Here is a 72,089-nt window from a genome sequence, read left to right on the forward strand (position 1 = left end):
GCCATTTACTGGATGAATATATTCAGGCAGCTCATAAAGAATTTCTTTCTGTATTAGAGTTAAAAGTTACAAGTGTTAAAGACTAATGGCAAGAATATTCATTCAAAAATGGAAACTAAAAATATTTTTAGTAAATTATTTTTTCAGTTAGTCTTTACAGCTGCTTTAATAGTTTAGTTGTTCATTTCAGCTTTAATTATTTTATTTCAGTTTATAAAAATGTTTTTTTAATAACAGTTGCAGTTTTGATTTTAGTTTTTAACTATAATAACCTTGCATACAACAAAATGAATTACTCCTATGACCACTGCTACAGAAGGAAGCATGAATGTAATTCTGAAGGAGTTCATTTAATTCATCAGTCTGTGATCTGAAGCTTAAGTGCAAGTGGGTCATGAAGCACAAAACTAAGCACACCTGTAAATGGCTAAAACAAAAGAACAGTTTGAGGCGGCCTGACAACCCCATTGAGATGTTGTGGCAGGACCTCATAGTCGAGAAACCATCCAATGTGGCTGAGTGGAAACAACTCTGTAGAGAAGAAAGGGTCCACATTTCTCCACAGCACTCCCATTACTCATAGCATTCATTGCAGTTGTTGCTGCTAAAGGTGCCACAGCCACAGCCAAGTATTATTGAGGGGAATTACTTTGTCAAATGGGTGATACGGGTGTTGGCAAACATTTAAAAACTGTTTCCTATGTTTACTCAGGTTGTCTTTTGTATTAAACTAAATTTGTTTGGAGATCAGAAATTACTAAGTGTTATGAATAAGCAAAAATAGTGGAAGTCAGGAAGGGGCAAATACTTTTTCACGACACTGTACACGAATCAAAAGATGGAAAAATAAGCCATCGGACCTTACTCCTTTTCTATGTTAACTAATGTTGCCTTATTTTAATTCTTATTTTGTCTTTTATTTTTATTTTCTTCATTATGTAAAGCACTTTGAGCTACTTTTTGTATGAAAATGTGCTATATGAATAAATGTTGTTGTGTAATATGCCATTTGGTATGGGATTCATAAATAAGTGTTAAAGATTTTTGATGCGCTATCTGTTGGAATGACAAATGCCATGCATACGTCTTTGTTATATACCATTTGGTATGGGATTCGTAAAAGCAGTGTTACTGTTTGTGACATGCCATCTTTGGAATAACAAAAACAATAGTTAGTTGTCCCTGTTATATGCAATTTGGTATGGGATTTATAAATAAGTGTTGATGTTGGTGATGTACCATCAGTTGGAATGAAAAATGCAGCGTATATGTCTGTTAGATGCCTTTTAGATAGATAGATAAAAAGCAGGGTTAATGTTTCTGATGTGCCATCTGTTGGAATAACAATACAATGCATTTGCCTCTGTTATATGCCATTTGGTATGGGATTCACAAATAAGTGTTAAAGATTTTTGATGCGCTATCTGTTGGAATGACAATTGCAATACACATGTCTTTGTTATATGCCATTTGGTGTAGGAGTCGTAAAAATAGTGTTAATGTTTGCAATGTGCCATCAGTTGGAATGACACATGCAATGCATTGTATTACTTCAAATATGTGTGATGTGACGTCTTTTGGAGTGACGGAGGCATAGCAACTAGATGGACACAAAGACAGACACACAGGCACTTATACTTTTATTAAGGTGCACTGATTTGTAGTACTTTGTTTTCCGAATTTTTCCATCTTTGAATTTTTTTTTTTTTTTTTTTTTGCTCAGTTATTTAACGTTTCCAAGACGCATGCAAGAGCCTTCTGCTGAACGCACATCAATTTATAGTGCGATAACCATGCGTGAGTTTGAACCAACCCTTTCAAAATTTAGTAGTTTTAAGTTTTGACAAGAAAAAAAAAAAAGTAATGTTATGTCATCACATCACACAGCATGCAAAGTGTAACAACACAAAAAATACAAATTTTAACATGACTAAAACAAAAATAGCTGGAGGCCTACTGCCATCTGCGATTATTACCATAAGCATACATTTTCTGCCAATACATATTGCACTTACACTGAAATTAACCCTGTCAGTTGTAGGACACGTATGTTATACGCCGTTTACTTACAGGTCAACAATCCAATTTTGCTAAAGCAAGTTTACGCCTCTGTGGACGGAGCAGACTTTTTTCTTCCCTAATCGGCTCTTCATTTCGTTTGCCTCGTGAATGTGAGGCAGTCTCAGCTGCTACGTTTGCCTTCATTGTCCATCTCCACAGTTGTATTGGCATGTGCTGCGTTGTCTCAGAAGGTATCGAAATGCCCATTCCCCATGGCAGCTTCCTGATGTGCTAAACTGCGGTAAACGTTACACACGAAAATTTCTTCCGGTTGACCAATTCCTATCAGTGTACCGCACAGCCCTAATACAAAGCCTATCGGTATTTTGTCGTTATACCATGAAAAGTGGGAAATATTTGAGGACTTTATGAGCTGTCACTTTCAGAGTACAGAAGGGACATCTTCCTGCTGGCCGATTCCATAACACTCCTTCTGTGTAGCTGCAGGTTACTGGGCGCTTCACTGTGGGTATCTTTAATGCTCTCAGGTGTTCCTTCATTTTCACCTACATTGGTCTTTGTACATAACCCAAAAAACGTAAGAAACACTGGAATAAAAATGAGGCCATGAACAGCCCCAAAACCAATGACTAAAAACATGATTTTAAAGAACGTACGGAAAATGTAGCTCTCTGCAGCAGCCAACACCACAACCCCCAAAATCGTAGAGATGGCTCCCTGAAGAATGGGGTAACCAAGAAGATAAAGTGCATCTGTGGCTTTCTCATTAACGCTGGACTTCTTGCTTGACACATAGGCATAGGAGATGTGGGCTGAAAAATCCACAGAGAAGCCGATGCAGATGACCAGATTGATCATGGAGATGGAGTCTAGGTTTATGTTCCAGAATGCCATGAATCCTACCACTCCCACAATCACCGAAGCGATCGCAAAGGTCACCCATGCAGCACAAAGTGGATTGGGAATCAGAAGAAGTGAGATCACTAACATCACCGCAGTGGCCACTGCAATGTTGTGGATGGTGTTGCTGACAATGACCAAGTACTGGTCAAAGTAGATGAAGGCCGGGTGGTACACCACAAGGGGAACGACACAGCTCTCCGCTGTCTCTCTCAGCTCACTCAGCATATTCTTTGCAGCAACTGCACTGCTGATATTTACAGCTTGAATAAAGAAACGAGAAGCGTCGATGACACCACCGGACAGATTAACATCCTGGTTAAAATCTGGAAATAGTCGAAAAAATGCTGGCAATGTGTTTACGAATACGCTTTGATCATCAAGGACGATATTGGATCTTTGCGCAAATATCTTGTACAACATAAGCCAGGATACAGACAGTTGTTTTTCAATATAAGGAAGGTCATTCAGTTTATCGATGCAGCTTTCAATATCTTTACGAACGGTGCTATTCCAGTAGTCTGCTTTTTTTGGAACTATAACCATTATATTTGCCCCGTATTCTGAAAAATATGTCTTTGCATGGTCATAATACCTTACTGTGTAGGAATGATCTAAGGCCAGATTTCTAAGATCTATTCCTTCCTTTATCTGGAAACATCCATAAATGCTGGCTGCTAGATACCCAGCATACAGGAGGACCACAAATGCTTTGGTCCAGTTCTTTGTCAGAAAAGGACCATAGTACTTCTTGAAGAAGAGGTTCATTGGGTGCTCTGTCTCTGTACCGGAGGACATATCATATAGGCCTCCTACACAGCAGAGGCTGTATGCTTTAGAGCGGTCTGGTGGGCAGTTGCCTGGGACCTTCATACAAGTTAGAAAATGTCGGTTCTCTGCCTCTCTTTTACCATTCAGAGCTAAAACAGACCCAAAGAAGGTAATGTTGAACACGTAGCATAAGAGAACGGTGGTGCCTGTGTAAAGACAGAAGGACTGTACTGATCTGAAGGGAGTATTGATTCCGATGAAGAAGGCCAAGACATCAGTCAATGTGGTGATGGTGATGGAGACGGCGGCCTCTCTGTATGTCTCCGCCATGCGGTCTTCCACTGAGTCATGAACTTTTGTCTGCTGCCAACACGCAATCATAATGAACATATCGTCTATTCCAATGCCTAGGAAACAATATCAATCAGAGAATATTTAAAATTTAGTACCAAACATACTCAAAAATGAATATACAACAATCATATATAGTTTTCTGCTTACAGTAATCCCTCGCTACTTCGCGGTTCACTTTTCGCGGATTCACGACTTTGTGGATTTTATATGTAAGCATATCTAAATATATAACGTGGATTTTTCGCTGCTTCGCGGGTTTCTGCGGACAATGGGTCTTTTTACTTCTGGCACTTGCTTCCTCAGTTGGTTTGCCCAGTTGATTTCATATAAGAGATACTATTGGCAGATGGCTGAGAAGCTACCCAATCAGAGCACGCAGTTAAGTTCCTGTGTGCTGCTGATTGGCTCAGCGATGGAGTGCTGCATTAACCAGGAAGTCTCATCTCACTCATTCAGCATTAACGTGCTACTGCTTCAGGGGCTGTATCCAAGCACCAACAGAAGATGCAAATGATTGCAGAAAAGGTAAAAGTTTTGGATATGTTGAAGGAAGGGAACAGCTACACCGCTGGAGGACACCATTACAGCATAAATGAGTCCACGATTCTTTTTATTTAAAAAGGAGGAAAAGCATATAAGATCTACGGCCGCAGTGTCCTTTAACCAGGGCGCAAAACGAGTTGCAAGTGGACGTGATAAGGCAGTAGTCTGGATGGAATCTGCTTTAGGAATCTTTGCAACAAGGTCGACGACGTCATGACCGCCTACAAGCTGCTACGTGTACTTCGCTATACAGTAAGTGTAAACTTATCTACCGATTTCATATTGCTTAGCAGTTGTCCCTGTTATTAATAGAGTAAATGGTGGGTTGTAAACAATACAGGGAGGTTTTAAAAACGTCCAAATACACGTTAAATAATTAAATAAATATGGTGTCCCTACTTCGCGGAAATTCAATTATCGCGGTCGGCCTTGGAACCTATCTCCCGCGATAAGTGAGGGATTATGTATTGCGCTCCTGCTGACCAACCACACGCTGCCTATTTATCTGAACTGTGTGCTTTACATCAGCCATCTAGAGTGATTAGATCTTCTGGTCAGCTGTCTCTGGTTGTCCCTCGTACCAAGTGTAAAACCAAGGGGGACAGACAGGGCTTGTGCAGCTGCTGCTTCTCGCCTGTGCAACGCTTTACCTCATCACATAAAGGAGTCGTCTACAACTGAACTGTTTAAGACTAAAGACTCATTTCTATTCACTTGCATTCCATGACCTTCAGTAATACTGATGGTTTCCTCTTTGTAATTATATAACATTACTCCTATTTATTATGTATTGGTACTTTATTTTATGTTCATATATTTTATTTCTATTTATGTTTTATGTTAATTTGTTTTCTTTTTCTTTTATTCAATTATTGTAAAGCACTTTGGCCACAGCATTACTATGTTGTTTTAAATGTGCCATATAAATAAATTGACATTGTCTCTGTGGTGCACAAACCAGTCCTTGAGAGTAGGGAGAGAAGGCGAGTGCCCTGTCATACTCGGCTGGCAGGCTGAACAATACAGAGACTGCAGGAGACAACAGAGCATTCACAGAGCTACAACTCACCCAAACAATGACACTTTTCTATATTACGAGACTTCTCTCACAATGAATTCCCTTAACTGCAGTAATCTTTACCAGGTCTTTTCTAGTTTCAAAGTCAAAGCCAACTTTATTGTCATCTCAGCCACATACAAGTAAAGTAGAACCTCTGGTCACGGACGTTTCCGAACACGTACAAATCGGGTTACGATCAAAAAGTTTGCCAAAATTTTGCATCTGTTCATGACCACACGCTCTGGTGGCGGACAAAAAACACTGGCGGCCAGTTACCCTACGCTTTTTCATACGCGTCAATGATTTGCCATTCTCCATTTCCCATTTTCTTTTGTTTGCATATACAGGGCCTAACAAAGCAGCTGATGTTACAAAAGGAGTTACAATGTTAACCAAGCAGAGGTCTCAAGTGCTGAAAGAGGTGGAAAAACTGTTGTTAGTGTGGTTGAACAAAAAGCACCTTGCAGGGGATAGCGTAAGCGAGGCGATCACATACGAGAAAGCCAGGAAGGTTCATGGCAATTTGCTGAAAAAAAAATCCTTCTTTGAGTGGCGAAGGTGAGAAATTTAAAGCCAGTAGAGGATGGTGTGAAAAGTTTCGCAAGAGAAGTGGCATTTAATTTTTTTCCCCCTGTGCTTAAAACTCATAAAAAAAAGTGTTTACAACGAGCGGTTCGTAAGGGTCTCGCTCAAACTCTTACAATGCTAGTTTTCTCTGTTCAAGGTTTTCTCAGTGTTACTCAATGTTTTTACATTTAGTTTATACCATAGAATGCATAGTGTAATAGTAATTAACTATTTTTGTGCTTAGAAAAATATATATTTACATACAGTTTGTACAATCTGGAACGGATTAATTGTATTTACATACAATCTTATGGGGAAATTACATTCGGGTCATGACCAGAGTTTTGGAACAAAGTACGGTCGTGACCAGAGGTACCACTGTATACAGATAGATGAAATTGTGAAGCTTACGGGTCCACAGAGTAACAACATGAAGTACAAATAAAAAAATTAAAAATTAAAATTGAAATTTAAAATTTACATTTAAAATTAATACACAGACAAGACATTGTGCAAAGGCAAGACAAAGTAGTAGCAGCAATATTGACGTGTAGTAAGCAATATGAACATTGATGCAACGTATGGTATTATGCAATCTAGATACATAAATATAGTCGATAGATAAGATAGATACTTTATTAATCCCCAAGGGGAAATTCACATACATATATATCTATCTACAGTGCATCCGGAAAGTATTCACAGCGCATCACTTTTTCCACATTTTGTTATGTTACAGCCTTATTCCAAAATGGATTCAATTCATTTTTTTCCCCTCAGAATTCTACACACAACACCCCATAATGACAACATGAAATTAAAAATTGATTTAAAAATTGCAAATTTATTAAAAATAAAAAAAACTGAGAAATCCCATGTACATACAGTAAATACTCACAGCCTTTGCTCAATACTTTGTCGATGCACCTTTGGCAGAAATTACAGCCTCAAGTCTTTTTGAATGAAGCCAGGATACAGACAGTTGTTTTTCAATATAAGGAAGGTCATTCAATTTATCGATGCAGCTTTCAATATCTTTACGAACGGTGCTATTCCAGTAGTGTGCCAAAGGTGCATCGACAAAAGTATTGAGCAAAGGCTGTGAGTACTTATGTACATGGGATTTCTCAGTTTTTTTATTTTTAATACATTTGCAAAAATCTCAACTAAACTTTTTTCACGTTGTCGTTATGGGGTGTTGAGTGTAGAATTCTGAGGAAAAAAATGAATTGAATCCATTTTGGAATAAGGCTGTAACATAACAAAATGTGGAAAAAGTGATGCGCTGTGAATACTTTCCGGATGCACTGTACATTGTAATAAATGCAGATAACAGGATTACTTGATCACTGACCTGCACGATCCTGCCTGACTGCTATGTCTATGTATAGCAGAGTGGCAGATCACGCTACAATAATTAATTAACTGTGCTGTTCCTGTTTCAAGCTGAATAAAGCTGATTTTGCTAAAGTACTGAGACTAAGCCTCGTGTTTTGGGGTGTAAGACAGGGACTTATAGCGCGACCCTGATCTTTTATGATTTGCTTCTGTGGCGCTTCACTGCAGCAGTGTGAGCCTCCTATTGCCCTGCCCTAGCAACGGACAAACAATCTTCCACAGACGCTGCAATCGCGCTTCAGGACACACTTCAGTGTGTCGATCCCGTTGGGTGGGGAGTGGGGGGGTCTCAAAAGAGTTCAGAAACCTCACAATATGAAGAAGAAATAATGATTCGGCTCCTGACTGATAACTGTGCTGCCCACAACATGCTTCCACATTTAGATAATGTTCGCTTTGAATATCTCCCACCCAATTGCACAGCAGTGCTTCAGCCAATGGATTTGGACATCACTCGCACCCTGAAAGTGTATCATCACAAGGAAATGCTGAGAAAAATTCTCATCAGCATAACTTGTAGGCAGGAGGAGATTAAAAATTACGCGAAAGAAGCTATTGAAATGATTGCAAACGCCTGGATACAAGTTGAAAAAAAGCACTATAGTAACTATAGCAATACAGAATCTCATTACAACAAAATATTCGTTACAACGAAATATTTTTTAGGTCCCTGGGAGTTCGTTATAATGGAATTTTACCTGTATATATATATATATATATATATATATATATATATATATATATATATATATACACACACATGATTTTTTTCTAGAGTGATGCCGATATTCATCCTAAAGACACAGATGGCAGGTGAGTGGTGACTCTAAAATGGCCTAGTATGAGTGACTACAGAAAAGACCAAACCACGTGAAACCCCACCGTACTAACGTCTGATTATTCATAAAGCATATAATTTTCAGTGTGTGAAAGTAACATTTTTATTTTCTGAGTATTTTACTTAATGCTTACATGGATAAATAACTGTTGTTCTTACCCAAAATGAGGAATGGAGAATTAGACACGGTCATAGCAAAAGGCATACCACAGTAAAGCAGCAAACCGAATCCAGACAGGACAGCGATACCTGCTGAGAGAACTCCTAATGCTGCAACCCAGGCCTTGTTCCTCACACAGTCAAACCTGAATAGTAATCAAAGCTGCAAATCAGAACATTGTAGTGCTTGCCCATTTATTTTCTGAATCTACTTTATACCCTCCATCCATCCATTTTCCAACCCGCTGAATCCGAACACAGGGTCACGGGGGTCTGCTGGAGCTAATCCCAGCCAACACAGGGCACAAGGCAGGAAACAATCCTGGGCAGGGTGCCAACCCACCACAGGACACACACAAACACACCCACACAACAAGCACACACTAGGGCCAATTTAGAATTGCCAATCCACCTAACCTGCATGTCTTTGGACTGTGGGAGGAAACCCACGCAGACACGGGGAGAACATGCAAACTCCACGCAGGGAGGACCCGGGAATCGAACCCAGGTCCCCAGATCTCCCAACTGCGAGGCAGCAGCGCTACCCACTGCACCACCGTGCCGCCCATCTACTTTATACTTCACTCAAAAATGATTGTAAATGTTACTTACCTCATGTAGTTGAGTGGCACAGTTGCGCAGTGGGAGCACTAGTGCTACTGCCTTGCAGTAAGGAGACCAGAGTTTGCATCCCGGTTCCTCCTTGCACGGAGTTTGAATTTTCTACCTGTGTCTGTGTGGGTTTCCTCCGGATGCTCCGGATTTTCTCCCACAGTCCAAAGACATGCAGGTTAGGTAAATTGGCAATCTTAAATTGGCCCTAATGTGTGCTTAGTGTGTGTGTGTATTCCCTGCAATGGACTAGTTCCCTGTTCACGGTTTGTTCCTCACCCTGCACCCTATGCTAGCTGGGACAGGCTCCAGCAGACCCCCGTGACCCTGTTCATAACAAAGAAGATTTGAAAATGATTGACTGACTGACCTCCTGTAGTTGGCAGTGATGGCTTGAGAAAAAAAAATGTAATCTTATATTTTCGTGCAGAATGGAAAATAACAAAGTCTATTAGAATAGGCGTCTAAAGTTACCAACAATTGGCAACAGCAAACAATGTCAAAAACATCATTGAAAAAAATCTCACATTACTCATGTTACCAATACGGAAGGCGCAGGCGTCACCGCCATATTGTGCGTGGCACTACTGCGGAGTGAAGTTAGGAATAATGTGCTGCTTGGAATCGTACAAAACGCCGAACGCGACCCACCGTCTGAAACTGCGGAGGCAAAGCAGGCAAAGGTTCAAACCGAACGAGCTCAAGTGACGGATATACGCCTACAACGCGCGTCTCAAACCGCAGAAGCAGGGCAAGCACGGGTTCAAAACAACGCAAGCTCCTACAACGCGCATCTGAAACTACGGCTGCCCAGCGGGCACGGGTTCAAAATGCCGGGGGTAGGCGAGCGAAGCCCCCTTGTGTTACCTAATCCACATGACAAGTCATTCAGTCATATACTCACAACATCCCAACGAATGTATTTTTACTAAAATATTGTTAAGTAAGCCATTTCTAAAAATGTTCACATAAACATATTTAAATGCAACCAAGCCATTTGAATTGAAGAGCCACCTCCACTTTATTCACTGGTTAGGAGTGTAGCCCAATAACAGCTTCCTCTTTGGCAAACACTGCGCTTTTATTTTAATCAAGATTGCCAACGACTATAGCGGAAGACTAAAAGTTAAATAAAAAAGAGAGTGAACACATTATCAGGAAGGGAATATGCCTCAGACTTGTGCATATCTGATATACTTCAACAAGTAGAAAGTTAGTTCACCCATACAGTTTCACATTTTTCTACTAAATAATCCCAAGGTATTCCAGTCGATGTTAATTCAAACATAGTTACAAGAGGCAGGTCTACAATTAAAATGCTCTGCCATGTTTGAGCATGTTCCATTTTCATTCATGAGAGCATTTTCCAGAAATTTCCTTGTGTAAGAAAGGACAGAGCCGGTTATACTTCCTTAGAAGGCTGGCGTCCTTCAACATCTGCAATAAGATGCAGCAGATGTTCTATCAGACGGTTGTGGTGAGCGCTCTCTTCTACGCAGTGGTGTGCTGGGGAGGCAGCATTAAGAAGAAAGACGCCTCACGCCTGGACAAACTGGTGAGGAAGGCAGGCTCTATTGTTGGCATGGAGCTGGACAGTTTGACATCTGTGGCAGAGCGACGGGCGCTCAGCATGCTCCTATCAATTATGGAAAATCCAATGCATCCACTAAACAGTGTCATCTCCAGACTGAAGAGCAGCTTCAGTGACAGACTGCTGTCACCGTCCTGCTCCACTGACAGATTGAGGAGATTGTTCCTCCCCCAAACTATGCGACTCTTCAATTCCACCCGGGGGTGTAAACATTAACATTATACAAAGTTCTTGTCTGTTTTTACCTGCATTATTATCAATCTTTAATTTAATATTTTTTTTTTGTATCAGTAAGGTGCTGCTGGAATATGTGAATTTCCCCTTGGGCTTAATAAAGTATCTATCTATCTATCTATCTATCTATCTATCTATCTATCTATCTATCTATCTATCTATCTATCTATCTATCTATCTATCTATCAGAAGTGGTTTATTTAATAATAAATTAGTAAAAATACATGTGTTTGAGATGTTGTGAGCGTACAACTGGATGAACTGACATGTGGATCATGCAAGTCGAGTAATGTCAGATATTCTTTCATAAACGTTTTTGCTGTTGTCCAGCGTAGCTCACCACAGACACCTGTTCTATCAGAAACTTTGTTATCTCCATTCCTCAAGAAAATGTGAAATTGAAAATTTTCCTTTTCCAATACTACAAACTACATGGGGTACATTGTTTTTAAGTGGAGTACTGCTTAAGGCCCTAGGTAGCTGAAGCTTAGTGCAGCAGAAGGGGTGCATTACATTTACAGCGTCAACTAATCAAACTGTCTCACAGAGTCCCAAGGAAATGCAACACTTTTTATCTAATTAAACAGTTTGTAATATGCTTACGTGACAGTGTTTTACAGTAACAAAAATATATGATCTTAACACAACAAAATACTTAAGCAATCAACCCAGCCACAGGGGATGCACAAACCAGTGTGTTTCTTCATGCCAGTCCCAAGCCAGGATAAATGGGGAGGGTTACGTCAGGAAGGGCAACTGGTGTAAAATTTTGCAAGATCAATATGCGGACAACACTACAAATTTCCATACCAGATTGGTTGAGGCCTGGGTTAACAATGGCCGCCACCAGTACTGTTAGCCAACAGGGTACTGGCAGAAATTGGGCTACTGTTGGCCAAAGAAGGAGAAGAAGAGGTGGGGAGATGTCTCCAGAGCCAGAAGGAGAGGATGAAGGTAAAGAGAGTGGAACTGAGGGTAGGAACTTTGAATGTTGGTAGTATGACAGGTAAGGGTATAGAGCCGATATGATGGAGCGAAGGAAGGTTAATATATTGTGTGTGAAACAGACTAAATGGAAGGGGTGTAAGGCCAGACGGGTCAGAGGTGGATTCAAATTGTTCTATCATGAGGAGGATGGGAGGAGAAATGGTGTCGAGGTTATTCTGAAGGAACAGTATGTCAAGAGTGTTTTGGAGGTAAAAGAGTGTCAGACAGAGTAATGATTATGAAGCTGGAAACAGCAGGTGTGATGATGAATGTTGTTAGTGCATATGCACCGCAAGTAGGGTGTGCGATGGATGATAAGAAAATGTGTTGGATGAAGTGATGGACAGTGTACCCAAGGGACAGAAAGTAGTGATCGGAGTGGATATCAATGGACATGTTAGTGAAGGGAACAGAGGAGATGAGGAATGATGGGTAGGTATGGTGTCAAGAGGAGGAATGAAAAAGGTCAGATGATAGTGGATTTTGTGAAAAGGATGGTCATGGCTGTGGTGAATACTCATTTTAAGAAGAGGGAGGAACACAGGGTGACGTATAAGAGTGGAAGAAGATGCACACAGGTAGACTACATCCTATGCAGAAGAGTTCAATCTGAAGGAGATTGAAGACTGCAAAGTGGTTGCAGGGGAAAGTGTAGTTAGGCAACATAGGATGGTGGTCTGTAGGATGATGTTGAAGATCAAGAAGAGGAGGAGAGTGTGGGCAGATCCAAGGATCAAATGATGGAAGTTGAAAAAGGAAGACTGCAAGGTTGAGTTTAGGGAGAAGGTGAGACAGGCACTGGGTGGCAGTGAAGAGTTACCAGACAACTGGGCAACTACAGCAGATGTAGTAAGGGTGACAGCAAGAAGGGTGCTTGGCGTGACATCTGGAAAGAGGAAGGAGGAAAAAGAAACCTGGTGGTGGAATGGGGACGTACATGAGAGTATACAGAGGAAGAGGATGGTGAAGAAGTGGGATAGTCAGTGAGATGCAGAAGACAAGAGTACAAGGAGAAAAGGCACAAGGTGAAGACAGAGGTGGCGAAGGCTAAAGAAAAGGCGTATGAGAGGTTGGACACTAAGGAGGGAGAAAAGGACCAGTGGGCTAGACAGAGGGACTGAGCTAGGAAAGATGTGTAACAAGATAGGATGATAAAGGATAAAGATGGAAATGTTGTGTTGAGCAGATGGAAAGAGTATTTTGAGAGGCTGAAGAATGAAGAGAACGAGAGTGAGAAGAGGTTGGATGATGTGGAGATAGTGAATCAGGAAGTGCAATGGATTAGCAAGGAGGAAGTAAGGACAGCTTTGAAGTGGATGAAGAACGGAAAAGCCGTTGGTCCAGATGACATACCTATGGAAGCATGGAGGTGTTTAGCAGAGATGGCAGTGGAGTTTTTAACCCGATTGTTTAATGGAATCTTGGAAAGTGAGAGGATGCCCGAGGAGTGGAGAAGGAGTGTACCAGTGCCGATATCTATAATAATAAAAGGCAAAGCCCTCACTGACTGACTCACTCACTCACTGACTGACTGACTGACTCATCACTAATTCTCCAACTTCCCGTGTAGGTGGAAGGCTGAAATTTGGCAGGCTCATTCCTTACAGCTTACTTACAAAAGTTAGGCAGGTTTCATTTCGAAATTCAAAGCGTAATGGTCATAACTGGAACATATTTTTTGTCCATACACTGTAATGGAGGAGGCGGAGTCACGTATCGCGTCATCACGCCTCCTACGTAATCACGTGAACTAAAAACAAGGAAGAGATTTACAGCACGAGTCACACGCGGGAACGAAGGTAAATGACGTTAATTTTTGACTGTCTTTTAATACTGTGTAAGCATACATATTAACACGTGCAATTAAATGTGTGCATTTACGGGGTGATTTCTCAGGCTTAAAAGCTCACCTTTTATCAAACGCGGGAACAAAGGTAACTGACGTTGTTCACTGTCTTTTAATACTGTGTAACCATACATATTAACACGTGCAATTAAACGTGTGCATTTACGGGGTGATTTCTCAGGCTTAAAAGCTCGCCTTTTACTAAAAAGGTAAATGCAAAACTATTTTCAATCAGTTTATTGAAACGCTCCCGTTAAGGATTGCAATAACATATTCGCGAGAGAAAAGAACGAAGTAGGGGGAAATGGAGGAAGAGCCGCAAACAGCGAACAGCAAAAAATTAATTAAACAATTGAGAACGGAGCGACTTAAGCATACAAGCATGTTCATAAGGGAAACAAAGCACGGTGTAAAACGTAAGTTTAAATTAAGTTTATAGAAACGCTCCCGCTGCGGATTGCAATAACATATTCGCGAGATAAAACTTTAATGAGAAGACACGAGGTATAAACGAACCACACGCCGTGGCGCAACGTTAGGGGCAACAGTTTCAACCATTCTATGATCTGCTTCTCGCAACTGAAAGACGGCACATGGCGGATGTTAGCCGACTTGCTGACCGCAACGTTAGGGGCTTCAGCTATGGCGCTGACGCCACATCTCAGTGCCAACACTTTGCAGACTGTACTTAAAAGACACGCCCTCCTCACTGGACAGTTAAAAACACCAATCAAACTAACGATGACATCAAGTATTACCCAATCAAAAGTAGGAAAGGAGGCATCTTCATAAAATGCGTGTGGGATGATTTGCATGAGACGCTGCTTTAAAAAAAAAATTATAAAAAAAATACGGGATAAATCCCGTCCAGTATTGATTCAAAACGGGACGCGCAATTTCATTCTCAAACGCGGCACCGTTCCGTATTTTAAAGGACGGGTGGCAACCCTACAGTGCCAGGTAACCACCCATACAATCACATTGTGATTCAGACTAGGAATGCAATGAATGTAATTACCCCGATCTACATACAAGGCGAAAGTCTTGCAACATTCAAAGATGATGGTTTGGGATAAGTACACCATAGAACATAAAAGAGCTTATAAAGCCTTGAACCGAAAAAAGCAAGATCTCAGAGATCGTAAAAAAAAAAAATAGGAGGTAATGTCGTTTTACTCGCTGTAGATTTTAGTCAAACATTACCAGTTATTCCACGAGGGAGACCAGCAGATGAACTCAACGCGTGTTTAAAATCCATGCTTCTCCCACGCTCGGTTATATGTCGCGTGTTCTCGGGTAGGTGCACCAAAAAATGTATACATTTAAGCATGTAATGGGCAAACAAAAAATGAGGTATACCCGAAGGCACTGCAGTAGTACTTAATGTAACTTTACTTCTTAAATGTTAATGTTTTACTGTTTAATAATTTATACGCTTCTTATATGTTGTTCAAATTCTTTTATCAAAATACCACTGACAGCGCAATGCACGATAACATGGAGTGAATACACCATACGCATCTGCCCACGGCCGCCCTGGTGTGCGCAGATAGGAGTTGATTCTACAATAAAATAAAATAAACATAAAAAGATAGTAGACGTGACGTACTATATGTGTACCACATTTGAAGTGTATAGGTGAAACGGTTTGCGAGGTACAGGTCATTTAAAATCCTGGACAGACACACAAATTGCCACGGTAGCAAATTACAGAAGAACATTTTACTGTTTAATAATTTATATTTATATGAAATGTGCTTCTTATATATTACTTCATATTCTCATATGATAATGATGTTAATGTTTATATTGATTTCTGTGTTATTAAAACTGCATGTATGTGTGTATATGTATATATATATATATATATATATATATATACTAGCAAAATACCCGCGCTTCGCAGCGGAGAAGTAGTGTGTTAAAGAGGTTATGAAAAAAAAAGGAAACATTTTAAAAATAACGTAACATGATTGTCAATGTAATTGTGTTGTCATTGTTATATATATATAAAAAAAAGACAGCAACAGTTATAACACAGTACTTCTCCGCTGCGAAGCGCGGGTATTTTGCTAGTATACATATATATATATATATATATATATATATATATATATATATATATATATATATATACATATACACACATACATGCAGTTTTAATAACACAGAAATCAATATAAACATTAACATCATTATCATATGAGAATATGAAGTAATATATAAGAAGCACATTTCATATAAATATAAATTATTAAACAGTAAAATGTTCTTCTGTAATTTGCTACCGTGGCAATTTGTGTGTCTGGTGTATTCACTCCATGTTATCGTGCATTGCGCTGTCACTGGTATTTTGATAAAAGAATTTGAACAACATATAAGAAGCGTATAAATTATTAAACAGTAAAACATTAACATTTAAGAAGTAAAGTTACATTAAGTACTACTGCAGTGCCTTCGGGTATACCTCATTTTTTGTTTGCCCATTACATGCTTAAATGTATAAATTTTTTGGTGTACCTACCCGAGAACACGCGACATATAACCGACCGTGGGAGAAGCATGGATTTTAAACACGCGTTGACTTCATCTGCTGGTCTCCCTCGTGGAATAACTGGTAATGTTTGACTAAAATCTACAGCGAGTAAAACGACATTACCTCCTATTTTTTTTTTTTACGATCTCTGAGATCTTGCTTTTTTCGGTTCAAGGCTTCATAAGCTCTTTTATGTTCCATGGTGTACTTAATAAGTACTAATTATCCCAAACCATCATCTTTGAATGTTGCAAGACTTTTGCCTTGTATGTAGATCGGGGTAATTACATTCATTGCATTCCTAGTCTGAATCACAATGTGATTGTATGGGTGGTTACCTGGCACTGTAGGGTTGCCACCCGTCCTTTAAAATACGGAATGGTGCCGCATTTGAGAATGAAATTGCGCGTCCCGTTTTGAATCAATACTGGACGGGATTTATCCCGTATTTTTTTTATAATTTTTTTTTTAAAGCAGCGTCTCATGCAAATCATCCCACACGCATTTTATGAAGATGCCTCCTTTCCTACTTTTGATTGGGTAATACTTGATGTCATCGTTAGTTTGATTGGTGTTTTTAACTGTCCAGTGAGGAGGGCGTGTCTTTTAAGTACAGTCTGCAAAGTGTTGGCACTGAGATGTGGCGTCAGCGCCATAGCTGAAGCCCCTAACGTTGCGGTCAGCAAGTCGGCTAACATCCGCCATGTGCCGTCTTTCAGTTGCGAGAAGCAGATCATAGAATGGTTGAAACTGTTGCCCCTAACGTTGCGCCACGGCGTGTGGTTCGTTTATACCTCGTGTCTTCTCATTGAAGTTTTATCTCGCGAATATGTTATTGCAATCCGCAGCGGGAGCGTTTCTATAAACTTAATTTAAACTTACGTTTTACACCGTGCTTTGTTTCCCTTATGAACATGCTTGTATGCTTAAGTCGCTCCGTTCTCAATTGTTTAATTAATTTTTTGCTGTTCGCTGTTTGCGGCTCTTCCTCCATTTCCCCCTACTTCGTTCTTTTCTCTCGCGAATATGTTATTGCAATCCTTAACGGGAGCGTTTCAATAAACTGATTGAAAATAGTTTTGCATTTACCTTTTTAGTAAAAGGCGAGCTTTTAAGCCTGAGAAATCACCCCGTAAATGCACACGTTTAATTGCACATGTGTTAATATGTATGCTTACACAGTATTAAAAGACAGTCAAAAATTAACGTCATTTACCTTCGTTCCCGCGTGTGACTCGTGCTGTAAATCTCTTCCTTGTTTTTAGTTCACGTGATTACGTAGGAGGCGTGATGACGCGATACGTGACTCCGCCTCCTCCATTACAGTGTATGGACAAAAAATATGTTCCAGTTATGACCATTACGCTTTGAATTTCGAAATGAAACCTGCCTAACTTTTGTAAGTAAGCTGTAAGGAATGAGCCTGCCAAATTTCAGCCTTCCACCTACACGGGAAGTTGGAGAATTAGTGATGAGTCAGTCAGTCAGTCAGTGAGTGAGTGAGTCAGTCAGTGAGAAAGCCTTTTATTATTATAGATATATATAGATATATATAGATATATAGATATAGATATATAGAGATATAGATATAGATATAGATATATATATATATATAAAAAAGACAGCAACAGTTATAACAATGACAACACAATTACATTGACAATCATGTTACGTTATTTTTAAAATGTTTCCTTTTTTTTTCATAACCTCTTTAACACACTACTTCTCCGCTGCGAAGCGCGGGTATTTTGCTAGTTTAAGAATAAGGGGCATGTGCAGGACTGTAGTAACTACAGGGGGATAAAATTGATGAGCCACAGCATGAAGTTATGGGAAAAAGTAGTAGAAGCTAGGTTAAGAAATGAGGTGATGATTAGTGAGCAGCAGTATGGTTTCATGCCAAGAAAGAGCACCACAGGTGCAATGTTTGCTCTGAGGGTGTTGATGAAGAAGTATAGAGAAGGCCAGAAGGAGTTGCATTGTGTCTTTGCGGACCTGGAGAAAGCAGATGGCATGGTACCTCGAGAGGAGTTGTGGTGTTGTATGAGGATGTTGGGAGTGGCAGAGAAGTACGTAAGAGTTGTCCAGGATATGTACGAGGGAAATGTGACAGTGGTAAGGTCTGTGGTAGGAGTGATGGATGCATTCAACGTGAAGGTGGGATTACATCAGGGATTGGCTCTGAGCCCTTTCTTGGACAGGAATGAAGGTCAGTAGGAACAAGACAGAATACATGTGTGTAAATGAGAGGGAGGTCAGTGGAATGGTGAGGATGCAGGGAGTAGAGTTGGCGAAGGTGGATTGGTTTACTTGGGATCAACAGTACAGAGTAATAGGGATTGTAGAAGAGAGGTGAAAAAGAGAGTGCAGGCAGTGTGGAATGGGTGGAGAAGAGTGTCAGGAGTGATTTGTGACAGACAGATATCAGCAAGAGTGAAAAGGAAGGTCTACAGGACAGTAGTGAGACCAGTTATGTTATTATGGGCTGGAGACAGTGGCAGTGGCGAGGAGACAGAGCTGGAAGTGACAGAATTAAAGATTCTAAGATTTGCACTGGATGTGACAAGAATGGATAGGATTAGAAATGAGGACATTAGAGGGTCAGCTCAGGTGGGACACAAAGTCAGACAGACGAGATTGCATTGGTTTGGATATGTGCAGTGGAGAGATGCTGGGTATATTGGGAGAAGGATGTTAAGGATAGAGCTGCCAGGCAAGAGGAAGGCCTAAGAGAAGGTTTATGGATGTGGTGAGAGAAGACATGCAGGTGATGGGTGTGACAGAGCAAGATGACGAAGACAGGAAGATATGGAAGAAGATGATCTGCTGTGGCAACCGCTAACAGAACAGCCAAAAGAAGAAGAATCAACTAATAGCAAAGTGACTGATAAACCTCATTTTCAAAAATATGACATACTAATTAACACTAACATCTAACTGATGGCTACCTCACTGTTCCCTGAGCATTGTCCTTGTAGAGAATGCACATTCCTATATGGAAGGTTTTTCATGCAAAAAGTAAATGCAATCCATATGTTAATTATGTTGAATTGTAAAAAGCCAAATATCTCCCAGGAGTCAAATAAACTTATCTACCTATCTGATTGTGACTGGCACATCTCACATCACGGGTTATCTCACATACTTGGAGGATGAGGAAGACTGTTTCAGTTGTTTGATTCAGTTCAGCATGAGGAAGATTGTTTCGTTTTCAGTTGCCAGATTGTTTCAGTTGCCTGACAGAAGTTATCAAAACCATGCTCTTCTTCTTTCTGTCCTCACCAATACTAAGCCCCACTGACTATTCTGCATTAAGCATCATTTTGCTGCATCAAACTCCAATCGAGTCATCCAGCTTCTCTGGCAGCTTAGCTGAATCCTCAGCAAAAAGGACAAAGTCATCTGCATAATCAAGCGAGCCCAATTGTGTCTTCCCCAGCTGGAAACTGAACTTGGGTACAGTTACTTGTAAGATGTTGTCTATCATCATAATAAAAAGAGTTCTCATATGGAATAGATACTTGAGATAATTCACTAAGGGTGATGGAAATCCACAACGTGCTTCTGTGTTGAAAGCTTTGAAAACATCAAGAAATAACACATCAAACTCTTTGTTCTCATCATGCACTTGCTGCAGGACCCAGTGTAGAATACAACTTGCTTCCAGACATCCATTCTTCTGAAGAAAAGCCATCTGGAATGCAAAAATGTCCAGCAGGGTCTATATACAGTACGATAGGACACAATCTTGGGCAGGGTTCTCAATAGAGAGCAAAGTAATAGGGCAAAAGTCCTCCAGCATTGTTGGCTCCTCTAATTTCGGAATAAATGTCACCCTTGAGAGTGATGCACACACTCTTCTAGTTAGCTGATTTGGGAGACTAACCCAACTGGAGAGTGGCCTGGATCTTAGTTAAACTGGGGCAGAAGCTGAATCCTATTCAGAAATCACATTGCATCAATACCACTCTTCAGCCCTTGCGAAAATTTTACTGCCAAAAAGATACTTGTTGCACATTTTTTCATCTGTATACACTTGCATATACTGTACATGTCACCCATTATACTTATTTTATTAATAAACTGCATTATTTTGGGTCATTTGTTGAAAAATGAAAGGTAAAAGTGAATTGTTTAGACCAGGGGTGCCCAACTCCAGTCCTCGAGGGCCGCAGTGGCTGCAGGTTTTCATTCTAACCCTTTTCTTAATTAGTGATCTGTTTTTGCTGCTAATTAACTTCTTTTGAATTAATTTTAATTGATTTGGTTTTTAAGAAATGTTCCCTGAATTTCTTCATCATCCCTCTGAATTGTTTCATTTCTTTCCTTAAATGGCACCCAAACAGAAGTTAAATGTCAAGTGAGTGAGCCAGCAGAAGACCAACTAATTCAGGGCCTCAAACTCCAACCAATTTAACTCCAACCAGTTGCTTAATGAGGCGCTGATTCTTGTCATTAATTAAACTCGTTCTTTAATTCCATGGCTTGTTGCTCCTCTCATTGTGCAATAGCAGACATTTCCAAAAATGTTCTCTTTTCTAAGAGCAGATCAGCATTCCTGAGACCTTCACCTTTCTTTATTTTCAGATATTGTATGATGGTCACATGGTCACAGTTTGCTGGTCCTGTTTTGGCTCATTTTGTATCTCATTATTGTTTGGCTGCTAATTAAGGAAAAAGAAACAATTGAGGGGTCCGAGTCTTCAAAAGCAAGTCAAATAAAATGAATTCAAAAGAAGTTAATGAGCAGCAAAAAAAGGTCACTAATTAAGAAAAGAATTAGAATGAAAACCTGCAGCCACTGCGGCCCTCCAGGACTGGAGTTGGGCACCCCTGGTTTAGACTTTCAACATTAATTGAACATATCCTAGAGATCTCTAAACACACCTTTGTATTGGTGTATCGCCTTTTGTTTATATTTCAAATAAACTTCTGATCTTGGAATATACTGCTCAAGAGTGATCTCTTAATCGCCCTGTGACCTGGGGTTATGTATAAAGCCACCACTTCTCCATCTGCTCCAACACACTCTAAACTGAGGGCAACTGGATGAAAATCTGGCAATTCTGAATTGGCTCTATGCAAATGGTGGTTGGAAGCTGTAATGGACAAATGCCAAGTGCAGGTCTGTTTCCAGCCTTGTGCCCAGTGCTGTTGATATACGCCCAGGGTTCCTCACGGCCCTGAACTGAATTTAGCAGGTTTAACAATGTTGTGACATTCAAATAATATCCAAAGAATTAACTACTTCAGTGTTTTCGCCTTCCTAACAATGGCAAAGGGCATACCTTAAACATGAAATGATGGAAAAGGAGACTGAAAGGAAATAGGTTATGGAAAACAAAGGAATCACATTCTTTGAAATGCTTTCCAATTCCTCTTGCCTTGAAACAGATGTAAAATAGGACACCTAAAAGAAAAAAATACATAAATAAATAACATAGCATGTCTCGTTTTTTTAAACTCTGTGATGCACTGACAAAGTTATCTGCAGTCTTACTAGTAACGATTTCTTAATAAAACACGGTTTGGAACCTTGGTTTTTTCCCATGTCTGAACATTGTCCAGTTGAAGTTTCCCCAGTGTTTTCACAGGTATTTTTCTCGCATCTCAGTGCCATACATGTGATCTGCCAGGCCAGATTCTTTCTTCTTCTTCTTTCGGCTGCTCCCGTTAGGGGTCGCGACGGCGGATTATCTTCTTCTATATCTTTCTGTCCTCTACATCTTGTTTTGCCAGTTTCCTACACTGTATAAATGATTTTCTATGCTGCCACAGACAGGCTAACAGGAATACCTCAGACATTCTGCACAGTCACATTTCTCTCTGTCTTCTCTATTCAGGGCTATTAGCACTAACACCACTAGGTTCCAGGACAGTCTTTCTCTTCAGCTCATACAGTATGTCTATTCAACAGCTGCTTGTCTAGAGAGCTCCATGACTGGACCTGGTGAGTGTTTGTTTCATCTACAGTATCTTCTGAAGTTGGATCTAATGTATGGTGTCATATTCATTGTTTTTTGTTGGCATTGTATTACTGCCACTAGTCTGTGTGAAATACACAAGGACAATCTTACTGGACTGTGAACATTTGAAAATACACATGAACTTAAGTTCCCATTTCCTTACTTTTAAAGGGATACTCCACCCAAAAATTATATTTTTTCAGATGGTACTTACCTCATGTAGTTTGTAGTGATGGCTGAAAAAAAATGAAATTCATGTTTTCACACAGAACAGAGATAACAAAGTTTATAATATAACTGGAGTCTATGATGACCAAAAGGTCCATGAAAAAATCTTGCATTACTCATGTTGCATAATCCACATGTCAAGTCATCCAGTCATATGCCGACAGAGTTCCAAACACATGTAGTTTAACTAAAATACTGTTAACTAAATCACTCCCAGTAAAATGTTTTTGTGAACAAGAATAAAAATGCACTAAGACGTGCCTTTGAGATGAACACTCGTCTCCCCATACCCCCCAATTTTTTAGTCAGGAGTCCAGTATGTACTAAGAGACATATAAAATTAAAGATTAAATGCTAAAGAAAAGCAAGTGAAAACATTACCAGGAAAAGAATATTCCTGTCTCTTGTGCATATCTGAGATGCTTCAGCAAGTGCAAGGTGTTCATCTGTGCAGTTTCATAGTCTACCTGTACATAATCCCAAGGTATTCCACTGATATGAATGTAAATGTAACGACAGAAGGAAGGCCTGCAATTCAAAACACTCAATCACATCTAAATGCATTTCATTTTTGGTCAGGACAGCGTTTTCTGGAGGCAATTTAGATAAAAATATTTTAGTGAAAATGCCTATGTTTAAAATGTTGTGAGCGTACAACTGGATGACTTGTAAAAAAGAAAAAAACATTAACTGAAATGATCATAAGTATTTAAATCACAATACCAATGACTGTATTTTGTATTAATCATGCTGCAGAGAGATATACAGTTAGGTCCATAAATATTTGGACAGAGACAACTTTTTTCTAATTTTGGTTCTGTACATTACCACAATGAATTTTAAATGAAACAACTCAGATGCCAATCCCAATTCTTGGATGGGATTTTTCTGTTTTCGCAGCTTAAGGATGGCTTCTTTCACCTGCATGGAGACCTCCTTTGACCGCATGTTGTCTGTTCACAGCAAAATCTTCCACATGCAAGCACCACACCTCAAATCAACTCCAGGCCTTTTATCTGCTTAGTTGATAATGACATAACGACGGACTTGCCCACACCTGCCCATGAAATAGCCTTTGAGTCAATTGTCCAATTACTTTTGAGCCCCTGAAATGAAGGGATTGTGTTACAAAAATGCTTTAGTTGCCTCACATTTTTATGCAATCGTTTTGTTCACCCCACTGAATTAAAGCTGAAAGTCTGCACTTCAACTGCATCTGAGTTGTTTCATTTAAAATTCATTGTGGTAATTTACAGAACCAAAATTAGAAAACAGTTGTCTCTGTCCAAATATTTATGGACCTAACTGTATGATTTTTTACTTCTATATGATTTGTTCTTCATTTAGGTAGAAAAAGAATTAAGCTTGTGCACAGAATTATTAGATTAACTTGCATTCTTTTATGAGAAAATGCTGACCTCTTGATACTAACAGAACACCCTGTGATATTATAAATCAATGTGACAGTTTCTGAATTCCTGCTTAAAATTATTTGAGCATATTTCTTAAAACTGTGCGTGCTCTGATAACCTCTTTATCTGAAAGAAGCAATGTACACATTCCAATTAAGGGAGTTGTAAGCTATTATAATTTATGTATAACCTCAAAATGAACTGCCATGTATACACAGTACTGTGCAAACGTTTTAGGCACGTGTGAAAAAATGCTGTAAACAAAGAATGCTTTCAGAAATATAAATAATGATTGTTTATTGTTATCAATTTACAAAATGCAAAGTGAGCGAACAAAAGAAAAATCTAAATCAAATCAATATTTGGTGTTACTACCTTTTGCCTTCAAATCAGCATCAATTCTTATAGGTACACTTGCACAAAGTCAGCGATTTTGTAGGATTCTAGTCAGGTGTCTGATCAACCAGTTGTACCAAACAGGTGCTAATGATCATCAATGTCACACGTAGGTTGAAACACAGTCATTAACTGAAACAGAAACAGCTGTGTAGGAGGCTTCAAACTGGGTGAGGAACAGCCAAACTCTGCTACCAAGGTGAGGTTGTGGAAGGCAGTTTCATGTCATGGCAAGATTGAGCACAGCAACAAGACACAAGGTAGTTCTACTGCATCAGCAAGGTCTCTCCCAGACAAAGATTTTAAAGCAGACTGGGGTTTCAAGATGTGCTGTTCAAGCTCTTTTGAAGAAGCACAAAGAAACAGGCAACGTTGAGGATCGTAGACGCAGTGGTCGGCCAAGGAAACTTAGTGCAGCAGATGAAAGACACATCAAGCTTATTACCCTTCGAAATCAGAAGATGTCCAGCAGTACCATCAGCTCAGAACTGGCAGAAACCAGTGGGACCCAGGTACACCCACCTACTGTCCAGAGAAGTCTGGCCAGAAGTGGTCTTCATGGAAGAGTTGCAGCCAAAAAGCCATACCTCCGACGTGGAAACAAGGCCAAGCGACTCAAGTCTGCATGAAAATATAGGAACTGGAGTGCAGAAAAATGGCAGCAGGTGTTCTGGACTGATGAGTCAAAATTTGAAATATTTGGCTTTAGCAGAAGGCAGTTTGTTCGTCGAAGGGTTGGAGAGCGGTACAATAATGAGTGTCTGCAGGCAACAGTGAAGCATGGTGGAGGTTCCTTGAACGTTTGGGGCTGCATTTCTGCAAATGGAGTTGGAGATTTGGTCAGGATTAGTGGTTTTCTCAATGCTGAGAAATACAGGCAGATACTTATCCATCATGCAATACCATCAGGGAGGCGTATGATTGGCCCCAAATTTATTCTGCAGCAGGACAACCACCCCAAACATACAGCCAAAGTCATTAAGAACTATCTTCAGCATAAAGAAGAACATTAACTCCTGAAAGTGATGGTATGGCCCCCACAGAGCCCTGATCTCAACATCATCGAGTTTGTCTGGGATTACATGACGAGACAGAAGGATGTGAGGAAGCCTACATCCACAGAAGATCTGTGGTTAGTTCTCCAAGATGTTTGGAACAACCTACCAGCCGAGTTCCTTCAAAAACTGTGTGCAAGTGTACCTAGAAGAATTGATGCTGTTTTGAAGGCAAAGGGCGGTCACACCAAATATTGATTTGATTTAGATTTCTGTTTTGTTCATTCACTGCATTTTGTTGATTGATGAAAATAAATGATTAACACTTCCATTTTTGAAAGCATTCTTTGTTTACAGCATTTTTTCACACCTGCCTAAAACTTTTGCACAGTACTATATATATATTTTTTGTTTAATACACGAAGAAGGTATTTAGAGGGAGGCCCCACATTAGGGTGCAGACTGTCTGATCTGACTAGTCAGTGGCACTGAGCTGAGGGGTTGCAGTCTCTTTGACTCACCAAGAATAAAGAAATTGCTTTTTATTTTAAATTGGTGTTTTTGTCTCCTGTTGTTTTCCGACTTCAGCGTCCACACTTGATATGCTGATTGTGTAATACGAGTAAAGCGAGTTTTTTTAATGGACATTTTGATACAGTTTGCTGCTGTCCATTGTTAGTCACCATAGTCCCCACATGCATGAGCATGGAGCTGGATGACTTGACACATGTACTATGCAATATGAGTAACATTAGATTTTTTTATTGATGTATTTGTTATCATTTCCTATTGTCCAGCATTGGTCAGCATGGATGTCTACTGTATCAGAAACTTTGTCTTTGTTCTCCATGAAACCATGAGATTAAGACAGGCTTCTTGACCAATTAATGAGGGGAAGGGGCAGATCTTTAATTTGAATGGGAATGTTTACATCTGGTGCCTGATTTTCAGGAAGTAACTGTTAATAATATTTTACCAAAAAACGCACATTTTTTTGCACGTTTACACCTGGATTGTGCAAGACCAGTTACATATTTTTTTCTTTCCATGAGCTTTTTATACAGTTTGAATATTCAATATTTAATTTCTCCATAAAGCCATGAAATTAAACATTTTTCTCAACCGCCACAACAAACAACATGGGGTAAGTAGCATTAAAAAATATATATTCAGGGGGTCCTCGGGTTACGACACAGTTCCGTTCCTACAACAGTGATGTAACCCGAATTTTGGTGTAAGTCGAAACACACCCTAGCCTAAGTCACTTACCTATCCTAACACATTTGCAAAATCATAATCTAGAACATAAAAACACAACTAAGCCATAGAGAAAGGACATAAATATACTGTAGAATTTCCCCTTGGGATTAATAAAGTATCTATCTGTAGTGTACACTATACTGTAGTAACAGAAAAAATGACAAAAAATGAGTGTAAAAAAATTCCTTACCTGTATTCCTTCTGATCTCTTTTAAATTGTGTAATTTCACTTCCATCGTGATGGCTTTCCTCTTCTTCGAAGCACTACTATCTGAAGACTCTGACTTTCGTTTAGAAGCCATGATAAGGGCCAAAAAGTCGCCAAACAAAGCAACACAAACGGAACACTTCCTCCGCGCGCAACCAAACTAGTTTTCCAACTCCCTCACTCATACGCTGCGTTATTGTGTATTCTTCCTCTGCGCGCAACCAAACGTAGTCTGTAAGTATGATGCTAATGGCGTAAGCCGAAACACTCACATCTCAATTTTTTTTTATGGGAGTGAGCATTGTAAACTTGAAACGTCATATGTTGAGACGTTGTAACCTGAGGACACCCTATATATCATTTTTGTGTGGCGTATTTCTTTGAGTTTTGTATACTTTGGTATACAACACACACTACCAAACAGCATTAATAAAGACTCCAAACCAGAAGGAGAAATAGCACCTACTCTAAGAGCGATAGATTTTAACCTCAAACAAATTAAAAATAAGGGGTATTTTTTCATGTGAATTACCATTCTATGGAACTAGGTCTCCATTTTTCCCCACCCCTAAATGCTCAATAAAAGCCTCATCCAGCATTAACCAACATACTGACACCTGTCACTGCACCGCCCACTCATCTCAAAGCTCATTTTCAACAGGTTAAGGTTTGGAGTGGCCTGGGATTAATGGGCCATCTATAAGTGGTGAGCTTATACCTCTCCAGAATGTACTCATCCTGTTAAATTTTCCAAAGTTTATTATGGGTGGAATTGGAAGGTGAGGCTCCTTATGTTGCTCTCATTCTTCCCGAGAGCTTCGAACAGCATGGTGGGAAATCAGCACCTGAGCCTCTACACACAGATGCCCCTATATCTGAAGGCTTGACCACTTTTGGACAAAGTCATGTTTTATATGACTCTGTCAATCCGGGGGACCTCTGTTAGTCCTTCACTCAGAATGTTCCCAAATGAAAGCCGCATTCACTCTTCTCTAAGTGGTGAAACGGGCCTTGTCAGTGGAGAAATACTGACTAACCAGGGCCCCCACCGCTAAGAGTGAATTAGCCTGGACTTAAGAGGGAAAAGGGAAAATACCAAGTGCAGTAAGAAGAAAAATTACTAAAAATCATCATGGGTGTCAACCCACCCCTTGTCCCAGCTGCTGTAAAATAGAAGCAAGGGGTTTCTTGGTGTAGTCGGAGTGGAATTTTGTCATGTTGTTATGGCATTTCTGTACTTTACCAAAGAAAATGATTAATATAATTAACTGTATTTATCAGTCATTCACACTCCAGTACCAACAATCATTGCAGGAAACAACTACAATATTTATTTATATAGCACATTTTCATACAAATGATGTAGTTCAAAGTGCTTCACAGGATGAAGAAAGAGAAAAAATGACAAAAAAAAATGTGGCAATACTAATTAACATAGAATAAAAGTAAGGTCTGATGGCCAGGGAGGACAGAAAAAACTAAATCTGCAGGGGCTCCAAGGCACACTAGGCACTCTACCTAACATAAATGACCTTAATCCGTCCTCATGGTTTTCAGGATTCACATGGAAGAACTTGATGATGATGGTCATGTGGCCCTCTGGCCTTCAATCCATCAATGTAGGGACAGCACAGTGCTTTGATCGAGTGGTGGAAAGGTGCACAATAGTGAAACTGTATTGCTGGAATTAGTAAAGGCAGATAACCCTTCCGTCTGTAAGGTGGTTAGGTAATGGAAGAAATTAATTAAAGTAATTGGTAAGCATTGTGCCCCTTTAATATACTACCCTAAGGCGCCGAGTGTGAACCTGCACCTCCCACCCTCCTCATCGGTCTCTTAGGATTGGTAATGCTATTGCATACGGCAGGACTAGTTAGAATTTTGATTTGAAAAATCTTTGCAACCTTAGTATATATTAATTTGCCACATGAAATTGCATTTTAATGTGATGCATTTTTTGATATATTTAAAAAAAAAAAAAAATGCCTAGTCTGTTCTTGTGCTTTAAAATTGAGGTGAATGATACTGGGCTCCAAACATGAAAACAAAAGCCTTAAATTTACTGAATAGTGTTACTGGGAATTGACCTGTGTCTTAAAATTGCACACATATTTAAAACAGTGTAACTATGTCATTTTAAAAAAGAAAAAAATCACAACATTTTTGTGAGATTCAATCATTTTAAAGTGTACATGCGCCCTGTGCTGGCTGGGATTGGCTCCAGCAGACCTCCGTGACCCTGTGTTAAGGTATAGTGGGTTGGATGATGACTGACTGACTGTACCTCAGAAACACTTATTTTTTTAATCAATCAAAACATTTGATGCTTCAAAATGGGTGTACAGTATTTTGTTGGTTATTTTTAAGTTTTTTTGGTTATTCTTTTGGAACCCAATATCCCTTCACTTCCATTTTAAAGTGAAAGAGTAGAATAGGTTTTTTCTTCATTTATAAAAAAATACTTCACTTTAGAGCACAGATTCATGTGGAAAATTAATAGGAAAGATAGATAGATAGATAGATAGATAGATAGATAGATAGATAGATAGATAGATAGATAGATAGATAGATAGATAGATAGATAGATAGATAGATAGATAGATAGATAGATAGAGATACTTTATTAATCCCAAGGGGAAATTCAATATACAACTTGATTGTAAAGAAATTACTTAGACTTGATCTTTTAACAAAAGTGAGAATTCCAGCTAAACACTAAAGAAATATGTGGACTGGTATTAGATGGTGGAGTTCTATGAAGTTGTTGACTTACCTTTACAACATTAAAATTGAATCTTTTGAGTATATTGCACTTCAGTTTAATAGTTACAATTTGTAATGATACCTCCCAAAGCATCAATCTCCATGTGGTGAGTCAGTCGTAAATGGAGTACAGAATAATAGTGTACGAGTATATTGGAATCCAGGATTAGAAATGAGGACATCAGAGGGTCAGCTCAGGTTGGACGGTTGGGAGACAAAGTCAGAAAGGTGAGATTGCGTTGGTTTGGACATGTGCAGAGGAGAGATGCTGAGTATATTGGGAAAAGGATGCTAAGGATAGAGCTGTCAGGGAAGAGGAAAAGAGGAAGGCCCAAGAGAAGGTTTATGGATGTGGTGAGAGAAGACATGCAGTTGATGGGTGTAACAGAACAAGATGCAGAGGACAGAAAGATATGGAAGAAGATGATCTGCTGTGGCAACAACTAACGGGAGCAGCCAAAGGAAGAAGACATAGAAGGTAGTGTCTTTATTATTTAAACTAGACATTAAGCCTGTTACAATAACGGGCGCTAGAACAGTAGTCCATAAACATTAGTAGGAACAGTCTATATTAAATGGCAAGGGATCTTTTACCTCATTAATTTTTTTCTGTAAAATGCCTGTAATTTTCTCTGACAGTAATACTGGCTTTGCTGTCCATAATATGCGTTTAATTTTCTGTCACAACAGTGGGCAATCAGCAGATTCTCCCCAGCAACTGATGTATTGTGTGTGAAAATAAATCTACTTTTACTTTACACTTTACTGGTCCAAGCTTCTTAATCGCAAATCTGACATCCTCAGAGTGAACACTTGCACAACAATGGGGAAGCTGGTCTCTGCGTCTCAGTACCCAATTGGATTTTTCGTGTTTTCTGTTTTAGGTCTTACCTCATTTACCGAAATCCGATTGGATCTGCCGCACGATATGTTATAGCTCCCGCCCTCTCTGTCTTGTGTGACATGTCAGGCGGCCTTTGAAGCTTCTGCTTTGAAGCATCCCACCGTGCCCCGCGCATGTGCACTTCACCAGAAGACACACACACACGGACACTGGACGCACACAGGGGTTTTATTAAAGAGGACATTTGCTTCTCTGAAATGTGTTGTCTTTTAAACTGTGATTGCATATATTTTGGGATAAATACAACCCTGAGTTTCTCCATTTTAAACTGAAAGAGAACAGAACACTGCGTTTTACTGGTTTAGGGTGGTGTTTCCTATGCTAGATTTCTATGGACATTCATTAAACTTTAATACAGTATTGTCCAGATCTAATTATGCAACTGTTTGACTGACAACCGTCTCCCCGCCATTCTGGAATGCTGGGGAGGTGCTGCCATCTATCGGCAACAAAAAGAATTTTAAGTGAAATCTCTATGTGCAGGGCAGGTGCTGTGAATTCTCTATGTAATAAACGTAATCAGTTATAGCGTAATGAAGATTGCATAATTAGATCCGGACCACCATATATTATTAAATGATACATTCATTAGCAAGATTGTTTATCAAGTCAAATATTTTACCTGTTCTGGTTAATAAAAAAGTGTCCAACATTGACCAGTATCTCCCATGTTGTGCAAAAACAAAGCATTCTACAGACCATTCTTTATAATTGAACAGTGTTCCTTTTCTGTAACAATGTTTCTTTTTCTTCATCTTCTTTCGGCTACTCCTGTTAGGGGTTGCTACAGCAGATCGTCTTATTCCATATCCTCCTGTCCTCGTCATCTTGCTCTGTCACACCCATCACCTGCATGTCCTCTCTCACTACATCCATAAACCTTCTCTTAGGCCTTTCTCTTTTCCTCTTCCCTGGCAGCTCTATCCTTAGCATCCTTCTCCCAATATACCCAGCATCTCTCTTCTGCACATGTCCAAACCAACACAATCTCTCCTCTCTGACTCTGACCTGAGCCTCTAATGTCCTCATTTCTAATCCTGTCCATCCTCATCACACCCAATGCAAATCTTAGCATATTTAACTCTGCCTCCTATTTATTATGAGTGTAAATTATTAAGCAATGCTTAGGAGATTTAGTTTTTCAGAATGTGAGAAAATTCTCAAAATGGGGAAGAAATTGGCAAAAGACAAAAAGGACTGGACTGCTGCTTTCTGATGAAAGAAAATTTTGCATTTCCTTTGGAAATCAAGGTCCCAGAGTCTGGAGGAACAGAGGAGAGGCACAGAATCCACATTGCGTGAGGTCCAGTGTAAAGTTTCCACAGTCAGTGATTGTTTGGGGTGCCATGTCATCTGCTGGTGTTGGTCCATTGTGTTTTCTGAGGTCCAAGGTCAACGCAGCCGTCTACCAGGAAGTTTTAGAGCACTTCATGCTTCCTGCTGCTGACGAACTTTATGGAGATGCAGATTTCATTTTCCAACAGGACCTGGCACCTGCACACAGTGCCAAAGCTACCAGTACCTGGTTTAAGGACCATGGTATCCCTGTTCTTGATTGGCCAGCAAACTCGCCTGACCTTAACCCCATAGAAAATCTATGGGGTATTGTGAAGAGAAAGATGCAATACGCCAGACCCAACAATTCAGAAGAGCTGAAGGCCACTATCAGAGCAACATGGGCTCTCATAACACCTGAGCAGTGCCACAGACTGGTGGACTCCATGCCACGCCGCATTGCTGCAGTAATCCAGGCCAAAGGAGCCCCAACTAAATATTGAGTGCTGTACACGCTCATACTTTTCATGTTCATACCTTTCAGTTGGCCAACATTTCTAAAAATCCTTTTTTTGCATTGGTCTTAATTGATATTCTAATTTTCCGAGATACTGAATTTGGGACTTTCATTAGTTGTCAGTTATAATCATCAACATTAAAAGAAATAAACATTTGAAATACATCAGTGTGTGTGTAATGAATGAATCTAATATACAAGTTTCACTTTTTGAATGGAATTACTGCAATAAATCAACTTTGTCATGATATTCTAATTTTATGACCAGCACCTGTACTGTCCGACACCGTATTCATTTTCTGCCGTTGGTGTAATACTGCTGTCACCACTCTGTTGTAGACGTTCAAGTAGGAACTTCACTGTACTGTACTGTCTACACAGAACAATAAACTGGGAGTTAAACTTGTAATTTATCCTGTTTTCTTTGCACAGTCATTAATTCTCTCATATACTGCATGAAGGTGTTATGTGCATATACACTGTACACTCACACTTTAACTTGGCACATCATCATTTGCACATCTCCTTTATAATTGTACTATTCTGCAACTTTGTATTAAGTTTTTCTATTTTTTTTTTAAACTTATGCTATTTATTTTATTTGTAGGTGATGTTGTGTTCTGTTACAAGCAGCTTCAAATCTACCAAGTCAAATTCCCGTACATTAAGTACTGGCAAATAAAAGTGATTCTTATACGGACTTAAAATTTGATCAACGATATCGGGCTACATATTGTGGATCAAAAAAAAATTAAACAATTTTGTCATTTAATGTGGATATATTGTACTGAAAAAAAACACATTATAAATGTCATATTCTTTAATCTTGCTGCTGCTCATCCTGCTATCAACGTAAAGGCGCAGGCCACACTGCGCCGCCGCACGTTGGCACCACGCAACGCTAAAGCATTACCTGAGTCTCTTGCAGCTGGAAGTCGTTCTTCTCTTCAGTGAAAACCTTCAAAAACTCCCGCAGCCACCGCTCACTCGTCTCCACCTCGCTCTCCTTCAGGAAGTAGAAAACTCGGATGGCTTTGGCGCTCTGTACTATCCCGCTTCCACTCGTCTCCACTCCCCCGAGTATCGTCCCCAGAAATGTCTGCTCGGTGGCGGTCACCCACAGGGGGAATTGGAAGGCGATGCTCCCGATGGCGCGCGCGTTATTCCCAAGAGCTTTCAACACTGCGTTGGGGGCACATTCCCCGTTCTTCTGCGCACAGATGTCCCTGTATTTGAAGGCTTGACCACTTTCGGACACGGTCATGTTTCGTATGACGCCGTCAATCCGCAGGACCTCCGTCAGCGCTTCTTCACTCAGGATTTTCCCGCTCGGGTGTACGGCAATGAACGCCGCGTACGCGCCTTCCGTGATCAGCCTCTGAGGGGTGAAACTGGACTCGTCTATGGGGAAGTACCGACTGACCAGAGCCCGGTCTGCTTTGGCCGGTCCGCCAACTGGAGTGAACTGCTCCTCGATGTTGTTAGCTTGGGCCTCTGTTAAGAAGGCAAATCCGCCACCGAGCACCGTAGCAGAGACGAGAGGAATCGCTAGAAACCACCAGGGGTGTCGACCGACCAGTCGTCCAAGCTTCTGTAAACCAGAGGCCACGGGCTTCTCGATGCAGTCAGTGTGGAATTTCGGCATGTTGTTAGTGCGTTTCTAGTACAGTACCGTGGAAAAATAGTGAGTATCTCAAGTAATTCTGTTTATTAGTCGTGAACGAGCCAGTATCAACCATCACTGCAGGAAATGCACATAATAGCGACCCTGTATCGAGGGTTTTAGTAAAGACACATAAGCAGTCAGTCTATAAGACGTTGACAAAATTGAAGAAACACCAACGTAATTCATAAACATCGAGCCGCTTTAATCTACTACCAGAATACGCAAGTGTATGGAGGCCCTGAACCGCACAATGAAATAATCATGGGATAGCTCTTATCTCGTGTGTAGGGGATACTTTCGCGCACGTAGGCTACGAGATCAGGGCTATCCCATAATTTTTTTTCACTGTACGGTTTAGAGCTTACTGTTCTGTCTTTCGTTACTCTCCGAAGGGGTGGTGTTTCTCAGCGCAGCAGACCTTTTAGGTAACAAACAAACTTATTTCTGTCAGAGATGCTTACTTTTCCATTTTCTTATTTCTTCACCACGATAAGCACCCAGGATGCACTGTGCATAAAAAAAAAAAACAAAGTTCCTATCCCACTTTTCAGACCAATCACAAAATGAATATTTGCATTCTGAGGTTCTGTGCTCAGACACCACACGTACGGTATAATATGATTCAATGTTTTATAACAGTAAAATGAGAACACTTTCAAGGGCGTGAATACTTTAATACAGTGGTTCCCAAACTCGGTCCTGGAGACCCCCTGTGGCTGCAGGTTTTTGTTCCATCCAGATTCACAATTGGTAATAATAATCGATAACAACTGATCTCATTTAATTAGCTGGTCTTTTTTACTTTTCACTTATCCTGCATTCAGAAAAACACAATAGCAGTGGCTTAGTGAAGGGGGTCTTGTTCCGCCATGGGCGGCACATTTTTGGGGGTGACATTATTGGCCAAAAGGCTCAGTACAATTCGTGTGTAAGCAGCAGGGTTCGAAAAAATATCACTCGAGAATGAAACAAGTAAAATTCTCTGATTTTTATCCACAAATGCTTCAAAAATAATTTTCAGACTGTCTTTTTGTGACGGCATCACACACAGCAGTTGAAATTTATGAGGCCATAACAAAAATAAACAAGCACTACACCACGGGGGGGGGGGGGGGGGGGGGGGGTATTTTTCGTACGTGGATTACTCGCTTAGCCGGATGTAATTGTTGACGATTTGGCCTGATCCTGATCTGTCGGTTTTTTGAAACTCTTGCTGGAAGTGTTGTCATAGCAACACATCCAAATCCGCAAACGTAAACAAGGATTAGTTTACACACGTGATCAGTGATGGTGCGTGGAAGTCATCCAGTCAGGGCTTCGCCGTTCATGAATGAGCGACCAATTGATATCGGTGCGCAAATTATACGAAGAGAATTTCATATAAAGAGGGTTTTGCGCGATCGGCAAGATCCTTTATTGCCCCCGGAGGAAATTCTGTACGAAAGATACCGCTTTAGCCGAGGGGGAATATTGTACCTCAAAGATTTATTAGCTCCGTATATTCGAAGTCAAACTCGGCGAAGTCGGGCTCTCACAACCACACAGACAGTAGGCATTGCTTTGAGGTTTCTTGCAAGCGGCACTTTTTTATATACTGTAGGCGATGCGGAACATCTATCAAAAAGTGCAGTTTGCCAGGCAATTCATAAAGTCTGTTTGGTTATGAAACATTTCCTTCAGGTTTTCATTGTGTTTCCTGGACACCTGCGTGTGCAGACAATAAAAGAGGCGTTTCATGCCATTGCAGGTAGGTAATACACAGGCTAAAACACCCACAGTTCCATAAAGAATCCCGCAATCAGCCTAACATTCTCATTACCAGGATTTCCAAATGTGATTGGGGCACATGGAACTGATCAGAGTGGAGTTTGATCAAACATTATTTGGAAAATGTACCTCTCCTCCCAATGAATATAATCAGACACAGTGTCTTCATCAAATACAGTATTTGACCTTTGTCAATATCTCGTTGGTCAGACAAAGGTTCAAGGGATATGACATTCCCTGCAACTGACCCAACAAAAAAGAGGGCTATATGGAACATACCTATAGCACACATGGAGGACAAATATGCAATGACCATCCTTTACCTGAAATGAAGTGACCACTGCTTCCTGCCACTGGTTCTGAGGAGGAGCTTCCCCCTGATGCCCTCAGAAACAGGGCGATGGGCATTTTGCTGGAGAGCCAACTCTTCTGCAGGGGTTAGGTCTGGAACGCGTGGACCTCCACCTGTTTTTTGCTTCTGCCTCCTTATTAGCTTTAAAATTAATGTTTTTTATATTATATAGGATTCTTTATGTCAACAATTCTTTAAATAGTTATATACCAATATTTACCAGTTTGAAGTATATTCTTGTACTTCACTTTAACCTGTTCCCATGTTCTCCTTGTGCTCACGTTTGATCTGGAATTATGACATATTAAATAATAATTAATCTGACACATAGGAAATGAAACGCTGCATTCAGTAAGTACAATGTACACTACTTAGCGTTTAATTTTTTCAGCCACTTTTTGCCAGCCGTCTTTTCTGGTCTGTGCTGCTTTTGCAGCGTTACCCCTTATGTATATTAAATCTTGAAATTCTTCATGTCCTTCGAATAAAAGGTCTTGCTCCGCTTGTGTGGAAAAAAAAATGCACCCGTTCTTTCGTCATTTTGTTGCAGCCTATCAAAGACTTGCTGATCATGTTTTCTAGACTCAATATATATGGGCTTTTCACTCAGCGCGGCCGCATGCATTCATCTCGTATGATTAGATCCAGCTCGACTAATCTAATACACAGCTGCGTTTGAAAAACCGACTTATCTGGATGAGTTTCACTGGCATTAACTCATCCAAGATAAGGCACCTGATCTCGGATGGTTTAAGCGACGTACGAAAAATACCCCCCGGGTATCAAACTCCGGTCCTGGAGGGCCGCAATGGCTACAGGTTTTCATTCTAACCACCTTCTTAATTAGTGACCTGTTTCTGCTGCTAAATAACTTCTTTTGCCTTAGTTTTAATTAACTCGACTTAGACCCCTTAGTTCTTTCTATTTCCTTAATTAACAGCCAAACAATAATGAGACACAAAACAAGCAAACTGGGGGGTATTTTTCGTACGTCGCTTAAATCATCCGAGATCAGATGTCTCATCTTGGATGAGTTAATGCCGGTGAAACTCATCCAGATAAGTCGTTTTTTCAAACACAGCCGTGCAGGAGATTAGTCGAGCTGGATCTAATCATCCGAGATGAATGCGCGCACCCGCGCTGATTGTAAAGCCCATATATATCGAGTCTAGAAAACATGATCAGCAAGTCTTTGATAGGCTGTAACAAAATGACGAAAGAACGGGTGCATTTTTTTTTCCACACAAGCGGAGCAAGACCTTTTATTCGAAGGACATGAAGAATTTCAAGATTTAATATGCACAAGGGGTAACACTGCAAAAGCAGCACAGACCAGAAAAGATGGCTGGCAAAAAGTGGCCGACAAATTAAACGCTAAGTATTGTGTATTGTACTTACTGAAAGCAGCGTTTCATTTCCTATGTGTCAGATTAATTATTATTTAATATGTCATAATTCTAGATCAAACGTGAGCACAAGGAGAACATGGGAACAGGTGAAAGTGAGGTACAAGAATATACTTCAAACTGGTAAATATTGGTATATAACTATTTAAAGAATTGTTGACATAAAGAATCATATATAATGTAAAGAACATTAATTTTAAAGCTAATAAGAAGGCAGACAAGCAAAAAACGGGTGGAGGTCCACGCAGTCCAGACCTAACCCCTGCAGAAGAGTTGGCTGTCCAGCAAAATGCCCATCGCCCTGTTTCTGAGGGCATTCCAGGGGGAAGCTCCTCCTCAGAACCAGTGGCAGGATGCAGTGGTCACTTCATTTCAGGTAAAGGATGGTCATTGCATATATTTGTCCTCAATGTGTGCCATAGGTATGTTCCATTTAGCCCTCTTTTTTTTTGGGTCAGTTGCAGGGAATGTCATATCCCTAGAACCTGTATCTGACCAACGAGATATTGACGAAGGTCAAATACTGTATTTGATGAAGACACTGTGTCTGATTATATTCATCGGGAGGATAGGTACATTTTCCAAATAATGTTTGATCAAACTCCACTCTGATCAGTCCCATGTGCCCCAATCACATTTGGAAATCCTGGTAATGAGAATGTTAGGCTGATTGTGAGATTCTTTGTGGAACTGTGGGTGTTTTAGCCTGTGTATTACCTACCTGCAATGGCATGAAACGCCTCTTTTATTGTCTGCACACGCAGGTGTCCAGGAAACACAATGAAAACCCGAAGGAAATGTTTCAGAGCCAAACAGACTTTACGAATTGCCTGGCAAACTGCACTTTTAGATAGATTTTCCGCATCGCTACAGTATATAAAAAAAGTGCCGCTTGCAAAAAACCTCAAAGCAATGCCTACTGTCTGTGTGGTTGTGAGAGCCAGACTTCGCCGAGTTTAACTTCGAATATAAGGTCCTAATACATTTTTGAGGTACAATATTCCCCCTTGGTTAAAGCGGTATCTTTCAAAAAGAATTTCCTCCGGGAGCAATAAAGGATCTTGCCAAACACACAACAGTCGATAGTCATGGTCATCCAACTCGTTTTCATTTATGCGTACTTTGATAATGACGTCAGCTTAATACAACCCAGGAGTATGAAAGCAGCAACGACTTCAGTGTCAGACTCGCTAATTAGTAAATAATCAATTAAATAACCAGAACACCTGGAAAAGCAGAATGACAATTAGGTTGTGAATACTGTTAACGACTTTAAAAAACTACATATTTCCCATAGGCTTATCACATTTTAAGAAAAATCTAATTTCAACATTGACTCCAAAACACAGAAACTGGGAAATAACGACTCACTTAATTAAGCTAAGAGTCCAATGAAAAACGGAAGTTGGTTGGAACAAAAACCTGCAGCCACAGGGGGTCCCCAGGACGGAGTTTGGGAAGCACTGCTTTAACGATAAACACTGCACTAATGGACTTACTGAACTGTTATGGAGGTCCCTTCACCTCCAAATATTTATAATATACAGTGGACCCTTGACTTACAAACTCAATTCGTTCGCGAGGGCTGGTTGTAACTCAAGTTGGTTGTAAGTCAAAACTACTTTTCCCATAAGAAATAATGGAAATACCCATAATGCGTTCCGAACCGCCCACAGCAACACTTACTTAACCTTTTCATAATAAAAAAGGGTTGTATAATGTGCATAATTTACCAAAACACCAATAATTTTTCTAATGTACTAACCAAAAAGTTATAAAAAGTGCCTAGCCTACCAGAAACAACAATTTCATACTGTACTCACCATTTAAGTTGACATCTTTGGGCTGCAGGAAGGGAGGAGGAGGAGGAGAATGAAATGGAAGGTGGTTATTGTTTGGAAGGAGCCTCCTTATACAAATCTTTTCTTTGTAAAATTGTCGAGATGGTGGATTTCGACATGCTGTACATATTAGCGAGATCGGTCACACGAACACCACTCTCATATTTCCGCACAATTTCCTTCTTCGTTTCGTTTGTGATCGCTTTCTTTACTTTCGTTACCTTCTCTTCCTTCCTTAGCAATTATCGAAAAAAATTATATAAATCACTGCACTGACCGAAATTACGTCCACAAACACATGTATCAGGGCTCCGACTGACGCTTACGAACGCTCTCAGCTGTTTGTTTACAATCACGCAAGTGGATACACGTGACCGCATTCAGGTCGTAACGCAAGATGTTGGTCGTAAATCAAGTTGTTTGCATGTCAGGCCGGTCGTATATCAAGGGTCGACTGTATTTAGAATGAAACACCCTCAATTTGAACTTTTTTTATTTATGGCTGGTCTACATGATATTTTAACATCCTTTTAATTTTTATGTTAACTATTATTTTGTATTGAATTACACTGTATTGTTATTATTATTATTTTAGAAACCCTTCTCATACAGTAGACACCCAAAATCTTTAATCAATGTGGATTGAGGTCGCTTCTGGGCTTCCTCTGGGATAAGGGGGCCCTGAAGCTTAAGCTTCATTAATTTCATAGTAGATCCGCCCTGAAGCATTATAAATAAGAAATAAAGCAGACTGTGAACTTGTAGAATGGATTTAAAAGAAACCGCATGTTGATTAAGTAAATCAATGTTAATTATAACTTTGGTGGGAAAAAGTCGTTTTACTTTGTTTTCAAGTTGTCTAATTTTTCTTTGTTTTATTGTATATACTGTTGTAGTGCTTATAGATTTTTGTCGCCATTGTTGCAGGTTCTGTGCATGGCGTTTTATTTCTGTCTTTACCTGATTCATAGTTCAGTGTACGCTCATTTTAGAAACCAAAAGGCTGTTTGTGGCCACACCACAATGGCTTATGCTCCTGCCATTCTTTCTCCAGTGCTGGTTTTTAATATGGGTCACAGTAAGATGCTGTTTGTGCCTTTTTTAGGCTCAAAACATTTGACCAAGATTGATTTGTAAGTCTGGGATCTTTTCAACATGATAGTCTTAGAAAAATAAAAAAGGTATTTGCCAGTGTGTGCCAGGGCTACCACCACAGTGCCATGACAGCCAACACATGCATAACATAATTGAAATGGAAAGGTGGCCTACAATGAGATACTGTAACAAAAAACATACTTTGTATTATATTTTAACATGAATTATTTTATTATATATATTATGAGGTTTCTAAACTCTTTTGGGAACTCCCCCCAGTGGGACGACATGCAGAAGAGTGTCCCGAAGCACGATCGCCATGTCTGTGGAAGAGTGCTTATCGGTTGCCGAGGCAACCACAGGCTCACAGAGCTGCAGCGGTTCACCGTGGAAGGAACTCCAAGTCGATTGTAGTCGCACTATAAGTGCCTGTCGTCAATGGGTGATGCAAGGAACATTATAAATGCAAGGAACGGTATTACCTGGCCATGACCCTGCCTGACTGCTGTGTCTGTGTATAGGAGAGTGGCAGATCCCGCTGCAATAAATAACAGGGCTGTTCCTGTTTCAAGCTGAATAAAGCTGGTTTTGCTAAAGTACTGAGACTCAGCCTCGTGTTTTGGGGTGCAAGACAGGGACTCACACGTTACTATATATATATATATATATATATATATATATATATATATATATATTCATGGCATTCGTAGTCTGAATCACAATCTGATTGTATGGGTGGTTACCTACCAGGTAACGCTTGTGGTTGGTCAGCAAGTCGGCTAACATCCGCCACGGTGCCCTCTTTCAGTTGCGAGAAGCAGATCATAGAATGGTTGAAATAGTTTTACTGTCAAATAATGCATTTGACAGTAAAACTATTTCAACCATATATATATATATATATATACAATGCAATATATATACTAGGGGGTTCCCCCCTGCTCGCTTCGCTTTCCAGCCACTTCGCGTCTCTGCCACTCATATTGTGAAGAGGGGGGCTGAACACACCCCAAGGAGATGCAGTCGTTCCTCTGAAACCCCCTCTTAAATTGTGATACAATGGGAAACAAATAGTTTTTTTTTTACTCCCCTCTTTGCTCGATTAGCTACTGACTTGCTGCTGCTGCCGTGCCATGTGATCTGCATCTCGCATGGCGCTTCGAACATTTAAAAGCCAGTACAACAGCTGTCCTACTCTTTGTCTTTTATTTCCGGCCCCAGGTGTGGTTAAATCTCTTGGCACAAATTCTCGTCTCGCGGGACGTGAGTTCTTGATATTTTTAAGTTTATAATTTAAAAACGGAATAAGAATCTGAAAATCTAACAACATCACATTCGTGTTTGACAAATTCTGAAAAGAATGATAACAAACATATACTGTATATTGTGGCGGGCGACCAGGTTCCATGCCCGACCGGGATGCCCCTTCTTCTTATGTTCCGGGGGAGCAGCCATGGGCACCTCAGTACCTTCCCCGGGACGCTTGGTGGCAGCCTCCCTGGCTGACGATGGTGCCTCAGTTTCCCGCAGGGTTCCATGGGAGATGGAGTTCTCCACAACCCTGTGGGGATCTGGGGTGGCCACCAGGGGGTGCTGCATGGATCCCGGAGCCAGCTTGGACATCTCTACAGCCCCACCCAGAAGTGCAATCAAGAACAGCTGATCAAGAACATGGAGCACTTCCAGGTGGGCTTTAAAAAGAACAGGCAACCACCACTCAGGGCCAGAATTGGGTGGAAGAGGACGAGGTTGCCTGGGAGGAGTGGTGGTGCCAGGTGAAGGATTGTGTTGTGTGAAGTTAAGTGCTTTTGAGACTGTGTATTGCCTGTGGGGTTCACGGGGAAGACATGCCCCACAGGTGAAGAAAAATAAAAGTCCTCTGTGTTTTACACATGCCTCAGTGTGAGTCTGTGTCGGGTCTGGCGCAATACAGCGTCCATATCACAATCTGTAGTTTTTAAAATAAACTCGATTTAAAGCGTGACAAAAAACATGACATAAAAACGTCACCATTGCACTTTTAGGCTTAGGATTTTATATATACAGGGTGTCCCAAAAGTCACTATACACTTCCTTTTTTCTGTTTCGTTCCAGGTATCATTCTGAGAGACTTAAGCCATCAGCATATGACAGCTTTGCAGTTTTTGTAAGCATATCATTCCCTTCACCATGGCGCCCCTCCCCACTTTGCCAGGTTAGTCCAAGATTCCCTGAACATCAAGTTTCCTGACTGATGGATCAGTTGAAGGGGTCCCCTTGAATGGGCTCCACGCTCCCCTGACCTTACACCTTATGACTTTTTTTTTCTGGGGCTATATCAAAAGCAAGGTGTATGCCACTAAGCCCCGTAACCTGTCACAGCTTGAGGATAGAATTCTCACGGCCTGCAGCGGGGTCGGGGAAGAGATGCTGCAAAACGTCGGAGAGGCTGGTGTCCGAAGGTGGCTGAAAGTTGTCAAAAATGGAGGCGCTCATGTGGAGGTATACAACTAGTCTTCAAGGCATTGGAACGTGATGGCAAGCGTAGCAAGTAAAACTGCAATGACTTCTTTGTTGATGCTAGAAATATTAATAAACTCAGTTTCTTGTGTAATTTTTAGGAACTTATTAAAAGTGTATAGTGACTTTTGGGACACCCTGTATAGATATAAAAAATAGCAACATACAGGATCTGGGCCTGGGTGTAATGTCGGCTGACATCCACAAGATGGTGGCAATGTGCATAAAAAAAAAAAATTCTGCACATAGTGCTGGCTGAAGACATGCTTGTGTGTGTGTGTGTATATATATATATAGTAATATATAGTTTATATATAGTGAATTAGAAGCTATATAGCGCCCGACCCGGCACAGATTCACACTGAGGCAAGTGTGAAAAGACACAGGCTTTATTTTTCTTCACCTGTGGGGCACGTCTTTCCCGTGAGCCCCACAGGCAATACACAGTCCCAAAAAGCACTCAAAATACAACCCTTTCTTCTCAAACCACCACTCTTCCCAGGCAACCTCGTCCTCTTCCTCACAATTCTGGCTCCTGAGTGGTGGATGCTGGCCCCTTTTATAGCCCACCTGGAACTGTTCCAGGTGCTTGATCACCTGTTGCTAATTGCACTTCCGAGCGGGACTGTAGAGATGTCCAGGTTGGCTCCGGGATCCATGCAGCACCCCCTAGTGGCCACCCCAGATCCCCACAGGGTGTTGGAGAACTCCATCTCCCATGGAGCCCTGTGGGAAACTGAGGCACCATCGTCAGCCAGGGAGGCTGCCACCAAGTGTCCCGGGGGAGGTACTGAGGAGCCCATGGCTGCTCCCCCTGAACATATGCAGCAGGGGTGTCCCGGTCGGCCATCACAATATATATAGTTTTGTGTTGTGTATGAGTGTATTTTAGTATGTTGACCACCATGAAGTTAGTCTACCATTCTTATAAAGACTGATTTAAAGTGGACACCACAGAACAATGCTTGTAGCTGCACAAAAATCACCTTTCTATTTCACTACAGTCCCCCACTGATGACCCAGTCAAACTGCAGACATCTGGTAACGTTCACACTACACGTCAGACATTGGGGTCTTTCTTTACACATCTATTTCAAGGCACACCTCACATGTCACTGTCATAAAACATCCTGCATGTTTAAAAATCTCCTGAAAGTTCTTTTCCACTTTCCCTTACCGAAGTCCCAGGCTGCTCTCATCTTCTCCACTGCAATGGTCTTACTGCCCGTTAATCTTCCAAGACCCCTCATACACTAATAGGGCTTACACCCCTGTGCCCAACATTGGGATGTTTATTGACATCGAGGTTTTTCTCTTACTCTTGCTGCTCTCCTGTGCCTTTTCCTTGGCCTCTGCCAGCCTTTCTGGCCTGGCAACCTCTTGCCCATTGGGCAATCCATCCCATTGTCTTGTTGCTACATTTAAAACAGAAGATAAAAATGCTCTTTAGCAAGGGATTGCATAACCCTTTCATAGAATCAGCATTATCAGTGAACCACTTAAAGTGGATTTAATCATTTTTGTTAAGACATTGCATGGTGTCCACCTGCACAACTATAATATTTGAAGACAGAATGTAACTGTGCGATGTTTGCTTTTAAACCAGTTAAATGTTTTAACGTTTCATGTATAGTATTTACATTTTTTCATTAAATATCCATTAGGTTATGTTTGCTACATTGCCTTTAAAGACTTTGAAATGTATTAAGTAAACCAGACTAATTTACTCTGGTCAAACATGAACGGCAGCCATTTTGACAGGTTTGTTATAAATGTGTGTAACCAGCAGCAAATGCGGTAAACTATCTTTACATTACATGACGAGCAAAGATGTGATAACAGAGCTTCATTATATAAACTACTAGCAAAAAGGAGAAGTAGTGTGTTAAAGAAGTTATGAAAAAGAAAAGGAAACATTTTAAAAATAACGTAACATGATTGTCAATGTAATTGTTGTAGGCTTACTTTAGTGTTGAGAGTGAATTTGATGATTGTAAAGAGTTTAATTTATGATTGTAAGTGTTGTGTATGAGAAATGCACATTTTTAGGACGTAAGGATCACTTTGTAAACGACGTTTGCAGTTCTGCCCTCGGGCTGTAAAATGACCAAGCTGTCTACTGAGCTCACTCTTGAGCGTGCAATGTGAGAAGCCATCTTGTGTCAAGTCAATGGCGACCTTTTTAGAGTCTGGCCCTGTGACTTTATTGTCATAGTGAAAGCAGACCCTTACTGGAAATTGGAATGGGAGGTCAGAGGGTATGAGAGGGATGCGAGGAATAAATAGAGTCTCCCCTGAGCCAGTGCCAGTGAAGACAGCTGCCTCAATGAGGTTCTTGTGCAGAGAGTTGATCTGAAGCCTGGTGCCATTACAAAGTTTTAGTGGTTGTACAGTGCATCTGGAAAGTATTCACAGCGCATCACTTTTTCCACATTTTGTTATGTTACAGCCTTATTCCAAAATGGATTAAATTCATTTTTTTCCTCAGAATTCTACACACAACACCCCATAATGACAACGTGAAAAAAGTTTACTTGAGGTTTTTGCAAATTTATTAAAAATAAAAAAAATTGAGAAAGCACAGGTACATAAGTATTCATAGCCTTTGCCATGAAGCTCAAAATTGAGCTCAGGTGCATCCTGTTTCCCCTGATCATCCTCGAGATGTTTCTGCAGCTTCATTGGAGTCCACCTGTGGTAAATTCAGTTGACTGGACATGATTTGGAAAGGCACACACCTGTCTATATAAGGTCCCACAGTTGACAGTTCATATCAGAGCACAAACCAAGCATGAAGTCAAAGGAATTGTCTGTAGACCTCTGAGACAGGATTGTCTCGAGGCACAAATCTGGGGAAGGTTACAGAAAAATTTCTGCTCCTTTGAAAGTCTCAATGAGCACAGTGGCCTCCATCATCTGTAAGTGGAAGAAGTTTGAAACCACCAGGACTCTTCCTAGAGCTGGCCGGCCATCTAAACTGAGCGATCTGGGGAGAAGGGACTTAGTCAGGGAGGTGACCAAGAACCCGATGGTCACTCTGTCAGAGCTCCAGAGGTCCTCTCTGGAGAGAGGAGAACCTTCCAGAAAGACAACCATCTCTGCAGCAATCCACCAATCAGGCCTGTATGGCAGAGTAGCCAGACGGAAGCCACTCCTTAGTAAAAGGCACATGGCAGCCCGCCTGGAGTTTGCCAAAAGGCACCTGAAGGACTCTCAGACCATGAGAAAGAAAATTCTCTGGTCTGATGAGACAAAGATTGAACTCTTTGGTGTGAATGCCAGGCGTCACGTTTGGAGGAAACCAGGCACCATCTCTACAGTGAAGTATGGTGGTGGCAGCGTCATGCTGTGGGGATGTTTTTCAGCGGCAGGAACTGGGAGACTAGTCAGGATAAAGGGAAAGATGGCTGCAGCAATGTACAGAGACATCCTGGATGAAAACCTGCTCCAGAGCGCTCTTGACCTCAGACTGGGGCGACGGTTCATCTTTCAGCAGGACAACGACCCTAAGCACACAGTCAAGATATCAAAGGAGTGGCTTCAGGACAACTCTGTGAATGTCCTTGAGTGGCCCAGACTTGAATCTGATTGAACATCTCTGGAGAGATCTTAAAATGGCTGTGCACCGACGCTTCCCATCCAACCTGATGGAGCTTGAGAGGTGCTGCAAAGAGGAATGGGCGAAACTGGCCAAGGATAGGTGTGCCAAGCTTGTGGCATCATATTCAAAAAGACTTTTTTTTTTGTTCTTTATTTCGCCTTATACAATTTCTTGTATTAGGAATTTGGTAGTTTTCGCATACCCCTTGGGGTCAGAGCGCAGGGTCAGCCATTGTACAGCGCCCCTGGAGCAATTACAGGTTAAGGGCCTTACTCAAGGGCCCAGCAGAGCAGTGGCCTTATTGGCAGTGACGGGGATTTGAACCGGCAACCTTCGGGATACCAGCGCAGCTCCTTAGCCTCAGAGCCACCACTCCGCCCAAAGGTGCATCGACAAAGTATTGAGCAAAGGCTGTGAATACTTCTGTACATGGGATTTCTCAGTTTTTTTATTTTTAATAAATTTGCAAAAACCTCAAGTAAACTTTTTTCACGTTGTCATTATGGGGTGTTGTGTGTAGAATTTTGAGGAAAAAATGAATTTCATCCATTTTGGAATAAGGCTGTAACAACAAAATGTGGAAAAAGTGATGCGCTGTAAATACTTTCCGGATGCACTGTAAGTTTCGTAGTAACATAATTGGTGAGCCGACCTTCAAAAGTAGCGTATGCGGAGGCCTGCCCGGAGGATTAAGAGTGTGAAGAAACTCTACTGGATAGTGCACTGCGTCCTCTAGTTCTACAACAGAGTCAACAGACTTATATGTTTTTATTTCGGAAGTTAGTTGGTGAAGTAAAATGGTGTTTATATGTGAAGTCCTGTCATTTTTTGATGTTAGACTAGCACTCTCCCTCAACCATGAGACGTCCTTTTCATGCAGATTTTGTAGGTTGGGGTAAACATTTTCAATAAGGGTTTGTAAGGTATTCACCAGGAGACAGAGGTTGTTAGGAACATTGATTTTACAGTTCTGTTCAATTAACTCTTTGAGGGCTGAATAGTCAGTCAGTCAGTCATCGTCCAACCCGCTATATCCTAACACAGGGTCACGGGGGTCTGCTGGAGGCACAAATCCCTGGTAAGGTCGCCAGCCCACCGCAGGGCACACACACACACACACCAAGCACACACACTAGGGACAATTTAGGATCGCCAATGCACCTAACCTGCACGTCTTTGGACTGTGGGAGGAAACCCACACAGACATGGGGAGAACATGCAAACTCCACGCAGGGAGGACCTGGGAAGCAATCCCGGGTCTCCTTACTGCGAGGCAGCAGCGCTAACACTGCGCCACCGTTCTGCCCCCTGAAGAAGGTGCCATTGGCATCCAAACTATACACCTAAACCACCTCAACTAGTTTTTCTCAGTTGAGAGAAGCAGCAGTTTTTACTCCATAATTCTCCAGTGTTGCAGAGCTTCTCATGTTGTTGCAGAAATCCATTTTCCAACCCGCTGAATCCGAACACAGGGTCACGGGGGTCTGCTGGAGCCAATCCCAGCCGACACAGGTCACAAGGCAGGGAACCAATCCTGGGCAGGGTGCCAACCCACCGCAGGACACACACAAACACACCCACACACCAAGCACACACTAGGGCCAATTTAGAATCGCCAATCCACCTAACCTGCATGTCTTTGGACTGTGGGAGGAAACCGGAGCGCCCGGAGGAAACTCACGCAGACTGTTGCAGAAATCACCATCCAATAAATCTAATTTCACTCACAATCTCATTCATCCAGTCACTACCCACAGCTCATGGCAAATACAGAGGATGGGAATTCAGGCTTTGTCCGTGGAGTTAACTTCCATGTAGGAATGAAGTTTTCTTCTGTGAGGGGTAACCAGTCAGGGAGTGAGATGTTGCAATAAGAAGGATCTGATCAGGGAAAGGCCAGATAATAAGCAAAAAATCAATCAGAGCATGATTACAGTCTGCGCCACCGTGCCACCCGAGGGCTGAATATTTTTTTCCAAAAAACCTAGTTTCTGAAAAGCAATGGTTTCACACAGAAATCAACATAAAACGTCTGTTGCTGCATGCTGTGGCTGCCAGTTTGCCAAGAATGTGCGGCAGGCTTGCTGCCAGGCTGTCTTTGTGTGGCTGGGGCAGCAGCAATGGTCACGGTCGCAGTGCATTGCAATCTGGTTTCTACCTCTTATCATTGTTAAGTGGCAGTCCTCCCTGGCAAACATTGTCAGTACCACGATTAGCCGTGGACCAATCAGCTGAAGCTGGAACCTCACATTCGTTTTTAATCACTTGTATCAAAATCAGAGTTGGACAAGCCATAATAAAATTCAACCCAGAATAGTCCCATCTTGGGTGGCACGGTGGCGCAGTGGGTAGCGCTGCTGCCTCTCAGTTAGGAGACCTGGGTTCGCTTCCCAGGTCCTCCCTGCGTGGAGTTTGCATGTTCTCCCCGTGTCTGCGTGGGTTTCCTCCGGGCGCTCCGGTTTCCTCTCAGTCCAAACACATGCAGGTTAGGTGGATTGGCGATTCTAAATTGGCCTTAGTGTGTGTTTGTGTGTGTCCTACGGTGGGTTGGCACCCTGCCCAGGATTGGTTCCTGCCTTGTGCCCTGTGTTGGCTGGGATTGGCTCCAGCAGACCCCCGTGACCCTGTGTTCGGATTCAGCGGGTTGGAAAATGGATGGATGGATAGTCCCATCTTTGTAGAATACTAGGTTGGTTCACCCCCTGCTCACTTTGCTTGCCAACCCCCCCGGCCTGCGCTACGCGCCGGCCACTTCGCATCTCTGCCGCTCATGTTGTGAAGAGGGGGGCTGAACGCACCCCAAAGAGACGCAGTCGCTCCTCCGAAACCCCCTCTTAAACGGTGATACAGTGGGAAACAAATAGTTTTTTTTTTTTTTTTTTTACTTCCTCTTTGCTCGATCAGCTGCTGGCTTGCTGCTGCTGCTGCCGTATGCGCTTCGAACATTTAAAAGCCTGTACAGCAGCTGTCCTTTTGTCTCACTGCCTTGTCTCTCTTGTCCTCTGGATATCCTCAAACACTATGCAATCTCTTTTCGCTGTTCCGTTATTTCACCGAGTAATATTTTCCGTTTGTTTGCGCTAATGCAGCGTTTCTCAACCTTAAAGTATTTGCGACCTGAGTTTTCATAACAGTTTTAATCGCGCCCCCCTATCGTTTTTTTGAAACCCTGATAAAATTTATTCCTATATTTTTTGCTTTCGATACACCACTACAAGTTTAAAATTTCCCTACAAATAGTGAAATTATGCCACATATGGCAACATTCGCGCCCCCCTAGGGGGGCGCACCCCACAGTTTGAGAACTGCTGCGCTAATGCAATCTTTACGATCTCATTTTTTTGAGACTTTCGTATTTTCCTACTTCCATTATCTCTAACCTGCTCTGCATGTGTATCACAGGACTTGCTTCCAAAGGTTGTAAATATGACGTGACTTGACCGTCTTGCGGGACGTGAAAGTGTCTCTCTGTCTTTCTTCCAAAGGTCACGTCTCGTCGCAAGATTTTTTTTTTTAAATAGAGAGATGTAATACCCCTCACTGGATTTCCCCAAAGTTTTACAGGTTTACTTGCTATAGAGACAAATCAAAAGGCCTTTAACTCTGAGAAACAAAAAAAAAAAATTACAGAAACACTTGCCTCTTAATTTCCAAATTGTCAGCCTTGTCAGTGGTTTTTGGAGAAGTGGCGATCTTTGGAGACACGTATTAGACCTAAATCACTTCTCAAATCCAAAATCTCCATCCAAAATGCATTGCATTTTTTGGTAATCCTGGAGAACATTGAAAGCAACAAAATCCCCCTTAATTCTGAATATTAACAGTAACTATAGTAATTTACTAGTTAACTTCTTGAAGTAAAGAAACCAAAATTACTGTAAATCAGTGTAGACTGTAAAGCTGCATATCTCTCTACTATAAAAAAAAAATCTTAGAAAGAGGCGAGACGTGATTTTCTCAGAGAGACACTTTCACGTCCCACGAGACAAGTCTTTGTGCCAAGAGATTTAACCACGCCCAGTGCCGAAAATAAAAGACAAAGAGTAGATGACAAAGTAAAACGTCGTAAAGAGGTTCAAAAATGTTGGTGCGATACACATGCAGAGCAGGTTAGAGATAATGGAAGTACAAAAATTATAAAGTCTCAAAAAAAGGATAGTAAAGATCGCATTAGCACAAACAAATGGAAATTATTACTCAGTGAAATAATGGAACAGCGAAAAGAGATTGAATATATTGTTCAGATTTAAACTTTAAGTTGGAGACTTGTTCATGTTGCCATCAGGGAAAAAAAATTGTCTTCCCAATGAAGAGGCGTATCCACGAGAATTAAAAGATTTGTTGTTTGGTTAAAGTGAAATCCCACAAGAGAAAATTTCAAGCCCTGTGAGACAAGAGTATATGCAAAGAGATTTGGAAAAGTCCTACCCACATAACTCCACACACGGTTCAATCATTTCTCATTTGTGTGAATGCTATTGTCAGACAAAATTCTTGTAGACAGGAAGAAACGATATTCACTCACGGGCAGTTATACGCTGCGTTATCACGATGTAATTCCAAACACGGAATCAAAATTCAATGCGATATTGATGAAAAGGTAAAACCGAAAAGAGATCGAATATATGGACATAGGAGATATGACAGAAGTATGTAGATATTGTTTGGCTTTAAACTTTAAGTTGTAGATCATCTAATTCGTGCTGCCATCATGGAAAAGTAGTTCCCAATGAAGAGGCCTATCCGCGAGAATTAAAAGTTTTGCTGTTTGGCGAAAGAGCACCAGAAATGCGTAGTTGTTGGCACATAGCGCAGGTGGGGGGTTGGCGAGTAAAGCAAGCAGGGGTAGAAGCCCCCTAGTAAATAATGGACAAGGTTTCTGAAATGAAATTTGTGACCCTCAAACCATGAGTTGAGTTAAGTTAAAACAGTCTATTACACTCTGATGCCATTTAGGGGTCACCACAAGGGCTGTGGAGTCGGTAGAGAAATCTTTCGACTCCGACTCCTTAGTTTCTGGTACATCTGACTCTGAATCCCCGACTCCTCTGTATTTAATATGCTAATGTATTTTCCATGTCGATAGAAAGAAGGCAACATACATGTCATTTAACCACAGAACTACTGGCTAGGAAGCTGACTCTCTACCGTATTGGCCAGTTTTTAAACAAAAGACAAGAACCCCTGAACACACATCAGGCCATAGCACACACCTCCACCTCCATCATTACACTTGTTTACACTCAAATTAACTTGTTAAACACATTATAGCTGAAATAAAATGAAAACACTTTTTGTAATGTACCATAATCCAGATTACAATATGTGAATGTCAGGTTGTATAATAGCTCAGCTGAATCTCACACTAGTAGTAACACAACTATACACTGGGCTTTATTCTTACATCAGAGAAGTACTTAATTATGACTATTGTTTGTGAAATGGGATATTTCAACATGCTGTATTTTTTTTCATTACAATTAAAATTTATTAGGAGTTGGAGTCTGTACATTTTTGCAGACTCCGACCCCGACTTCAGGTACCCTAAATTGTCTCCGACTCTGACTCCTTGACTCCGACTCCATAGCCCTGGTCAACACAGCAGATCCGTCTCCATCTATCCCGGTCTTTTCATATTCTGCCACAGACTGCCTTCTTGTCCTCCCTCACCACATCCATTAACCTCCTCTTTGGCCTTCCTTTTGCCTGGCAGTTTCAACCTATTCATTCTATTCCTGATGTACCCCTCGTCTCTCCTTTGCACATTACAAAACCATCTCAATCTTGCCTCTTTGTCAAATGGTTATACCTCGCAGAGTCCCCGTACATCAGGCATGTCAAACACGCAGCCCGCAACAGAAATCTGTGCGGCCCGCATGACAGATCCTAGTTAGCACTGAACTTGTACAAAATGATTACTATTGTTTGTGATTGAATCATTCTGCATCTTCGGTGTTACTTATTGACTTTTCTTACTTCTGCCTTCTGACAAAAGCACGTTTTCCCATGGCATTACGGTACCAGAAACATCATCTGCTAGTATAGCCATGAGCCTCGACCAAAGTTAATGAGCCGCAGCGTCACAACTGAAGTGCTAGGCTGCAGCAGCAGGCAGCAGGGGTGGCCTTAGGCATGTGCAAACTGTGCACCTGCACAGTGCTGCCAAATCCCAGGGGCCGCCACGCCAGCCACTTGGTTTTCAAGTTACGGACACGCGTATATAGAAGCGTGTCATGAGCACGAGGCGGCTATGCAGTGTCCGCAATGGTACGTGGCCATCCGCCGTGCATAAGATACCGTATTGACATTGCCAGGCGAAGGGGCCACCGATTCTTTCTCTGCCCAGGACCGCCACGAGCCTAGAGCCGCCCATGCTAAGGCTACACTACTGACTGGGCTGCTGAGACTGGCCACTGGGCAGAACTAACCATCACGAGTAGTAATAGCCCGCATATTTTCACGTTTTTTTTGCTCTAGTTTCATGTAAATTTGTGCTAGTATTGTAACGAACAGTTAGTGCAGACTACAGCTGAAGATCTGAAGTGGACGCGAGAAGTTGGTGAGTTGTTTATTAACATATTTTTGTGATTTTGAGTTTGTAAAATTATTGTAGGTCAAGTGGCTTTTTGCATATCGGCTTATTTTACAATATAAACTTTGAAGTAAACTTAGTAAAGTAAAATTAGATTTTTGGAGGATTTGTTTTCCAACTTGAATTTCTGAGCAATTAATTCAGTGAGCATTTTCGTGATGTCAGTTCACACAAACAGGGCATTGCGCTGTTCTCTTACAATGTTGAGAATGCGCCTGAGAATATCCAAATGGAATTGATTGAAGTGCAGTCAGATTCTATTCTGAAGGCAAAATACAACGAAGTTGGTGTGCCAGGCTTGTATGCTTACCTGCCACCCTCGTATGTGCAGATCCGTAAGTTGGCATTGAGAGTACTGTCAATGTTAGGAAGCACTTATCTTTGTGAGCAATTGTTTTCGTTAATGAAAGCTACCAAAACCCCACATCGCTCAAGACTTACCGTCGAGCACCTTTCATCCCTCATAAAAGTTGCAGCTGCACAAGATTTCAAGCCTGATATTGACAAACTGGTTACTAACAAGAGATGCCAAGTGTCGGGACAAAAGAAATAAATCTCACACTGTAAGGCTCCTATATAAGCAATGAATATAATATAATGAATATAATATAATAAGGACCTAGCTAAGAGGCTAAGACTCTAATTCTACACTGTTGTATGGAGACTGTATGGAAATAAATTGCTTTTCTTTAAACTTTAAGTGTTACATTTTTTAAAGTTTTCAGTATTGGAAAGAAAGCTACAGTAACTTTGTATAATAGTATAATAGTATTTGTTACAGTGCGGCCCGCTGACGCACATATGGCAGTCGAAGCGGCCCACCAATTGTAGTGAGTTTGACATGCCTGCGTACATCGATTCATTGTAACGTCTAATGCAATGGTCAGCTGGCCAAGGAGGACAGAAATTTTAAAAATCTGTAGGGGTTCAAGGCCAAAGGATCACCCAGGCCCCATTCTACCTAACATGTTAAATAGTTAGATTGCACTCCATATCTTAGGATGATGTTTAAACAGGGGGTCTTGCCAACAGTGGGAGCCACCACTTAGGCTTCAAAAAAATCATAGGCAGCTGCACAATTCTTACACACTGCCACTCAATGAACAGATTCAAATAGATATCCTATACTAGTGTAGAATGGAGTTACAATAAGTTCATACAAAATAGGGGGAGCACCGGTTAGGAAATATAATATTTTAAAGACGAAATTAAGAGGAAAAAGAAACTTACAACTTCATAAAATATGGAGTAAAATAGTTGTACAAGTCCATGTGATATGTGTACAAACAGGTACTGCAGTTTTTCCAAGTGTTCCTTCCAAAGTCCGAGGCAGCCAAAGAGCCAAGCACATTCCAGTTCAAGCTGACACAACCATTTCAAGTATCACTGGAACATGGATGCTCAAGAACTTTGAACCGGGAAGCTTGCAATCAAGTTGGTGAGGGCAGCGGTTTCTTAAGACGTTTTTACTTAGAAAAATGATTTGCTCTGCTGTGCTGGGCTTAGAGGCGACTTCCTTTTTTGCAGAGGACTTCCCCAGCCTTTGAAAAATGCATTCACTTGGAACAGACGTTGCTGCCAGACCAAGATACTCGTTGGTAAGCTGATGAAGATTAGGGTAAACAGCTGCTCTCTCTTTCTAATACAGGAGTGGATCTTCTTGTCTGCCAAAATAGACATCTGTTAGGTACCTCTTCGCCTCCACAGTGGCATCTGCAGTGGCACTGTGGACTCTTTGAGCCTCACAAACACACAAGTCCAAAAGTTCCCATAGATTGTCTGTGGGCAATGCTGCTTCCAAGGATGGGGCCAGGGCTGATGTTGAAGGCTGTGGCTCTGTTTGAAACAGTCAAAGAGTACATGGTTTTATTCACAGTACACATTAAATGCACACTATCAAATACCAAAAGTAAACATTCCATACAAAAATGACCTTGGGGTGTCACATGGACAGTGTCTGTCGAGGGCCGCATTAGGGATACACATTCTAAGGTGAGTTGTCTCTCAGCCACTCTGACACAGTCTGGATCGGCAAAGCCAATTGTTTTGAATCTTGGGTCCAGCAGGGTAGCCAAGGCCAACAGCCAGATGGATTCCAGTGTATGGAATCTGGATCATAAGCCTTCCTTCAGATGTACACCTAAGACAGACAATAGCAATAATCAATGTTACTAAAGGGACACAACTATTCATTGTACAAAATGTTTTTGGATCATCGCAGCCTACCTAATTGTATGGACTCCTCCCTGGTTACCTTGGTACTCCTCTCTGAGATTTTGTGTTGCAACATGCGATGCATTAGGATCATCTTTGATGCAGACACCGTCTTCTCTGCAGATATCTCAGTTGTTGCATGTTTTAGTAGAAGAAGGGAGGGTCAGGCATTCATTAATAACATCATACTCCCCACTTGTTAAGGGAATAACCTCTGTATTTAAATTAGAGAGGGCAGCACCAACTGGCTCACATTGGTCATACAGACGCTGCAGCATGTCGTAAGTGCTGTTCCAGCTGGTGTCCACTGTGGAAGAATAATTTTAGGGTAACATAGCATTCATCTTAAAGAAATAGCAAGTCAAGTCAAGTCGTGGATCATGCACTGGTACAGTGCGTCGTCGCACCCTCTACACAATGAAACAACTCAGGATCCCAGCTGGCAACCCTCCAGGCAGACACACGGTCCAGTCCCACACTCTGGAAATTACCCTCTGTCTGCCATAGCGAGGTGTTACACGGGCGACCCCATGGCCTGGTCCAGCCACTCAGGTCCCCAACAATGAGGATCTTATGAGCTGGATCACCCTCGGGGAAACGCGCCACATGGCCGTAGTGCTGTAACTGACACTCCCTCACAATGCAAGTAATGTGCCTCATTCGGGACTCCATGATCAACTGCTCATTCAACACAAAGTCAAACCAACAACAACAACAACATTTATTTATATAGCACATTTTCATACAAAAAGTAGCTCAAAGTGCTTTACATAACGAAGAAAAGAAGAATAAAAGACAAATAAGAAATTAAAATAAGACAACATTAGTTAACATAGAAAGGAGTAAGGTCCGATGGCCAGGGTGGACAGAAAAAACAAAAAAAAACTCCAGAAGGCTGGAGAAAAAAATAAAATCTGTAGGGGTTCCAGGCCACGAGACCGCCCAGTCCCCTTTGGGCATTCTACCTAACATAAATGAAATAGTCCTTTTTGTAGTTAGGGTTCTCACGGAGTCACTTGATGCTGATGGTTATACAGACTTCTGGCTTTTAATCCATCCATCATTGTTGGAACATCATGGTGCTTTGGGTAGATGGTGGTGGCACAAGCCACCACCAATAGGACACCGGAAAAGAAAACAGAAGAGAGAGTAGGGGTTAGTACAAATTTTGAATGAATAGTTATTATAATGAATTGGATATACAGAGTGTCAGGATTAAATTACAGTGAAGTTATGAGAAGGCCATGTTAAAGTAATGTGTTTTCAGTAGTTTTTTAAAGTGCTCCACTGTATTAGCCTGGCGAATTCCTACTGGCAGGCTATTCCAGATTTTAGGTGCATAACAGCAGAAGGCCGCCTCACCACTTCTTTTAAGTTTTTCTCTTGGAATTCTAAGGAGACACTCAGTTGAGGATCTGAGGTTGCGATTTGGAATATAAGGTGTCAGACATTCCGATATATAAGACGGGGCGAGATTATTTAAAGCTTTATAAACCATAAGCAGAATTTTAAAGTCAATTCTGAATGACACAGGTAACCAGCAGTACCCAAGGATTCCCTGAAGAGACACAGTGCTGAAGGAGTCCAGTCTTCGTCTCAGGTCACTGGATAGCGTCCATGTCTCACAACCATATAGCAAAACAGGAAGTACCAGGACACTAAAGACTTGGCCCTTTGTCCTTTTGCATAGATATCAGGAGCGCCACACACCCCTTTCCAGAGACCTCATGACCCCCCCCATGCTCTCCCAATCCGTCCACTTACTTCATAGGAAGAGTCACCAGAGACATGAATGTCACTGCCAAGGTAAGTAAACCTCTCGACGAGGACAACACTCTCTCCGCAAACAGACACACTGCTGATGGCTGTGCCCAAGATGTAATTAAAGGCCTAGATCTTGATTTTTATCAGGACACTAGCAAGCCCAGACACTCAGACTCCTCACTCAGTCTCTCGAGCGCCCTGATCAGAGTCTCCATTGACTGTTTGAAGATCACAGCATCGTCAGCAAAGTCATGATCCGTGTATCTTTCTTCACCAACAGATGCCCCACAGCCACTGGACCTCACAAGCTTGCCCATCACCCAGTTTTTCCTTTGCATTACAACTTGACCTGAACAAAGACACAATTTTGCTTACTTTTTGGCGAATTTCCTGGAGCTTGGGGGTCTGGTCAATTGCCTTCTTTACTACCAGATTCAGGGTATGAGAAAAGCACGGGGACATGATGAACTTTCAGCAGCTGGGCAGTGGCAACAAAATTGGCTACATTGGCAGTCACCATGCGGTGTATCTTGCCACTGATTCCCCAGTTCGTCATTAGCACACTCATGGACAGTGTGTGTCTGGGGAAATTGGCTGACACCAAGGAGGATTGTGGCCAGTTGGGCATCTGCTGTAACATAATGGCATGTGACACCCAGATAACAATCCATATTCATTGAAGTCTACATATCAGATGTCAGGATGACATATTCAGTCTTCTTTACCTCAGCCATTGCCTTCTCTTTGGCTGCACAGTACTTGGCCTGTTAGCGCCTTTTTAGTTGGGAGGATGTACTGTAGCTGGGATCCAGTTTGTTAACAAAAGCCTGGAAGCCTTTATCTTCAGCAATAAAGAAGGGCTGCAAATCCTTTACCACCATGTCAACCAAAGCCTAAAAACAAAAACACATACACCACACAAAACAAGCTTATTGCAGCAAGTCTAAGCAAACTATGGGCACCCCCAGCAGACCCCAGGCTCCAGACAAACTTTCACCAGTGCTGGTTCAGCATTGCTAAAATATGTGTAATACTATACAAATAGAATTTGCCAAACCTTGCTTAGACGTTCCAGTGTGAGCAGATACAGCAGGATTGTCATACTCCTCTGTAACGCCAGGATGCATCAACGTCAAGTGGCGAAACACTGAAGATGTTTTATTGCCAAACACAAGCTGCTTATTGCAAATCATGCATTTTACCTTTAATGGAGATTCTAAATCAAAGTAATTCCACCAGAGATCGAGACCACTTGCGTGAACCTTCCATAGTGTTGTGGCGGACAGCCGGGACCCATGCCCGGCTGGGACACCCTTTGACAATGGATTCAGGGGAGCAGCCATGAGATGCACACTACATCCCCCAGAACACTTGGTGGCAGCCCCCCTGGGTTGCACTGGGGCCACAATTGTGTTACACCGGAGCTCATGCCTGTTGGGCTCCGTGGCCACCACCAGGGAGAGCTGTATGGCTTCCTGAGCCCGTCTGGGTTGTGACACAGGCCACACCTGGAAGTGCAGCCTAATTTAAGTCAATTATCACCTGGAGCGCTTCTGGGTGGGCTATAAGAGAAGCCGACACCCAGCACTCAAGGAGCCAGAGTCGGGAGGAGGGAGACAAAGCTGCTGAGAGGAGTGGAGGAAAGAAGAAGAGTGTTTTGTTTTGCTGTTTCTGATTGTGCTTTTGGGACTGTGTTGTGTCTGTGGGTACAGGAAAGATGTAGCCCACATACGAAGACAATAAAACATTTGTTTTTATTAGTGTGCCTCCCGTGTCTGTCTGTGTCGGGTCAGCATTGGTGAAGCGCTTATTGTCACTTTGTATTCCAAATTTAATCGCAAAGTAGTCGTATTATCGGTATGTGTTCATATACCTATCGCTCACTCATCACAAATAAACCTTCAAACTCAGAGGCATGCATTACTACTTTTAAGTAGTTTAGGTGCCTAATAGACTGAATTGGGATCAGGTGAGTGTTTTGGACACTGACATTCAAAGGTGTAAGCTTCAGGCGTCACTGATATACTGATACAAACTGGCGCTACACATCCACATCATCACGTGCACTGGAAATGAGATGCTGAGCTTTTGATGCATAAACATTTCGAAACGACACTTTGAAGTTTGTTTAAAAAGTGCACGTGAGGTTATGAAGGGGAGGCAAAGCCAAATGTCAGTGATATCTGTCAATTGTTACTTTGATCAACACTGTAAGCGAGGCAATTACTTCACCCGTTAATGACAACCCTGCAGACACTTCGTTGGTTGATACAGATGCCGACATGAAGATCTTCTTATGCACTGGAAACAAAGAGCAGGCAGCTACCCATATTTATAGTCATTTCCAAAAAAAGCTATCTTTGCCCGAAACATTTATTCTTTTTTACCATAAGAGCAGCCCTTACTAATCATGTATCTCAAAGCATGCGCAAAAAAGACTTGATACAAGTAATACCACCTAACATTCAAAGTACAAGACCTGTAGTTTACCTATCTTTCTATATAATACGCTACTGTGGCTGTCCGTTTGTCTGTCCAGGATTTTAAATCACCTGTAGTTCACAAACCGCTTGAACTATTTGACCTGAAATTTGGTACACATATACTAAGTGACGTCTACTATCAGATTTCGTGGTGATAATTGACCTCCAAGGTTATTCCTCTTTTTATTTTATTTTATTTTAAATCAACTCTCGGCAGTGGCAAGCAGGGCGGCCGTGTAGTGCATGCGTACGGGCACCGTTCTCATTCCTACCACCTTCGCCGTCACTTCTTCTACCTCTTCATATCTTAAATCATTCTTGAGCCAGACTGAAGACTTAAGTGAAAAATTAAAGAAAACGTACTAAGTAATTGCAACACAAACACTGACTTGATCAGTTTTAATGCACAAAGATGCTGACGAAAGAAGAGAAGAAGCGGGCCGCTAGGGTGGAGAAAAGAAGAACAGCTCAAGAAACAGCAAGTGCATCAACCTCTGAGAAAACGAATGCTAAACATACAGAGAAAGAGGATGAAAACTAGGAATGCTCAAGTCAAGTGGGTTCACTGCATGTTATCGTGCAGTCCACCGTTACTGGTTGTAACATAATACAGCTACTACAACCAATGAAACCCCCAACGTTAGCCAGATCTACAGTTTTGTCATACACATGTAACAAGATACATATTTTCATTAGATACAACTTGATCATTAATGCAGTAATTATAGCAGTAATAATGAACATGAGGAAGAAAAGGAATATTTATGAGACTGAAACAGTGATAACATACCAGACAGTATCAATACAACATATATGCCAGTAAATAGAACATATATGACCATATATCCATCTATCCATTATCCAACCTGCTATATCCTAACTACAGGGTCACGGGAATATCCATCCATCCATTAATTTTCTAACCCGCTGAATCCGAACACAGGGTCACGGGGGTCTGCTGGAGCCAATCCCAGCCAACACAGGGCACAAGGCAGGAACCAATCCTGGGCAGGGTGCCAACCCACCGCAGGACACACACAAACACACCCACACACCAAGCACACACTAGGGCCAATTTTATGCTGGAGCCAATCCCAGCCAACACAGGGCGCAAGGCAGGAAACAAACCCCAGGCAGGGCGCCAGCCCACCGCAGGGCGTGCACACACACACACACCAAGCACACACTAGGGACAATTTAGGATCGCCAATGCACCTAACCTACATGTCTTTGGACTGTGGGAGGAAACCCACGCTGACACGGGGAGAACATGCAAACTCCACGCAGGAGGACCCGGGAAGCGAACCCGGGTCTCCTTACTGCGAGGCAGCAACGCTACCACCATGCCGCCCTATGACCATATACAATATATATATTGATATAAATATAAAGTGAATAAACGTATAACGCTGTTCACTATAGAAATGAGGCAGTGTGATACAGAGACTGGAATATTTATGAGAACAGCCAGAGTATTAGGGTGAAGGAAGTGTTTTGAATCGTATTAATACAGCTCTTCTTATGCATTCTAATAGTCAGCATTTTAATAAGTAAAATTTATCGTTTTATTTTTCGTCACTAAGTAATCTACAGCACAATCATTTCAGTTGTGTTGATGATCCAGAAAGATTTGTTTCACCTATCACAACTCTGTTGAAATTTTGTAACCTGGTGGTGGAATGGGCAGTGTAAATTAATTAATATAACTTCCTAAATCTCAGTTAGAAGCAGTAAGCTGACATGAGCAGTGGAAATGTCCCGCCTCCACGCACTGAATAGACATGTGCACTGGAATCGTTGAGCACGGTTCAAAGCACGAAGCAGACATGCACACTGGGATTGATGTGTGGTTTGAAATACTGAGCAGACATGCGCACTGGGATTGAACCGTGAAGCGCGATTCGAAGCACTAAGCAGACATGTGCACTGGGATTTAATCATCGAGTGCGGTTTAAAGCACGAAGTTGACATGCGCACTGGGATTGACGCACGGTTCGAAGCACTGAGCAGACATGCGCACTGGGATTTAATTGTCGAGCACGGTTGGAAGCACGAAGCAGACATGCGCACTGGGATTGACGCATGGTTTGAAGCACTGAGCAGACATGCACACTGGGATTTAATCGTCGAGCACGGTTCGAAGCACGAAGCAGACATGCGCACTGGGATTGACGCGTGGTTTGAAACCCTGAGGCGACATGCGCACTAGGATTGTATCGTGAAACAGGGTTCGAAGCACTGAGTGCACATGCGCACTGGGATTTAATTGTCGAGTGCGGTTTAAAGCACGAAGTTGACATGCGCACTGGGATTGACGCACGGTTCGAAGCACTGAGCAGACATGCGCACTGGGATTTAATTGTCGAGCATGGTTGGAAGCACGAAGCAGACATGCGCACTGGGATTGACGCGTGGTTTGAAATCCTGAGGCGACATGCGCACTGGTTAATGAAGCGTCAAGGCGGTTGAATCGCCGAGCAGACATGAGCAGTTAAAGGAGACTTTGTGATGTCTCAACACACTCGAAGGCATTGTGCTCTACATTTTTGAGAGTCTATCTGACACTTAACTCTCGAATTATATTTTGTAATTTGTATTGACACTACACACTTTAGTTAATATAGTTCAGTGACGGACTGACACGTCAGTTCTGGTAGTTGCTGACAATTCATTATTGTTATTGTGTATTGCTGTAATTTCATTTATCTGGTACATAGTGTCAAAGATATATTGTCATATATCAACTTTATATATATAAAAAGATTAGCTAAATCGTGCAATCTTTTTATGCAACAGTCAATTTCTTTCAAAGCCGTACATCATCTATATATATAATTCACTAAAGCAGCCGACCATGGCAGGCAAGACGCAAAACATAGCCCCGCCCGCCAACTCACAGAGCCCCGTCTACCAACAATTCACTAAGCAGCCGAATTCACTAAGCAGCCGACCATGGCACGCAAGACAGAGACCATTGGATACGCACGACAGAGCCACGCCCGCCAACTCACAGAGCCCCGCCCACCAACTCTAAGATCATGGGATCCTTAAAAGAAATGTGAAAGTTTAAAAAACACAACAATAGAAAAACAATCAATCCTTTAAAACTGAGGTTAAAACACAATGCAGGAAGCAGTCTTTAAAAACCAATAAGCCCAGTGCTTCTTTTTCATTAGCATCTCACCTGCTTCACCCATGTGGGCCCTGCAACAGGCGAGACACTCTCTCAGCAGCTGACCTTCTCTGTGCCTGACTCCACTACTGTCAGTCGCCTGACCGATCCTCGGTTGGCTCCCCCTAACAGTGACTTGGCCAAGGCTCTCACGTTGGGGACACCACATCCTAAGTCCCGACACCCGCTGCCTTTCGCGGAGAGTCTCTCCAAAGTAATCTCAGCGGAAGCAACCACAACTACTACTCCCCCGGGTGTCGGCCAAACACTCAGGGTTTCTGCTCAGCTGCCGCGAGCCTGCTCTCGCTTGCTCTCGCTTGCTCTACCGTACCGGCTTTCTCTCTCTCCTCACTCACTCGCTCACTGCACAGGTGAGAAACGCCCACAGCACAACTCCACCCGGAAACCGCTTCAGCCACACTACCATGCCCCTCGCTACGCCGCGAGCGCGGTGATTATTTATTTAAAAATGGCCTTTTGAAGGGGAGCTGTGGACCCACTATACCACAGGAACACCTGTGACATTGCCTTCACATTGTTTTCCTTTTATTTCTGATCCCGTTCAACAACTATATGGCGACATCGACTTCTCAACTGTCACTCTGGAACAACTCAGCACGCGAGCTATATTAAGCGTCACCAACGAAGACACACTACACCTTAATGAACAAGTGCTGAAACTTATCCCTACCGACGAAGTGACTTTCCCCAGTGTTAACTCCATTGTCACAGACGATCCTGGAGATCAACTTTCATTCCCCGAAGAATTTCTTAATAGTCTTACTCCCACTGGCATGCCTCCGCATAAACTCAAAATTAAAATTGGTTCAGTCATCATGCTACTCAGAAACCTCCTGCCAACAAAAGGTCTCTGTATTGGCACTAGACTTTCTGTTACCAGCATTCACCGTAATGTACTGGAATGTAAGTCTATCGCAGCTGCTACCTCACAAACTGTCCTTATTCCCCGGATATCCCTGACCCCATCAGATTCAAATTTGCCTTTTACTTTTACACGCAGACAATTTCCTATTGGATTTGCATTCGCAATGACAATTAATAAGGCACAGGGCCAAACTTTCAAAAAGATATGCCTGAATCTGCCAAAACCAGTTTTCAGTCACAGACAATTGTTATGTTGCTCTCTCCAGAGTTCCATCTTTTCATTCACTTACAGTCGTATCCTCAAACCCACCCCATTTGGACAACTGTGTCGTTCAGGAAGTGTTCACCCATCAATAAATAATTATGCGGCATATGCTACGCCGCGGGTTGGCTAGTATAGTATACATCTATAAATATATAATTTTTTCGTCTTCATTAGGAGAATACAACAATGATACTCTCGTTTCAATTAAACCAATTTAACGTGCATATGTCAAACAAAATATATTGTCTACATCCAGATAGTGTGAGCCTTCCTTTTTAGCGGCATTATGGCCTCCTCATTTCATTTACTTATATTGAGTTATTAGACTATTTGCTGTTAAGTGCTGTTTGAGCTACTGTTTAGTTCTTAAATCAATATTGAAATGCACACACAAGCCTCCTAAATTATTTATTGAACTTCTTACGTTTACAGTGTCCATTTTAGGAAGTCGTAGTTTTTCCTTGTTCCCGTTATTATGAATAATAATTTCTCAGGGTCACATATTATTCGTTACTACTCACGAGTCCCGCTTCATTGAGATTCTGTTTTATATGCTGTATATGCAAACATTTTAAACGGAGCGTTTATTGAACTGACTATAGTAGACTTGTCATCTTCTTAAAAATTACTTGATTTATATGATATTGACAATTAATCATATGGTCAAAAATCAAGGAGGCTATCAGTTTGTATGGACTGTGCTGTTTCTTTTTTTTTCGTGACATTGTGTCAGTAGAGAGTGCGTGACATTAAGAACGCATTCTGTCCTAAGTGACAGTGCACAAGCTTTTTGATATTTCCTAAAGGCCAATGTGTCTCAGTTTGTTCATTAATATATTTTGAAAGTGCATTTTAATCAATTATTATAAACTAGGGGGCTTTGCACCCTGCTCGCTTCGCTCGCCAATCCCCGGGCGGGCGCTATGCGCTAGCCACTTTGCATTTCTGCCGCTGATGTATGGGGATGCGGATGTACAATTTAAACAGATTATTATTTTCATGGAAATTGTTACATATGCATAATAGAACTATTTTACATTACAGCAAGTAATTAACCTTATTAAAATTATTAAAACGTAATATTTTGAAAGTAAATTATGTTTCATGTTGCGTTAGAGATATTTATTGCGTTATACAATTTTGTTCTGTTTGGCTTTGAAATTAACACGCAAATACTTTTCAAACTTACACTTTTTCTATAAACCGTCAGTAAAAACAATTTTTTTAATTCAATTTTCATCAGTATCACATTGAATTTTGATTCTATTTTTGGACTTTCATCGTGACAATGCAACGTATAACTGCCCGTGATTGAATTTTGTTTCTTTCTCTCTAATAAATAAAATGACTTTTTGGAATGTTTGGCTCTGAGGTTTGTTAATTGTCTTTGCAAAAGCTATTCTACCGTTTTAGTACGAATGGCATATCAAGATCTCCTTTGGTGTCTGATATGATCCACAGAAGATGTACTACAGTACCTTTTTTGGATACATCCTTCTTTCTACAGTAATTCGGGCGGTGGAAGACTGGATGATGTTAACAGTTGTAGATATTCTTCAGGATATTGTAAGTTGATGTTTTCATCTTCCGCACCATCACCACCAACTGTTTCAGCATAGTCTATTAATACGCATTTAACCAATTTGCCATGTAACTGATCGACAATTTTCATGTTAATTCGTTTGACTTCATCGTTTCTCAGTGCTAGGATTGCCCGTGTACTCATTTCTTCAGTTGATTACCCTTCAGGATGAAATTCATCAATAAGCTTTGGACATAATAAGTCTTCTTTAACTGGGAACTTAAAGTGAGGAAAACGTAAAAATTTATAAGAGCTGAGAGAGCAGGAAATGTGTCTGACAAAGCATTCATACGAATGAGAGGTGAGAGGACCGTGTGCGTGGATGAATATGATTGAGAGGAGGGTGGGACTTGAAAAAATCTATTGTAAATAGTCTTGTCCTGTCATCTCAGGATTTTCTTTTATAATACAGGGACATATTACTCATATTCATTTCCCATGTAGATATGTAATGTTTTTTGAGAATAAATAAAAAGGTAACAACACATATAATAGTTATGTTGCATTGCTTATAATTAACAAAACTCATCATTTATCTGAAATGTTCTACTTTTTATTTTTACGTTTGATAATGGAATGCTTCAGTAAACAGTCGATTTATTCCACTTCTGAAGGTGTACATTGTCGGTATTCTCCTTTGCATTTGCCACCAGTGTAACATATGCCAGTGTAACTGAGGGGTGGCAGACAAGTTCACATAATGTGAGACAAGGCACCTTCTCACCCTGATGCTCAGGCTCTTCTCATAAATATTCCCATCTTGTGTTTTTTCTCATTCCTGACAGTTTACTATTATTATTATTGAACACGTATGTAGAGGAAATGTGTGTCTTATTTTATGTGTATGGAAGGAAGGACGGTAAATCCTTAAATGAAACTCAGTGCTGATGTTTTCGGTAACAAGACAGGTAAGGAGCAGGGAGCGTTAAATATGTCAGTGACTGCAGGGGATTGTGTAACTGGAAGATGGTTTAAGAATACAGAAACAATAAAAGCTTGGTCTTTCAATAATTCTATTTACTGTACATCAGTGATTTACTCTGTTGTGCTGCAGTTCAGAAGACTACTTATTTACCCCCCACCACAGCCTTTGACAAGATGCATTCACTAGGAAAGGATATTGCTTACAAAGTCAGGTGCTTTTTTGAAAGTTTGGCTTCAGATGTGCTTATCCAGCTGCTCCTACTTGTCAGTACTTGAGTGATCTTTATGTCCACCTCCGGATGAATTCGCAAAGTTTCTTTTCAACATTTTTGTCTCATTAATGCTTAAATCCCGAGGCTTTCCCCAAACTGCAAAAGACGCTGTCGATTGCACTGATTCTGTTTTAAAGACAGTTGTGATAAGTTATGCAGAGTTCGCTTTTACTCACATTTCCAACCCGCTGAATCCGAACACAGGGTCACGGGGGGTCTGCTGGAGCCAATCCCAGCCAACACAGGGCACAAGGTAGGAACCAATCCCGGGCAGGGTGCCAACCCACTGCAGGACACACACCCACACACCAAGCACACACTAGGGCCAATTTAGAATAGCCAATCCACCTAACCTGCATGTCTTTGGACTGTGGGAGGAAACCGGAGCGCCCGGAGGAAACCCACACAGACACGGGGAGAACATGCAAACTCCACGCAGGGAGGACCCGGGAAGCAACCCCGGTCTCCTAACTGTGAGGCAGCAGCGCTACCACTGTGCCACCGTGCCGCCCTGCTTTTACTCACATTGCTTTTTGGAAATCAATAATACATATCAGCTACAGATCTGGGAATCACTGAATACTAAAAACGTTTAATGAGGAGTGTCTTGTGCATATACTGTCGTGATGACCAAAGTCGGCTCTGGCGAAGCATTTCTTAGCTTCTCTGATATGATCGACATGGGGTAGAATAGATTCTGGATTGTTATAATATGGGCTGCCTTACGCCAAATATGCTCATCAATTTGTTACAGATTCTAGGTGGACAAGGTTCCACACCATGGAACGAGGTGTCAAATGTGAATCATTCATAATGTCAGTCATCATCCAACCTGCTATATTCTAACAAAGGATCACAGGGTTATAGATAGATAGATAGATAGATAGATAGATAGATAGATAGATAGATAGATAGATAGATAGATAGATAGATAGATAGATAGATAGATAGATAGACACTTTATTAATCCCAATGGGAAATTCACATTCTTCAGCAGCAGCATACTGATACAATAAATAATATTAAATTAAAGAATGATAATAATACAGGTGAAAAAAAAACAGACAATAACTATGTATAATGTTAAATATTAACGTTTACCCCCCCTGGTGGAATTAAAGAGTCGCATAGTTTGGGGGAGGAACGATCTCCTCAATCTGTCTGTGGAGCAGGACAGTGACAGCAGTCTGTCGCTGAAGCTGCTCTTCTGTCTGGAGATGACATTATTTAGTGGATGCAGTGGATTCTCCATAATTGATAGGAGCCTGCTGAGCGCCCTTCGCTCTGCCACAGATGTTAAACTGTCCAGCTCCATGCCAACAATAGAGCCTGCCTTCCTCACCAGTTTGTCCAGGCGTGAGGCGTCTTTCCTCTTAATGCTGCCTCCCCAGCACACCACTGCGTAGAAGAGGGCGCTCGCCACAACTGTTTGATAGAACATCTGCAGCATCTTATTGCAGATGTTGAAGGAAGCCAGCCTTCTAAGGAAGTATGACCGGCTTTGTCCTTTCTTGCACAGAGCATCAGTATTGGCAGTCCAGTCTAATTTATCATCCAGCTGCACTCCCAGATATTTATAGGTCTGCACCATCTGCACACAGTCACCTTTGATGATCACTGGGTCTATGAGGGGTCTGGGCCTCCTAAAATCCACCACCAGCTCCTTGGTTTTGCTGGTGTTCAGGTGTAGGTGGTTTGAGTCGCACCATTTAACAAAGTCATTGATTAGGTCCCTATACTCCTCCTCCAGCCCATTCCTGATACAGCCCACGATAGCAGTGTCATCAGCGAACTTTTGCAGGGTAGAATAGATTCTGGATTGTTATAATATGGGCTGCCTTACGCCAAATATGCTCATCAATTTGTTACAGATTCTAGGTGGACAAGGTTCCACACCATGGAACGAGGTGTCAAATGTGAATCATTCATAATGTCAGTCATCATCCAACCTGCTATATTCTAACAAAGGGTCACAGGGTTCTGCTGGAGCCAATCCCTGCCAGCACTGGGCACACACACCAATTTGTAGGATTGCCAATGCACCTAACCTGCATGGTTTTGGACTGTGGGAGGAAGCCCACGCAGTCACAGGTAGAACATGTAAATTCCACGCAGGGTGGACCCGGGAAGCGAAACCAGGTCTCTCTGCGCTACCGTGCCGCCCTCGTTCATAATGTCTCCTAAATGTATTTGTTAACTTACAGGCAAATACTACATAACTGTTTATTTAAAAGACCTTTTTTTAAGTTTGGGCAGGGATCATACGAGAGCCCTAACTAGGATTTGAACTCGCGTCAGCACATCTTACAGATGCAGCAGGACCAGTGGCTGACCAAATCGGCCGCTGAATGCGCGGATATCAATGACGTCATGACGCTAGCGTGCCTCAAATTCACGTGACGGGCCCATTTCGAGCACCAGTGCTTCAAAAGCTCGACACGGTTTCGAAATGTCAGTATGTAGCAGCCCATCACTAAAAGGCATATAAAAGCTTTTGAAATGCATCTGCTTATTGATAAGAACCACCACTTGCCAGAATATTATATCCCCCCCTGCCTTCAGCTCTTTACGTCTTACTGCCCTCTTAAAGTCAGTAATACCAAGCAGAACCCTTCTTCCGTCAGCAGTCTCACATCCTCGATTGTGACCCCGTTAGATACGTGACACTGAGCATACACTGTCACTTATCGACAGTGAGAACATCAACACGTGTTTTGGTCGCTGCTTGCGCCCTTTGCGATGCGATTTGCGCCCAGACTTCAGGCAGTGAAGTATAAACTTGGCTTTATTATTTGTATATTGAGGGTTGGGGTTTGATCGGGTTTTCTGCCTCCTTAAGTTTCGTATGCACAGTTCTAAGCATATTGTGAAGATGCTCGAGTCAGTGTTTTGTTATCATGGCAGCCAGTTAAAACTGCGATGTTTTGATATTCTTCAGTTAGTTATCGGGATGCATAACTTGAAATGGGGACCGTCGCTCTCACTGGAACATCTGGTATACTGTCAGTACCATAGTGAATCATTATAAGATGCAGATAATGGAGCTGTGAAGTTGATTTAGTGTATGGTAAATAAAACGTCAATGTTTATTTGCTGTTTGCAAAGCGAGTTACATGGTTCTTCATTCTTAGCTAGATAACCTATATGATGTACTTTCAATTTAAATACTAACGGTTGGTAAAATCGTTTACCTTACCTGTTACAACTTAAGGCATCTGCAAGTGTGAGATGCTGGTGCACTGCTACTCTTCTGTTTGCGCTCAAGCCTCTGGAAAAACTTCGTAAAAGCGGAAACAACTTGCTGACGTAGAGGTTTCCCGCGCGCGCCCATCTCGACTTGCCGACAGAAAATTGCTGTCTCCCTCAACATGCGCACACCATAGACATAGAATTACTAGACGCCTCATGACCTGCAGCATCGTACGTCAACATCGCCGCCATATTGCGAGTGGCACTGCTGTGGAGTGAAGTAATGGATAAAGATGCCTCACGCATGTGCTGCTTGGGATTGTACAAACCGCGATAGGCTCCAAACTACATCACAGGGATTGCATTTCATAGGTAAAGCTGAACAATTGTTTTAGTTATATTCGACCATTAGAAAATCCCGTTTTATAATCTTAACTTTAGCTACAACAGGCTAAGCTAGCAAAGCTATGCATTTATGTGCTCAAGTGAGCCTCCAAACAACGTTTTGACTAAACGTATTTAGTCACTAACTATGTAGATTGTTGTTAGCTGTTAACATTTCTCAAACTTTGAAAGTTTCCCAAAGAAATCCACCTCAGGAAGCAGTGGGAGGTAGTAGCCCTTAGACGGGATTTTGAGAAAGCTGTCCTGTGATGTGGGCCGTGCTAGTTTGGTAACAGATGCTGTACCAGCATCATATGATCAAAGCTACCACTCGCTCACATTAAAAAAACAAAGGAGGTTTGATGATTCCTTCTGAGGGTCCAGTCAAGGTGGTCAAAGTAGCTGAGCGTGTTATCCGACAGTCGACATTAGCTGCCAGTGTATCTTTGACCAATCAGTTTGTTCGGGCTGAGATTGGTTCAGATGATGTGTTTTTTTCTCAAGGAGCACATCGAGGAAACACAGTTTGAAATTGACAACCATCACTTTATGCTCATGTCTTTAGTTGTGTCTGTCTTTCACAAACTAAGGCCACACCATATTGCCTGACTGGATACTCTCAAATTACAGAGTGGTAACACACAGAAAAAGCTATGTAAGACAGTTCTGTTTCATGGATTTTAGATCCTATCCTGTATATATTTAAGTAATCACATTGTGTGTGTGTGTGTGAGAGAGAGAGGGAGATTGAGAGAGGGATGAGTGAAATGTTTTCAGAAATTATTAAGCCAATTTGTATACAATAAAAGCGTTTATTTTTGTCATTGAGTGTATCATTTCACTGTTAAAAGAAAGACAAACAAAGATAACTGGCAGTAACAGTGCAAAATTCACAATTGGTATGCCAGTTTGACAAGATAAGTATTGAGGGTAGTTTTAAAATGTGTTATTGAATCGAGCTGACGGATATGAGCGGAAGAGAATTCCCGAGTTGAGGAGCACTATGAGAGACACTCGAGTGCCAATAGAACTGAGTTTGATGTGCGGTACAGAAAGTCGAGCTGCAGATGAGGATCTGAGTGAGCGAGAGGAGTGTAAGTCTGGAGGAGATCAGTGAGGTTGTGGAGAGCTTTAAATGTTAAGAGCAGTATTGTGTATTGTATTCTGTAGTTAACAGGGAGCCAGTGAAGTTGAGAGAGAAAAAGGTGTAATATATTCAGTGGATTTAGAACAGCAGGTTATTATCCTGGCAGCAGAATTTAGAAGAAGTTGTGTGGGATGCGAGATAGAATAGCATTACAGTAATCTATACGTGAGGTGACTCGGGCATTAACCAATACTTCAGTACTGTGTTGCGTAAGAACAGGACAAAGTCTAGCAATGTTTCGGAGATGGAAGAAGACAGTCCGAGAAATGTTACTTATATGGGAGGAATTATTTAATAAGAATTATTATCATTTAATAATTGTCATTATTAGCGTATAAATGGATATAAATAATTGCATTTACAGTAAACGATTCGCTAAAATGTGTTGTATGTAAACGATACTGTTTTAAACGTTATTATTTTTTCATCAGAAAACCCGGTTTCCACATTTATCTGTATTAGTTTAAGTGGCACATTTGCCACTCGCAATATGGCGTACGCGCTGACGTATCGTGTCGACTGGCCAACACAGTGAATGTGGAGTCTATCTATATATGTCTATGGCGCACGCAGTCTGCGGCCATTGGAGGTGAAAATGATATGCAAGTTGGTGTAACCGCTGTTGAGGTTAAACAGTGAACTCACTT

The 72,089-nt window shown here is 41.5% G+C and overlaps 1 protein-coding gene across 1 annotated transcript; it reads right to left on the bottom strand.

Annotated features, from left to right (window-relative positions):
• Positions 1–2,031: 2,031 nt before the first annotated feature.
• Positions 2,032–34,231, bottom strand: LOC114653153 (patched domain-containing protein 3-like). Its single transcript, XM_028803319.2, has 4 exons — positions 33,256–34,231; positions 21,707–21,828; positions 8,613–8,758; positions 2,032–4,100 (listed from the first exon to the last, which is right to left on the bottom strand). Exons 1-4 carry the CDS (start codon positions 33,985–33,987, stop codon positions 2,428–2,430), a joined length of 2,673 nt encoding a protein of 890 aa, XP_028659152.1. The 5' UTR covers positions 33,988–34,231; the 3' UTR covers positions 2,032–2,427.
• Positions 34,232–72,089: the final 37,858 nt, after the last annotated feature.

The sequence above is a fragment of the Erpetoichthys calabaricus genome, chromosome 6 (assembly GCF_900747795.2).
Source record: "Erpetoichthys calabaricus chromosome 6, fErpCal1.3, whole genome shotgun sequence".
In the NCBI taxonomy this organism is placed as follows: Eukaryota; Metazoa; Chordata; class Cladistia; order Polypteriformes; family Polypteridae; genus Erpetoichthys; species Erpetoichthys calabaricus.

Coding starts and splice junctions, on each gene's coding strand:
- LOC114653153 (XM_028803319.2), bottom strand. CDS start 33,987: ATGCCGAAATTCCACACTGACTGCATCGAGAAGCCCGTGGCCTCTGGT. Junction 21,829..33,255: donor TCCAGCTGCAAGAGACTCAG/GTAATGCTTTAG, acceptor TTTTTCTTTTAG/GTGTCCTATTTTACATCTGT. Junction 8,759..21,706: donor TCCATCATTTCATGTTTAAG/GTATGCCCTTTG, acceptor ATTACTATTCAG/GTTTGACTGTGTGAGGAACA.